Source organism: Ambystoma mexicanum, chromosome 7p (assembly GCF_040938575.1).
Source record: "Ambystoma mexicanum isolate Mex_15411 chromosome 7p, UKY_AmexF1_1, whole genome shotgun sequence".
Taxonomy (NCBI): domain Eukaryota; kingdom Metazoa; phylum Chordata; class Amphibia; order Caudata; family Ambystomatidae; genus Ambystoma; species Ambystoma mexicanum.
Window position 1 is genome coordinate 173,788,043 of NC_090939.1, and position 72,089 is coordinate 173,860,131.

The 72,089-nt window shown below is 46.9% G+C and overlaps 1 protein-coding gene across 1 annotated transcript; it reads left to right on the top strand.

The window, feature by feature from the left end:
* Positions 1-8,666: 8,666 nt before the first annotated feature.
* On the top strand, positions 8,667-28,407 carry LOC138525921 (putative gastrointestinal growth factor xP4). Its single transcript, XM_069636209.1, has 5 exons — positions 8,667-8,748; positions 15,398-15,538; positions 21,631-21,777; positions 27,449-27,519; positions 28,378-28,407. The coding sequence occupies exons 1-5, from the start codon at positions 8,667-8,669 to the stop codon at positions 28,405-28,407; spliced, it is 471 nt and encodes a 156-aa protein (XP_069492310.1).
* The last annotated feature ends 43,682 nt before the right edge of the window (positions 28,408-72,089 follow it).

Genomic DNA, 72,089 nt, shown 5'->3' on the forward strand with positions numbered 1-72,089 from the left:
GGAGAGCGGTCGCCGGTGGCCTGAGGTGATCAGCAGGCCTGGAAAGCCCTGCCTGGGCCTCCGTGAGTGCTGTGCTTTGTGTTTTTGAAAAAGAAAGTAGAATTGTTTGTTCGCGCTCCTAGCGCGGTGTTTTTGGCCTCCTCCTGCTCCCCCCTCCCACTTCCTGGTCTTCCTCTCCCTCCCCGCCTCCCTGCCCGCCCACACCCCCCCCTTCCTCTCCCTCTGCCTATAACCTCCCCCCTTCCTGGGCAGCCCTCTGCCCGGCAGCCCCTGCGGCTAAGGGCCCCAGGCCAAGGGCGACTCCTACAGTGCGGCTCCCTGTGTGTCTGCAGGTGTCCGCAGGGGACGCCAGGCGCCAGTTCCACCTGTTCTCCGGCCCTCCCCTCCTCACCTTGTTCACCTCATCCGCATGATGCCTCGCCCCCCTATTCCATTTTATTGGTAAACTTGGGTGCTTCTCTCCCCTCGCAGGATTCTCAAACTTAGGTGGCCCTGACCTACTACGCACTACTGTCTGCTCTGCACTGTGGTAAACTAGTGCCCTCCACTCACTTCCTGTCTGCATACTCGTGTCATCCGCCTCCCCTCCTTCTCCATGGTGCTCTCTATCTCGCCTATCTACTCTAACTGCTTCTCTATTGACTATCCTGCTCTCCTCACTAAATCTGGTAGGAAAAAGTTTAAAAAGGACATCCTGGTCTCCAACCCAGGCCTCCCTATCGCTGACACCTACACGAGCGCCTGCTCCAGGGAAACTCTTACTGACATTCTCTTTTTCGTGCCTTCACCTGACCTATGGACCCCTCACATGGTCGCTGTGCTCTCTCCTTTCTCCTCCTCTCCCATTAATGGTGGCACACGTTGGGATGTCCTCTTGGCCCCTTTCCACTCCTCTAAGGCCATCATTAATGTCTATGCTAACGGGACCGTCTTGGTCCAAGGCCCGCAGGCCAACCTTCACCTCTTTGATAGACGCTTCCCACGCCTCATCAACTTCCTCTCCGCTCCCGCTGTCCCCCCTCCTCTGTCCTCGGCTACCTTGCCTCTCCCCTCCCTCCCTGCCCCTTCTCTTGCTCCCTCTTCAACTCCTTCTCTAACACCTCCGCAGGGCGTACCTCTGATCTGTACCCCTCCCCGGAAGTTTTTCAAGGGTGGCAACCTTCTCCACATTGCCACTCTAAATTCTCGCTCTGCCATCAAGCACTCCTCTGATATCTGTCGCCTTCTTGAGGAACTGGACCTCGACGTCCTCGGTCTCACTGAGACATGGTTCACTGCCAGCTCTGCCACCAGCTTCGACACACTCCTACCTGACGGCTACAAGATCCTCTCCATGCCTAGGCCAAACCGCTCAGGGGGTGGTGTTGCCCTTATCTTCCCTGAGTGGATTCCTGCCACTGTCACTCCTACGCAGACCTACTCCTCTTTTGAATGTCTTGTCTGCCGACTCTCTCTCTCTCCTAGCCATTCCCTTACCGTGGCTACTATCTATCGGCCACCTGGTCGAATTTCATCCTTCCTCTCTGAGTGGGCTGACCTCTCCTCCTCACTCCTGTCCTCAACCACCCAACTCCTCTTTCTCGGTGACTTCAACATCCACCTCGATGCCTCCTGTCCCCCCACTGGTCTCTTTCGCGAACTCTGCAACTCTCTCTCACTCTCTATCCTCCCGTCTGGGCCTACTCACTCTGCAGGGCACACTCTTGATGCTCTGATCTCTTCTGACCTTCCCCTCTCCCTCCCTCTCTCCACTCCTCTCTCCTGGAGTGATCACTTTCTCCTATCCTCCCACCTCTCCCTCCCTACCCCACAGGCAAAGCCACCCTCGTCATTGCCACCCACCTTCTCGGTCATCCGACCCATGAAGCGCGTGTCAGTTGAGGCTTTCGCTGCTACCTTCTCGCCCCCTCCTCCCCCCTCGGCTGACTCCCACCCTGACACCGCCCTCTCCATCCTCTATTCCTCTATATCTGATACTCTCGATATCCTTGCCCCCGTCATGAGAATCCGCCTGAAGCCCAAAGCCAAATGTAACTCCTGGTATGACTCGGATCTCGTCACCCTAAAACGCAAGTGCAGGGTGGCAGAGAGGAAATGGCGTGCTTCATGCTCATCCTCTGACAAACTGGCCTGCCGCCTGCTCCAAAGGCAATACCGGCTCTCCGTTCTCACCAAGAAGAGAGCCCTTATCCAAGCCCGCATCTCTGAGGCATCAAACAACTCGGCCGAACTCTTTAAAATCTGCAAGGAGCTGGCCAACCCTGCTGCAGTCTCTACCTCTCCTGTCCCCTCCCAGGCCCTCTGCACCGCACTGGCCTCGCACTTCATCTCAAAAACTCAGGACATCCTGTCCTCGCTCTCCTCCTCTCTCCTCCCTCCCTCTCTTCCCGGCTCTTCCTCTTGCTCTCTTGCAGCCTCCCCTCCGCCCTCCTTCTCTGCTTTTCCACCTTTCTCTGCTGATGAGGTTTCCAGACAAGTCCGATCTATGAAAGCCTCGTCTAAACAGGTTCACCCCTGTTCCTCCAAAACCATCAAGGACCACATCGACTCCCTGGCTCCTGCCTTGGCTGCCTTTTGCAACCACTCATTCGCCTCTGGAGTCTTCCCATCCCCCCTCAAGCACTCCCTTGTGCACCCCCTCCTCAAGAAACCCTCCTCCGACCCCTCCTGCCCGGCCAACTATCGCCCAATCTCCATCACTCCCTTCCTGGGCAAGCTCCTGGAGAAACTGGCCATCTCCCAGCTTAACCTCCATGCTGAATCTGTTGGTAATCTTCATGACCATCAATCCGGCTTCAGAGCGGCCCGAAGCACGGAAACTGCTCTCCTGAACATCCGTGAGGACCTGCTCCTGAACCTCGATTCCAACACTCCCTGTGTTCTCATTCTGCTCGATCTCTCCTCTGCCTTTGACACTGTCAACCATGCCATCCTGCTCAACCGTCTCCGTGATAACCTGGGTATCACTGGTCAGGCTCTGGCATGGCTGACCTCTTTCCTTTCCGGTCGACCCTCCCAGGTCCAAATGGGCTCCTTCCTCTCTGACATCTTTTTCTCCACCTGTGGTGTCCCCCAGGGATCCAACCTCTCTCCCTGGCTTTTCAACCAGTATCTGGCACTCCTTGCCCACCGCATCGCCGCTCTCTGCCCCTACTTCCAGTGCTATGCGGACGATACCCAGCTCATTTTCAGGCTACCCTCGGCCTCCTCCTCTCCTTCCCTCATCTCCGACTGTCTGTCTGCTATCCAGGAATGGTGTGCCGCCAATGACCTCTGCCTTAACGCCAGTAAGACTGAGATTCTACTCATCGGCACACCCACTCCCTCCTTCCCTGCAGCTCTCTGGCCGGCCTCCCTTGGCCCCCTTCCTGCCCCTACCTGCAAGGCTAAAAACCTTGGGGTCATCTTCGACTCCACACTCTCCTTCTCTCCTCATATATCTGACGTCTCTAAGAAGTCACACTACCAGCTGCACCTCCTCAGAGGTATTCTTCCCTTCCTCTCCTTCCCCCAGAAGCTCACTGTCTCCCGAGCCCTGGTTCTCTCAAGGCTGGACTACTGTAACAGCCTCTATCTTAATCTGCCTGCCTCCACTCTCCGCCCTCTGCAACTTATCCAGAACAGAACTGCGAGACTTGTCCTTGGCCTCAAGCCCAGGGACCGTATCTCTCCAGGACTGAAATCTCTTCACTGGCTCCCAGTGGCTGCGAGGATTAAGTTCAAAACCCTCTGCATTGTCCACAAGGCCTTCTGGGGCCTGGGGCCTAAATACCTTCAACTCTCTCTTCCTAAATATCTTCCTTCACGAGCCCTTCGCTCATCCTTCTCCAACTCCCTCATGGTCAGCCGCTTCTCGAAGCAACGAGCTGGGGGTAGATCTCTCTCCGCAGCAGGGGCCTCCCTCTGGAACAGCCTTCCTGCCTCCCTGAAACTTGAGGAGAACCATCTCCGGTTCCGGAAGCACCTCAAAACCTTCCTCTTCGCTTCTGCCTTCTCTCTCCCTCTCCCCTGCTAAACCTGCTTAACTCCCCACTGAATTCTGCACTAAACCTGCATCTGAGCCACTCTCAGCGACCTCGGTCCAGGTCCCAGCCACTCTCCACTTGCACTGCCTCCCTGGCTCCCCCTGCACTGTGGGACTGTCACTGCATCCCTACAGCCCCCTTCCCAGCACTTGCTCTGCACTTACCTCGCACTTGCCACCAGCTGGCCCTTTTATTTATTACTTATTATTTATTTATTTTTTACGCTACTTACCTTGTACCGCACTTCCCCCCCACCTCCTCCCCCTGCACTTTCTCCTTTTCCCCTTACCTCTGCACTTGCGCGATCTGAATGACACCTGGCCTAGTAGGATCGTTTGTCTGTCTTCCCCTTGTTTCCCTCCCTCCCTGCCTCGTCGCGCCTTGAAACACTTGTGTATAGGCGCGTTACAAATATCATATCATATCATATCATATCATATCACAATTGGCATGACTCGCCCCCCATTGACAGACGAGTTTAATGAGCTTGGATACTCATTCTGTATGTTCCACTGCCAAACGCAACAATCACCTGTGCCTCGTGCCAGTATATGTTGTCTCATACATCACAGCCCTTTTGGCTGCATCCTGTGTGTTTTATATATTTTACTGTTTAGTGAGTGGCTTTTTCATGTGATGCGGTGCGGTGAAGTGTCCCTGCCTGTGTTCTGTGTCTGTGTTCCAAGTGTGACAGCTGGTCAGTAGGACTAGGCATCCTGATTGTGGAATCCCTGGTTCCCCTGCATCTTGGTGACTACCTTCCACCCACCTACTGTTTGTGAAACACACCTGGCCATGAACCTACTTAGCTACGGATGCAGTTTTGAACCGTAGGTCTCCTTCTCGCTTGATTATACCAGAAACATGGCAATAGGGCATTTAGTAGCTGGACACCTTCCTGCATGAATATTATTGGTTGCTACCTGACTATCTGTCTAAGTAGGGACTTTGGAATCAGTTGAGTTTCCATTGGCCTTCTTGGTGGGCGGCAGAATTTATAATTGGTACCTGAAATCCTGTCTGACAAAGGAATTTCAAATCAGTATCTGACGGTATATCTCTGAAGCAAATTTGAAATCAGTACCTGAACATGGGTGAAAGAAGGGATTTTTTAATGAGTTTCCAATTTCATGTCTAAGGGTCGAACTTTGATTCAGTAACCAATGGCATGTTAAAAAAGTTAATTTGGAATCAGTGCTGGTACACACGTTCAAGAACGTAATTTCAAATCAGTTCCTGAAGGCATGTGAAAAAAGTAAATTTTGAATCAGTACTTGATCAGATGCTTAAGAAGGGAATTTCATCAAACTACCTGACTGTATCCTTAAGAAGATACTTTTGAATCAGTACATGGTTTATGACGTAGAAGGGAATTTTGAATCAGTACCTCATAACAAGACTAATTAAGTAATTTCAGATCTGTATAGGTCTAAGAAGGACATTTCAAATCAGTACTTGATTTCATGTCTAAGTAAGGAATTAAGAATCTGAATCAGATTGCATGCCTAAAAAGAGAATTTTGAATATGTACCTGAAAAAACCCCTAAGCAGACAAACTCAAATCTGTATTTGATTTCATGTGTACGAATTGAATTTAGAATCTCTACCTGAATGAATATCCAAAAAGAGAATTTGGAATGTGTACCTGAAAAGGACATTTCAAATCAGCACCTGATTGGAAGCACTTCCACAGATTTCATGTTTTAGGAAAAACACTAATTGATTGCCATCCCCAGAGTTGAAAGGGCTCATTACCTCTCTAAGCGCACATATGCTTTGCAGAGTTTTGAGGGGCAAAACAGCTGTATCCTGTGCCACCCTTTCCAAGAAAATGATAACAAAATTTCTGATAGTATGATAGAGACATATAGTGTGGAGGCTCATTAGGAGTGAGCCAGCCTGCAAAGAATGCAGTGAACGCCGGTACTACCGGCTCCAGCATTTTTTCTGTAACGGATCACTCCGAGTCTGCCGGTAGGGGCAGTGAACTACTGGCAGGTCCAACATGCCAGGAGTCCAGGCCCCTACCGGCAGAGTAATCACTGAAGCACTGGCACCATTAACAGCACTGCCGGTGCTTCAGTAATTCCCATCTCATGGTGTCCAAAAGGACTCCATGGAATTGGAACTTACCGCTGGTGCCGGCACCCCTAATATCCTAGCAACACCATGCTATTGGGCACTAGTAACGGTAAGGCGAGTCTGCAAGTAACGTTTCCTGGCAGATCTGTAATGAGACCGTAATAGTCTCTTGAGAGTGGCCCTGGCCTTGATCTCGTGAGACTTCCCTCGAGAGGAGGAAGTCTTTGGTAGGCGAGTGAGAGAGAGGCACGAATAACCCCAGGAAGCGGTTGCAATGCTGCTCTCCTCCTGCTAGAAGCCCACCGGGTCCCCGCTTGTATGTAGTCACTGCTGCAGCCTATTAAGAACTCAAGCAATGCGTTTGGACAGTGAATATAAATAGTGCTTAGCCTAAAAGATTGCTGTAAAATATAATACACCGGTGATCCTCATCTTGCTGTCAGAGTCGTACTGCAAGACATGGCATAGGCGTTGTTGGGTAGGGTACTCGAAGATACCGTAGTAAATCTTGTATGTGCTATCCTAGAAGGTGGGACCAGACAAAGGATAGAACCACGTGGATTTGCTGATGAGTATCACTACCTTTCTTTTCAATACATGTGTTATTGTCATAAAGTCGATGCAGTGTTTCATTCGGAGCCAATGTAACAACTTCATGGCTGGGGAAATGGGATCTGAACCGTTGTGGCTAAACAGCACATGGACAATGTGTCATCGGCATAGGGCATGTTATGGGCTGTCTCTGATGGTTATTCAACTTTATTTGGTGAAACTACTCAGGAAATGGCATTACTGTTTCCAGGTAAAGCCTTAGTACATAATAGCCCACATGCCAAAATCGAGCATCACTTAGGACCCCACAGCAATACCCATCACTGTTACGACCCCCTCTGCAGCACTGTACTGCTATCTCACTGGGTTTGGGCTATTCAATACCCTTGGCATCCACACATACATATATCTGTAATCAGAAACTAGGTTGGCCATTTCCGTATGAATGCCAGCATTTACTGTTGGTACTTTCATCATTGGGAAGCTTTGAGGGTGAAACACTCAATGAGGCCTGCAGATGGAGCATATAAAAATTGGTTATGCAAGAGGAACAGTGCCTACACTGGACATGTACACCTGTCTCCATCCATATGCGCACGGTTATCTAAATCTGGAAAGGAATTTTTGATAAAGGATACGTCTTCTCTCGAATCCTGCCCAGCTTCTGTAACAGGTTGTCACTGCATGTAAGTCTAGCCTAGGAACGTTTACGGGAGGACGCCCGACTATACAGTTGCCCCCGACCACTGAATTTGGCTACATGGACGTTTGATCCACATGACAGTCAACAGAGGCATACCCGTTGAGGGCACACCCAGTCCCCCCATCTAGACCAGGAGGTTCTTTTCCCTTTACGCCGCCTCGGTGGCAGCAACTTCACTTCTGGAGGACTGTTTCTTTTCTCTAAAGCTCCATCTCCTTTGGGGTCCTGACGAAGGCAGTATAACTTATGTCCTGCCGAAACGTCCTTTGCATCACTCTGTACCAACGAGTTATGCTATGTGGTTCAACATCGCCACTATGGACGTCGACCTGGGATGTGTATTTTTAGTCAAGTACAATTCTTGTCATGCATAATCAATTTTAGAATATGTATTAGGTGACACTATGTTTTGGAGGACTTCTGTGACTTATTAGCCAGATAGGGCCAGGAAGACAGTGGTTTGTGCCCTCTTTCCTCCATACTATGGAATTGTCTTTGTGTCACCTTTTGTTTCATGATTAAATCATTAAAATGCCATCAGATGTATATATACATCTCCCATATTGATATATGTATTCATGTGGCTTTTTTTTATATTTTTGTGTAAACGTAGGACCAATGGCCTATGTAATAAATTATTACTTTTTTGTACAAAATGACAAACACTGTGTATTATATTTTACATTCTGTGTGGTGATTAAAACAGCATATCGAATGGGGCCTAGTATGAGCTAAAACTGGGCTATTAAATTAGTTGCTGAATGGTTCATTCGGGGGACTCCCCTACGTGTGTTCATCTTGTTACTCATTTGTCCCCTGTATGCCTTTTGAGTATTCTTCCCTTGTGTGGTAAAATGGAGCAGGCAGGACATGTTTGAGCCGCATTTCCAGTTTTAGGGGACTGTACTTAGACATGCTGGTCAGCCTGTGCTGAAGTAGTCATTCTGATTCCATGTACAGTTCTTGCTGTGAAAGTATAAATCAACACTCTGTAGGAGTACAATCATGTTCCTTCACGAGGAATTGTAGAAACCGCTCAAGGAAATACTTGCTACTCTTAATCAACCCATGGCAGATTAAAGTGAGCCAGGAGAAAGATTAGGTTCCACATGATATTGTCTGCGTAAACTATTGATAATCTGAACGTGTGCCAGCCAAAAGAGATCAAACACTGGAAAAAGAGGTGATAAGGGCTATCTTGACCGGTTGAACTTCAAACAGGACTGAGAATATAAAATGGCTGCGCTAGTCACTGAAGGTCCACATCAAGCAGGTGAGCGAGATCGTACATCCCGTTAGCAGCAATGGCAGCCAAGGTGGTCTTTGTGGCAGTGGCCTTGATTCTAGGGTTAAGCCGTGCCACGGAAGGAGCGCAGACTAATTTCTGTGAGTGGATTCATTTGACAGGCTTTCTGAGTTGTTACGTTGTGATTAGGTATGTTTGTTGATGGGCTATGATCTACATCAGAATATGGCGAGAGAATACTTTTGAGATATTGCATTAAAAAAAATCCTTTTGCTAATTTTGTTTTTCATTTGTTTTCCAATGTCAATGATGAAGCACAGTTCAACATACTGGCGTGCGCTGGAAATTAGAGCCTTTCTCCCATCCTACAATTGAAAATGATTTTGGGATAATGTACACGTTGCAAATGAAGAGACTATGCTTGTACATGTCGGGTTGAAGTATTCATGTATTGAGATTAAAAATTAGATGGAAATGAAGAACAAAAATAAAAATATAGATATAGCTAGAGAAAAAGGGAATACAAAATGCACAATAGCAGTACACCAGAAAATAGAACAACTGGGGAATTACCCAAAGAACTAATTTTTAAAACAATCAATCCACTAATTATTTTCCTATGTTTAATGTGTAGGGGAAATTGTATATTGAAACATTTTAAAAGAACAGGCATTTTGCAAGCAAACTGCAAGAAATCCTACATGGCAGATACAAAGTCGGATGCTTTAATTAGGCTAAAGTATATTTTCGGGTTCCAGATTTTAGGGCCATTCGTTGTTTTTGTTAAGCACCTTTTCTAATATGGTAATGAAAGATAGGGGCCTAACATATGTGCCTTCCTACTAAAATGATCATCATTGAAACCTCGCTTTTTTTATAATGTAAGCTTTTATTAGCTTTTCATGACATGTGAAACTTTACTATTGGGCCACGTAGCCCACATACTACATTTGCGTAACCATGATGGACCGGGCATCTTTCACCAGCCGTAAAAACTGAAACTATCTCTCCCTCTCCCATGCTACCACCAAAAAACACTAAAGCCCACTGCCACCATGATCCTCCTGCAGAGTTATGCTCCTCTGAGTTTTTCTAGGAAGAAGTTTACTGGTATATGTAATGTGTGCTTGAATTTGAGACATTGATAACTAAGCTGATATATTGAGGTATTAGCAAAGCTCAGTGAGTTAGGCACATTATTACAGGGTTTATTTAGAAGTGAGAGGAATCTGGCATGAAGCACTACATACCAATGTGAATTTAATAATGCTATGTTCTGAACCAAGGATTATCCTGGAATAATTCCATTTGCATACATTAAATTCAACTCTTGCTGTCCAAGCTGGTCAAATAGCCTAGCAGGGTAACTATCAGGTAAGTTTCCATTCCCTGTGTCGGTGGGTGGCATAATTTATAATCACTGCCTAAATCCTGTCTAAAAGGGCATTTTAAATCAGTACCTATCCGTCTAAGAAGTGAATTTGGACTAACTACCTAATCGCAGGTCTAAGAATGAGTGTCTGATTGCTTGTCTTACAAGGGAATTTTGATTAATTACCCAAGACTATGTTAACATTGGTAATTTGTACTCGGTGCTCAAACGCATGTTTAAGAATGTAATTTTGATCCAGTACCATATGGGATGTTAAAAAAGGGAATCTTTAATCAGTACCTGATCACGTGGTTAATGAGAGAATTTCAGCCCGCGCTTGATTGTATGCATTACAAAATAATGTTGAATCAATACCTGATTGAAGTTCTAAGAAGGGGGTTTTAAATAAGTTCCTGATAACATGCCTAAGAATTTAATTTCAAATCTGTACGTAAATACATTTCTAAGAAGTGAATTTGTAATGAGTACCTGAAAACACGTGTAAGTAGTTATTGTCAATCATTTCTTTATTTCATGTCTGAGAATGGGACTTAGAATCAGTACCCACAAGGTGATAGTATGTTTAAGAAGTGATTTTGGAATTAGTACCTGATCACAGGTTTAAGAAGGGATATTTTAATGCATTCTGATTGCACATCTAAAAAGAGAATTTTGATTCAGTAATCCAGAGAATGTTAAAAAGCAAATGTCCAATCAGTGCTCAAACGCAAGTTTAAAAATGTAATTTCAGATCAGTACCTGATGGGATTTTATTTAATCTTTAATCAGTAACTGATCACATGCTTAGGAAGAGAATTTCATCCAATTACATGATGGTATGTATAAGATAATACCGGATTGATTGTCTAAGAAGGGAATTTTGAATCAGTAGCTGATAAGCCTAAAAAAAGAATTTCATATCTGTATATAAATACATGTCTAAGAAGTGTATTTGGAATGCCTTTCTGAAAACCTAGCCCTCTCCACTCTCCACTCTGCTATATCCGATACCCTTGATATCCTTGCCCCTGTCATGAGAATCTGCCTGAAGCCCAAAGCCAAATGTAACTCCTGGTATGACTCGGATCTCGTCACTCTTCAACGCAAGTGCAAGGTGGCAGAGAGGAAATGGCGTGCTTCATGTTCATCCTCTGACAAACTGGCCTGCCGCCTGCTCCAAAGGCAATACCGGCTCTCCATTCTTGCTAAGAAGAGAGCCCTTATCCAAGCCCGCATCTCTGCGGCATCTAACAATTCGGCTGAACTCTTTAAAATCTGCAAGGAGCTGGCCAACCCTCCTGCAGTCTCTACCTCTCCTGTCCCCTCCCAAGCCCTCTGCACGGCACTGGCCTCTCACTTCATTTCTAAAATTCAGGACATCCTGTCCTCACTCTCCTCCTATCACCTCCCCTCCTCTATTCCCTGCCCCTCCTCTGGCCCTTCTGCAGCCACCCCTCCTCCCTCCTTCTCTGCCTTTCCCCTTTTTTCTGCTGAGGAGGTTTCGAGACAAGTCCGATCTATGAAAGTCTCGTCAAAACAGGTCCACCCCTGTTCCTCCAAAACTATGAAGGACCACATCGACTCCCTGGCTCCTGCCCTGGCTGACTTCTGCAATCACTCCTTCGCCTCTGGAGACTTCCCATCCCCCCCTCAAGCACTCCCTTGTGCACTCCCTCCTTAAGGAACCCTCTTCCGACCCCTCCTGCCCAGCTAACTATCGCCCAATCTCTATCACTCCCTTCCTGGGCAAGCTCCTTGAGAAACTGGCCATCTCCCAGCTTAATCTCCATGCTGAATCTGTTGGTAGTCTTCATGACCATCAGTCTGGCTTCAGAGCTGCCAGAAGCACGGAAACTGCTCTCCTGAACATCCGTGAGGACCTGCTCTCAAACCTTGATTCTAACACCCCTTGTGTTCTCATTTTGCTCGACCTCTCTTCTGCCTTTGACACTGTCAACCACACCATCCTGCTCAACCATCTCCGTGATAACCTGGGTATCAATGGTCAGGCTCTGGCTTTACTGACCTCCTTCCTCTCCAATTGACCCTCCCAGGTCCAACTGAGTTCCTTCCTCTCTGACATCTTTTTCTCTACCTGTGGTGTCCCCCAGGGATCGAACCTCTCCCCCTGGCTGTTCAACCACTATCTGGCACTTCTTGCTCACCGCATCGCCGCTCTCTGTCCCAACTTTCAGTGCTACGCGGATGATATCCAGCTCATTTTCAGGCTACCCTCGGCCTCCTCATCCCCTTCCCTCATCTCTGACTGTCTTTCTGCTATCCAGGAATGTTGTGCCGCCAACGACCTCTGCCTTAACGCCTGTAAGACTGAGATTCTACTTATCGGCACACCCACTCCCTCCTTCCCTGCAGCTCTCTGGCCGGCCTCCCTTTGCCCTCTTCCTGCTCCTACCTGCAAGGCAAAAACCTCAGGGTCATCTTCGACTCCACACTCTCTTTCTCTCCTCACATATCTGACGTCTCTAAGAAGTCACACTATCAGCTGCACCTCCTCAGAGGTATCCTTCCTTTCCTCTCCTTCCCCCAGAAGCTCACTGTCTCCAGAGCCCTGGTTCTCTCGAAGCTGGACTACTGTAACAGCCTCTATCTAAATCTTCTTGCCTCTACTCTCCGCCCTTTGCAACTCATCCAGAACAGGACCGCGAGACATGTCCTTGGCCTCAAGCCCAGGGACCGTATCTCTCCAGGACTGAAATCACTACACTGGCTCCCAGTGGCTGCGAGGATTAAGTTCAAAACCCTCTGCATTATCCACAAGCCCTTCTGGGGCCTTGGGCCAAAATACCTTCAACTCTCTCTTCCTAAATATCTTCCTTCTCGAGCTCTTCGCTCATCCACCTCCAACTACCTCAGGGTCAGCCACTTCTCCAAGCAACGAGCTGGGGGTAGATCTCTCTCCGCAGCAAGGGCCTCCCTCTGGAACAGCCTTCCTGCCTCCCTGAAACTTGAGGAGAACCATCTCCGGTTCCGGAAGCACCTCAAAACCTTCCTCTTTGCCTCCGCTTTCTCTCCCTCTCTCCCCTGCTAAAATCACTGAACCTGCACTGAATCTGCTACTGGGCCACTCACCGATCTTGGCCCTTGGCCCAGCCACTCTTCCTTGCACTGCCTACCTGCACTACGGGACTGTCTCTGTATCCTACAGCCCCTTCTCCCGGCACTTACCTTGCACTTGCCACCAGCTGGCCCTATTATTTATCTTGTACTCTACTAACCATGTACTGCACTTTCCCCTCTCCCCTTCCCCTTGCACTTTTCCCAGTCCCCTCTACCCTTGCACTTGCGCGATCTGAATGACACCTGGCCTAGTAGGATCGTTGTCTGTCTCCCCTTGTTCCCCTACCCCCTGCCTCGTCGTGCCTTGAAACACTTGTGTATAGGCGCGTTACAAATGCCATATCATATCATATCATATCATAAAAGGGAAATTTCAAATGAGTATCCGATTTCATGTAAAAGAATGGAATTTAGAATCTGTAACCAGATGCATTTCTAAGAAGCTAATGCTGAATACGTACCTCATTGCATAGCCAAGAATGGAATTTCAAACAGTGTCTAAGGAGGGCATTTCAAATCTGTACCTTATTGCATGTCTAAGAACGGAATTTTTAGAATCAGTACCTGATTGCATGTATAATAAGGGTTTTTTGGATAAGTATCTCAGCGTCAGTCTTAGGATGGAATTTTGAAAGGTACCTTATCTTGTGTCTAAGAAAGGAATGTTCAAACAGTACCTGATTGTATACCTAAGAAGGACATTTTGAGTTGGTACCTAATTGTATGCCTGCATTGGGAATTAAAATCAATACCCCGGAAAGAGAAATTTAGCAATTGTATGTGAGGCAGCATTTTATAATGTGAATAAATTGGATTGAATACCAAAATTAGAACGTGAATGTCAGCAACTGATTAAGTGTCGGACAAAGTAAACAAACAGGAGATTACAATCTGGTCCCCATCATGTGACTGAGAAGGGTAAGATCTTGCAACTTGACTCATACAGTTCAGATAGCAATTCATAGCAATTCATAGTCACCTTGCAATCCTGGACCAACATTTTTAAAGTGGAAAGGGGTGGAGGTGGCACAAATATCTCATAATTATGAAATTGCAATTATTTGATTAAAAACAAATACAAAGAGAGTAAAGAAGTAGGGGTACCTGGTAGCTTGTGCGAAAAAGCAGATAGGAGCATAGAATGGGGAGTCCATAAAAAAACAGGGACTAGGTGTAAAATATGTTTTTTATTTTTTGTAAGCAAATTTACAGTAAAAGACTCTGAACTCCCTGATTCGTATTAATCCCCTATATGCATGTACAGTTAAACCATACAGGCCTGCTGGGCAAGGGCAGCTTCTCTGAAAGGGCATAAAGTCTAGGCAAAATGGGCCGCAAATGATCAGCCAATCACAATAAGTTCTGTGTATTGTTAAAAGGATCTGCTCTGGGTTGATTCTAATCTTCCAAAACTAGGGTGCATTTCTGAACTGGAGTCGAGGTTTTCTGTGTTTTCACATGAAATCATTTTCATAATGGACTTATACTTCCTGGCCCAGGACCCCACTTTTTGAAACAGTAACACTATAATTACTCATTTTCCTCCTTGTACCCACATTCTGGAATTACCTGCTGGCTTCCTTGGGCAGTGTGGACTGGTAATTAAAAGGGGCACTGCAAATGCTTTTCAGAATTGCCCCCATGTTACTGCCTGCAACCAAACCCAAACCCTTCCAGTCAAGTTTGGGGTTTGGGGAGTTCCCCAGAAGAACATTTGGAAAACATGTATCCAACTGGTACATTTGAAATCACACGTGTTCACATAGCAGGATTAAAAGTAGTTATGCATAACATAAAAATTACAACTAACATGTGTTAAGTATGAGAAATGATATACTTGAAGCTTTATAACAAATCCGTTGCTTCTAAGGAACGTGGGGGATGGGGGAGACGGAAGGGTAGAGTCAGGATACCCACATAAGGAGGCCCATAATGCATTGCCCCTCTATCCCCCAGGGAAATCTCCACAGGCCCCTGTAGGCCAGTCCCCCTCTGTCCTTGAGAGTTAGTGGAAACGTGGCCCTTTTAAAAAACATTCCTGTTTGCTAGATGGGACCCTGCTGTGTATCGCTTGTGGGTCCTTTTGCTGTCATCAGCGCCAAGAAGCCGCACTATGGCGAATTGTATGCTGTACAAAAGAATGGCAACAATACACATCCAAAATTATGTGTAGGTTAGAGTGCAAGAACGTCATAAGGTGTGTGTGTTGGACATATCTGAGTATTCTGAAACTAATCCAGAATTGCTTTTGCTACTTTCAAAGTCTGATGCCTTCGGAAATGTAAGCGTAAATGAACGAATGTGCCTATTTCAACCATTGCCCACTTTTCCTTTAACAGACAGGTGTGGGGTCGAGGCAAAATCAAGGTCAAACTGCGGCTACTCAGGCATCAGCTCGGAGGAGTGCGTTCAGAATGGCTGCTGCTTCGACTCCAGCCAGCCGGACAGCATCTGGTGCTTCAGCCCGCTCAATATCCAGGGTAAGGCGGTCAGGAAGGGTCCCTGGCCCGGCTCAACGGCAGCCCAAGCAGCGGCTGTGGGCTGAGGTTGGCCAGAGGCCAGCTTTCTTCGCTGGCACGCACTTTACACACAATTCCAATACATAAAAGCTTTATTTATTTGCTTTAAGTCCTCACGTGTGTGCGCCAGTCGGCCTGTTCCCTTTTGCTCAAGAAGGTTGTTTCTGTTTTGAAAAGGATCATATCTAGCAGGACGTGTGCAAATATGCTTCTGAGCGCACCAAGTGTATTCCGAAAATGTGGTATTTAAGGAAGTTCACATGGTTGTCTACAGTCATGAAGGCCTCACTCACCTCCCTAGCCTGAAGTGCTTTCCTGACTTGATTCTGTACTGAGTAAGCGAGTGAGTGAGTGAGTGACCGATTAGGCGAGTGACCGAGTGAGTGAGCCGAAGACAGAGTTAGGGTGTAAGTGACTATGAAACAATGTGACTGAGTGGGTGGATGATTGAGCGAGTCGATGACCCAGTGGGTGATCTAGTGAGCGCAGGAACGATCCAGTGAGTGAGTGAGACAGTGAGTGCGTGATTACTTGAGTGAGAGGTTGGTGATTTTTTAATAGTGTGAGTAATCAGTCAATGAGTTTGTGCGAAGGCTGAGTTACGAGGACCACGAGGCCTGATGAAGCGAAGCACAGAATACTTTACATTACTGACCCCCCCATCCACATGTCCTCAATGCTAAACACATCTCTGACAGAGGGTGCCACGCGGCGCATCACGACTAACCAGGACACTTTACAGATGCGAGCGCTGCTACCATTTTTTACTTCTCTCTGAAGCAACAAGGCAGGAAGTTTCTCCACAGTCCCTTCAATTGTAAGCAATCTTTGAAACCAGCAAGAAAGCTGCAGACCCTTTTTAGTTTTGGCTAATAGGTGGCACTGGGTACCGTGCATATGAGCCAAACGTATTAGAAGTGAAATTGGGAGGAAGATGGGATGTGAGGAGGGACTGATCGCCCATTACCACGCTAGTTCCTACCCAAAACTTGCCCCTCCCCACCAAAAACACGTAGCACTGGGATTTCATTGAGCTAGGGCTGTTATTTCTAAGCAGTCTTCTGAAAGTTAATTGTTTAATCACAGCTGTAAACCAGCTCCTGGTGTAATACAATGTATAATCCAAGTGTGCCTTAAACTACTTGATTTATAAATAAAATGCATGTCCTGGCATCTGTTCCTTGCACTGAATTGCTATTCGAAACATGCAATGCCAACGGTTTTGGCTCATCTATACGCATTAAATAGGCTTTTGCCAGGCGTTGCCATAATATCCCCAGGTACTAACACTATTTACCAGCTGTTGCCATTCCTTGCACTGAATTGCTATTCGAAACATGCAATGCCAACGGTTTTGGCTCATCTATACGCATTCAATAGGCTTTTGCCAGGCGTTGCCATAATATCCCCAGGTACTAACACTATTTACCAGCTGTTGCCATCATGTGGCAAGGTAGTGCCATTATGGCAGTGCCTGGAAATGCCTTTCCCGTCCCAACACAAATGCTAGACCCGTTGGCTTTCTCAATGATTGTTCAAAATGTAACCATCATTGATTTTGGTTGGGAGACTTTGCTGGCTTTGGTTGCCACACACCGGATATTTTCGGGAACAGCACGCCCTCTTTCTCAAAAGCTTCTTTGGGAAAGGGGTTTACATCAGAGGCATTGCAGCAATAGAATAACACACAGTCATGGATCAGCACCAGCCTACAAATTTAACAGGCCTCTCATGAATGGCGCTACCACCGAGAAATGTGCAATAGGAATAACAGGCCATGTGGGACAGCTTGGCCATTTAGGCTCCATATCCCATACATCTCTTGAGAACCGTGTTCAGATCCAGAGTAATTTTACAGTCAAGGCTTTAGCCCAGGGTTGTCCAATTCCAGGCCTCGAGGGACAAAAACATGTTGCATTTTCTGGATACCATCTCATTAATATTCGTGAGATACATTTGCATTCAAGGATTCTAAATGTAAGCAAGTTATCATGAATATTCTTGAGGGATGTCCTGAAAACCCGTTAGGATTCCGGCCATGACATCGGTGCGTAGAGTTGGACAGTTGAGCCCTTTTTAAAAAAATCCGGGACAGACTCCCTTTGAAGATAGCTCTAAAAAAAAGGTTCTAACATCCAAAAGAGTTTTTCAAACAAATATCAGAGGGTTCAGATCCTGTTTCCTAAATCTAGTTATAGAAGGTGCCAGACCCAGAATGCTTGTACTATAAAATGTACACCTATACCATGAAGACGGGTAAGACCCCGGGTAAGACTTAATATATGTCTTGAGCAATACAGTAAATGGATACACTTCACTGCCATGAAGTAGGGTTGGCCTCAGTCAAAGCTCTCAAATTTTCCTTGACCAATGCATGAAAAATCCACCCAGTCTTGTTTTTTTCTGGGATTCTGGGACTTGTAGGATTCCTACATTTGAATGAGGAAAAAAACTACAAGTGTTAGAATCTAATATGAATAAACCCAGAACTGGATGGCATTTTCACACATGGCCACGGGAAACTTGAGAGCACTGACTCAGTTTTTAGCCTTTTTCCTATAAAATGTGTCAACATGGAGAGTATTGAGCAAAGGCCCAGTCATGGGGCAACAGGACAGAAAATACTGACATGCTGATCACAAGACTTTGTTTTCCTTTTTCAAGTGTCGTTTTGTGCGTTTTGGTGAAATGTACATTTTTGTATGCATTATGTTAGCCTGTTAAATGTTATATTTATGTTTTAGTTTATTTTAAATGTTTTTTGTGAAAATGCAAAAAAGGTGCAAGTGTGGGAGTGAAAAGAGAAAACAATGAAAACAATTTTGCCTTGAAAGTAGTGCCAAGCTTTGGGGAGAGGGACCATTTTCGAGCAGAGATTTTTAAAAGAAGGAAACTTGTGTCTGCAGATTGTACTCATGCCAGGTTGGAACAGGCGCCGCAATAGGAAGCTGCACTTTTTTTGTGCATGTAAATCAGGTTGCACCTTTCTTGTACATCGGTGTGTCCCGATTTTACCTTGCTCTGCCATTGCCACTTCCCTGCACGCAGACATGGGTGTGCCCGGGGGCACGCCTTCACCTGCACACCCATTTAGTGCCAGCTGCTTTTGTTTTTTCTACGACTGATGGCAAATAGGCATTTTTCACAACTCCATGAATCAGGCACAATTTGCATCAATCGCAGTTTGCGCATGCGGACTGACTCCAATGCATTTGCTGCCGCAAAAATGCTTTGTGAATCAGACTCTATAGACCTCGCTCCAGGGTGTACAACATCCACTCCAAACTATCCAAACTATTTTAAAATAGATAAAAGGTACAATCTTTGCCCCCTTGCCTGTTAAATGACAGAAAATCTAAGCAAATATGTTAACATTTTCTGGGCTGTTTTGTAGTGTTAGGATTGCATACATCCTGACTTACGCCAAGGGGCATTACCTGACCAATAATGCCCATTACCTGACCAGTAATGCCTCCCCCCACCCCCAGCTCGGGACGGGGTCTATTGCTTAAATAATACTTATGCACAAGCACTCTTTAGTCTACTGCTGGGCTATGATTCTAGCACATTCTAGACAGTACCCGTCTGCCAGAAAATGCCCACATCACTTCCCTCTTATACAATGGGGCAATGATCTTAGAACCAATATAATCGGGGAAAGTATTCAGCCATTGCTGTGTGTGGGATGCCTCATGACCATTACTCATTGGCCAGGATGAAAATCAGTGAACAGAACTAAGAGCAAGACAGGCAATGCATTCTGCAAGGTATGTATGGATGCACGAATTCGCCCCCACAGCCCACCAATGCTGCTACGCTATGCCATAGAGATGAGCGGGCAGGGCTTGAAAGATGTTACTCATGGTGCCCCAACTGGTGGCGGTAAAGCAAAGTTGTTGTGCAGACTTTCTACTCATGTTGACCAAAAGCCTACACTCCCTGCATGCTGCCCATTGGTTACGACACCTGGCACACCCCCGGCCAATTAAAAATGATCCCCTGCCGGGAAAGCTTTGGTCGATGTTGGCATTTGTGGAGCATTATCTCAGGGTCTCAGGAGTGCCTCGGTTTCCTCCATCTTCATCACCCTAAAGCCTCAACCACCACCTCCAGATGGTTTGGGTCTACTTGACCTAAAACATTTTACCTAATAACATTTTATTTAATTTATTTGACCTTGTTTCCATTTTAAAATGTGACAGGTGACCCCCCGCACCTCTCCACCCCACTTCCCCTCAACCTAATCTATACCTTTACCAACCCCATATACATATTTAATTGCATTTGACCAAACAAAAGGTCAAACAAATGCAATCAAATTCAATCAAATGTTTTAGGTCAATTATGCTAATACTCCTCCAGATACTTGTCTTCACTGCCAAGCCGGCTATCAGCAAATCCCTCTGGCCGACAGCCATAGAGGTGACTGATGCTTGATTCTAAATAAAGAAATAGGAGGAGGGGGAGTAAACCCCAAAAATGAAAATAAAAACTAAACTGAAACCTGGACAAAGAAATCTAAACTATAGAATTGACAATGTTTGCATTATTGAAAGACTGCTCACTTAAACAAAAATATCTATACTTTCCCTAATAACTAAAGCTATACAACCAAGGCCCAGGTGTCTGTCTTGTCCGTCTAGCCATGGCAATCCCTTGATTCCAAGTCTAGATTCGCCCTGGCAAATTTCTGAATCTGCCTGCTGAAATTCAGGGATGTTTTAGCTCCAGACTTCTGTTTCAGATCCCTGCACTGAGGCTGGATACTGAGCTTTACTAAAAGAAAGTCTAAGTTCCTATTCTTTGCAGAATTTCATTTAGTTAAGCCTATCGTCTTGTGCAATTTTTCAATAGTGTCTGCATCTTGAAGCACGTCCTAGAGCTCAGTCTGGTCGGTCCGATGGCTAGTGCAGGACGAACCCCAATACCTTACCGAACTTGCGAGCTGACCCAAATTGAATGTGTGCGATTTGTCCAACCTGCTACTTCTGTGCTAGGGTGGAGGTGAGTTTGGCAGCCAATCGGAATTGCCGGATATCTCTGTAAGATTTTCTGGCCTATCAGAGCACTAGAGTCTCTAGCAACGTTTGGTGGCCTGATGAAGGCCCCAGATGACTTCCTATGTCATGCAGGGTGGTCATCAGCCTTCCCTCCTCCCTAACCATACCAAGAGGAAATGTATGTTGCACCCTCCGTTACAACCAGTGAATGTGATTTCTTGTCTAGTCACAAATCCAATAACAATGACTTTGTGTGTGCATTCAAAATGTTTACAACCTACCCTATTTCTACCACTCCCCAACTCCCCTGATGCGTAACACGTGTTTTCATAGACAGCTATTTCATAGTCTGTATTTCTTTCGAGCATTTTCGATCGACATCGACTAATTACATAAACATGCATATCTGTAGGTGGGAATGAGGGAGTAAGGAGTGCAGAGGTGGCCTTGTAAATGGGGGCTAGGGGGCATGGAGGGGGCCCACCATAAAAAAACAGGTTGAATTCTACCCACAAGACTAATCAAATCTCTCATATAACCTGCAAGGCCAAACTCAGCTCAACCATCCCGCACCAACCCAGAGGGAAGTTAGGGACCTTTTGGTCTAGCTGAATCTGTGGCGATTCACGTCATTCTGAGTTCACACAAATACATTTTCCTGGACTCACTTGTGGTTCTTGGTTAATGACCCCCATTATTTTTGAGAGATTAATGTGCCCTTGCAAATTCCTTGGCAAAAGGTTTGCCTGGCGCTATTGTAGAAGGCTACATCAAATGCAGCCTCGGATTTCCGAGGATTGGGAGGACAATGGCGCATCATCTGTCACTCAGTACATCAGCATGAGGACTTAATCAAAGAAATCTACAATTGATCAGAAATCACTTTGGTACAGAAGCTGTACAGTGCAATGGAGGCAGTGCCACCTGGTACATATAATTATCTGGTCCAAGCACACATCATAAGAAGATTTCACGTTCATCACTATGATCTGCTCATGATATCATCACATGGTGATCAATGCAGTGTGATGTATGTCTGCTTTTCCTCTCCAGAATATCAATGCCAGGCGCAGGACCCAAAGACAAGAGTAAACTGTGGCTACCCCGGCATCTCTACTGACCAATGCAAGGCCAGAGGATGCTGCTTCGACTCCAGCGTCCCTGATGTCATCTGGTGCTTCCAGCCCACCATGGAATCAGGTAAGACTCACCTGAGTAGAAGCATACTCTAGCAGTGTGTCCTCACCTGAGTAGGAGCATACTCGAGCAGTGTGTCCTCACCTCAGTAGGAGCATACTCTAGCAGTGTGTCCTCACCTCAGTAGGAGCATACTCTAGCAGTGTGTCTTCACCTGAGTAGGAGCATACTCTAGCAGTGTGTCTTCACCTGAGTAAGAACATACTATAGCAGTGTGTCCTCACCTGAGTAGGAGCATACTCTAGCAGTGTGTCCTCACCTGGGTAGGAGCATACTCTAGCAGTGTGTCCTCACCTGAGTAGGAGCATACTCTAGCAGTGTGTCCTCACCTCAGTAGGAGCATACTCTAGCAGTGTGTCTTCACCTGAGTAGGAGCATACTCTAGCAGTGTGTCTTCACCTGAGTAAGAACATACTATAGCAGTGTGTCCTCACCTGAGTAGGAGCATACTCTAGCAGTGTGTCCTCACCTGGGTAGGAGCATACTCTAGCAGAGTGTCCTCACCTGATTAGGAGCATACTCTAGTAGTGTGTCTTCAACTGAGTAGGAGCATACTCTAGCAGTGTGTCTTCACCTGAGTAGGAGCATACTCTAGCAGAGTGTCCTCACCTGATTAGGAGCATACTCTAGTAGTGTGTCTTCAACTGAGTAGGAGCATACTCTAGCAGTGTGTCCTCACCTGATTAGGAGCATACTCTAGCAGTGTGTCCTCACCTGAGTAGGAGCATACTCTATCAGAGTGTCCTCACCTGATTAGGAGCATACTCTAGTAGTGTGTCTTCACCTGAGTAGGAACATACTCTAGCAGTGTGTCCTCACCTGAGTAGGAGCATACACTAGCAGTGTTTTCTCACCTGAGTAGGAGCATACTCTAGCAGTCTGTCCTCACCTGAGTAGGAGCATACTCTAGCAGTGTGTCCTCACCTGAGTAGGGACATACTCTAGCAGTGTGTCCTCACCTGAGTAGGTTTTTTGTTTTCAAAACATCAGAAGGTAGTTAACACATATCAACAGTTTACAGTTGTGTTAATTAAATCAAAGCTGTAAATGGTATATTTAAAGTCATATTTTAATTCAATAATTTGTAGAAAAAATACATTTTGAGTTAAGAAATGATGGGACGACCCCATTCATTTGGTACAATAAAACATACACACAGTGTCTAAAAAGAGAAAGACTGTTTAGTCGTGACACATTAATTTCTATATTATGATATCAAATATCTAGAAGAGTGAAATGAATATGTTGATCTATGCAGAAAAGAGATTTTACACTTGCAAAGATCCTCAAGCCCTATTATGGGGCAGTTATTTCGTCAAGCTAGTAGTTGTTACACTAGATAGTTAGATAGAACTCGACATGTTTCAGTTCTCTGATGATTCTGGGAACTTTCTTCAGGAGTTGTGTCACTGTATCTAAATCATTCCTTACAGTAAAAACAAACATCAGTAGGAGGTGTATTTAATACATTTGTCATCGGATATCAATTCCTATTACTGGTATTGCATGGCGGGGTTGAATCTGCCTTCTGCAACTGTTGATATGAAACAAAAAACAGAAAAGAAAGGGATATAAATATTCCAATTGGTTCTGTAATAATTTCAATTTACAAGACAGAGCTAGAGTAATAATTTACCTAGTCCTGTCGGAAGCAAGTGGCTCTTGAGGAGGTAAGGATCCTGAGTTAAGCAGGTTTTCGATCTCCTAGGTCTATTAATAACTCCAATCCAAATTGAATTATATTACGACCTGCAAAGTTAATATGCATAATTTGGTGAAGGTTACTAACAGGTTGGCTCTGTTCATGTAGAAAAGTGCACTGAGGGAACAGTAGAATAAGGCTTACCTCATAAAATGGGAATGTGGAACTTCAAAAGTTGTTCTTTATAGATAGGGGCTTCGAAAGTTCAAGCCGCGTTTAATCGTTTATGTTAAGCGGGTGGGAACGGAATGTTCTCATTAGTCGAAATCGGTAGTAGGGGCCACAGCCTAAAAAACACGGGAATTGGATCTATTATAGCGTTTGAGATTAGCTGTAATTTAGTGGTTTGTTGATAGAAATAAAGGATTCCCTTCATATTAATGAATCGCTTACCTGTATTAGTTATCAGGTGGTCTTTGGCTCGTGTATGGCTTAAGGCAGGTGTGTCCGTATTCTTTTTTCCGTTTTCTGAATGCGGACAGTTCAATTTAAGGTCTGTGTAGACGAGATCCTTTATTGAATCTGTAGATAGGACGTGAATGGTCGTTTTAATAACTCTAACTGTTTCTAAGGCAGCTGGCATCTTTCCATTAATATCGCATTTATTTAGTCAATATTGATTTTAAATAGATTATTAACGGTTGGGAAACAGCGAGTTACCTGTTTTAGTTAGTCTGTGCACTAGCGTCCTTCCTTTTCCTGGATCCTCTGCCTGCCGCTGTCTCGATCACGGGCGCCATCTTGGGTAGAGGGTTTAATATAGGCTTACTGATAATTAGCTATAGAGGAGCACATTAAACCCTATATAGAAAAATGGTATCTGGCGCTTAAATCTTGTGCCATTCAATGGCTTCGTTTAGCCCTAGTTCATCACTTTTAGTTTGGAAAATCAGTCTCTGTTCTTTTTCTAGTAGAAGATGTTTCTTCTTTATTATGTCGTTTCCTTTTAGTGTAAGTAATACTGTCCATTTTATGTCGTCACTTGAATGGTTTTTATCTATAAAGTGTTTTACCATAGGGGCTAGGATGGTTTTATTGCGTATGCAGCTCCGGTGTTCTATGATGCGTGTTTTAATTTTTCGAACGGTTTTTCTTATATACTTTAAGCCGCATGGGCAGGTTATCATATAGATAACAAATTCTGAATTGCAATTAGAGAATTGTAATTGTTTCTATGGAGTAGATAACCCTATTTCAATTTCTTTAGATTTTTTAGTGTATTTACACACTGAACATCCCCCGCAGGGGTAATGGCCAGTGACTGCGCTAAGACCCCATGTTTTAGTTAGATTTTCCACTTCTGGTGGTTTACTTCTGAATTTACTGCTGCTCACCCTGTTTCCTATGGTGGTAGATTTGCGATAAGCAAAAAGTGGGCAGGGGAGTTCACTACTAGATTGTGCAAAAATCTTCCATTCTTTACGTACTATGTTGGTTATGGAGAGACTTAGGTTGGTGAAAGTATTCACACTCACTATTCTTGTGCCTGGTGGTTTTTTGACTTTGTCCTCAAGTAAGGCTTCTCGATTGTTGTTATTTGCTCTTTTAGCTGCCCTTTTTATCAGTTTCTCAGGGTATAGTCGGTCTTTTAGTTTTATAGAAAGAGCTCCTGCTTCTTCCTCGTAAGCTTCTCGGGTGCTACTATTTCTTTTTAGTCTTAAAAATTGGCCATATGGTAAGTTATCTTTGAGATGTTTGACATGATGGCTATGATAATGTAAAAGGGAATTTTTGTCTGTGGCCTTATGATAAGGCCTAACTAACAACGCACCTTGATGGTGAAAGATGGTAAGATCTAGAAAGTTGATTTTTTCTCTTTCGATGTTCATAGTGAATTGTAAATGGCAATTTTGTTGGTTAAGCCATATTGCAAAGCTATTGGCTTCATCTTCTGTCCCGTTCCAGATGACAATAATATCATCTATGTATCTGGCCCATGATTTTAAGCGTTGGACAAATGGGTTGTTGACATAGATATATTTCTTTTCAAAAAGTTAAACATATAGTAGGAGCATACTCTAGCAGTGCGTCCTCACCTGAGTAGGGACATAATATAGCATACTATAGCAGTGTGTCTTCACCTGAGTAGGAGCATACTCTAGCAGTTTGTCCTCACCTGAGTAAGAGCAGACTCTAGCAGTGTGTCCTCACCTGAATAGGGACACACTATAGCAGTGTGTCCTCACCTGAGTAGGAGCATACTCTAGCAGTGTGTCCTCACCTGAATAGGGACACACTATAGCAGTGCGTCCTCACCTGAGTAGGGACATAATGTAGCATACTCTAGCAGTGTGTCTTCACCTGAGTAGGAGCATACTCTAGTAGTGTGTCCTCATTTGAGTAGGAAAATACTCTAGCAGTGTGTCCTCACCTGAGTAGAAGCATACTCTAGAAGTGTGTCTTTGCTTACTGACGGTGTCCTTTTTAGAGATGTCAAAATGCAAACAGGCCAATGAACCTGCCCTTAAGAAACGCCTGTTCAGTGGCCTCTTTCCTTTCCTTCTGCAAGGGTCACAATTTGGCAATTCCTTGTTAGTGCAGATTGTGAGATGGTGTGTGTGGAAATGCAGTGCATGAGAGATGACACGGACATTCCTGTTGTATTTTTTATTTGTATATTATTTGTACTTCTAAAGCGCCTTCACCAAGGCACTGTACATAGAAAATCAATGTGGTACAATAAAGCAGGCAATGGTAACAAAGATTAGTAGAGCAGAAAGTTAAGGAGGGGGTATTAAGGACAGATGAGCTTTTAAGCAGGAACAAAATATGCGAATGGAAGGAGATGCACGGATATCAGGCGGAAGAGCGTTCAAGGATTTGGGAGCAAGGAGAGGAAAAGAACGAGAACGTCACGATGCACAGGGAGGTGTGAGGGCGGTAAGAAGATGAAGGAGTTGAGAGCGAAGAGACTATGAGCGAGTTGAAAGTGAGATGAGAGAGACAAGATAAAGGCGGGGAAGGCCATGGTATTACTTAAAGACTATACAGAGGAAGTGAAAAGTGAAGCGAGAGTCAATGAGGAGTAGAAAGAAAGATCTAAGAGATGACCTGATGGAAGATCGAGGAGGATGCAGAAAAAGTAGATCAATAGCAAAATAGCATAGACTGAAGTTGAGTAAGGTGGGACGCAGGAAGACCAAAGAGTAAAGCAGAACAGTAGCCAAGCCAGGAAGAGATTGAGGAAGTGATGAGTTTAGCAGCGCGGAAAGAGTAGAAAGGGTGCATTTTGCATATATTAAACAGAAAAAAGCGACAAGGGCGGGCACTCTAGCATTTATGTGAAGAAAAAGAGAGCGAAGGGTCAAAAGTGACACCAAGATTGCGGGCAGAGGCAGAAAAAGATAAAAGAGTAGGGGTAAACAAATACCAGGAGGAGGTTGAGGAGGGGTGGGAGAGGCAGGAGGAAAGTAGAGGATCTCTGTTTTCAAAGGGTTAAGGTGAAGAACGTTGGAATGCATCCAGGATTGGACAGTAGATGGACAAGATGAGACAGAGGCATGGAGAGAATCAGAAAGTGTTGAGAAGGAGAAAAAGATTTGTGAATCGTCAGCATAGAAATTAGAAGAAGGATTAAATTATTCAATGATGGAAAATAGTGGAATGGTACAGATAGAAAAAAGTAGTGGACCCAGCACCGAACCTTGAGGAACAGCGTATTGGAGATAGCGAGGAGGGCCAGTGTTGTGATCGAGGGTGACCCGAGGATGGTGGGAATCTCGCTCATTGGCCACTTGATGGCATGCCCACTCACTGCATCCCATATTTCCTGTGACATTTCCCATGACAACCCTAATTCTGACACAGGTTATGAAGCCGGTGGATGGCGTGCTTCGCATGCCTTGCACCACCCACATACTCTAACAGGTGCAATGCATGCTCTCAAGTGAACCTTCTATGCTCAGGACACAAGATGGTTACATCTGCATCCTCTTTTTGAGTGTACATGCAATCGCCTCCTGAATTATGCAGATGCATTAAATGTGATCTTTGATACAATTGATGATGGCCCAAGGAACCGGAAGGCAGTGCTCAAAGAGAAGGTAAGGAAGAGCGAAAGGGGAAATTGGAACAGAAAGATACATTCATGGTGGAATAAACACAGGGAGTGATTAACAGAAAATCAGGAAAAAATGTAGAAAGCACAAAAGAGAAGCAAACAAAGTCCACAACCGGAAGATGGAGTGGGGCCAGGAAACAGCGCAATAGAAGTTGTTATTCGTGGCCCGATTCATGTTTGCAGGTTAAGTCAAGCACAGCAATCTTTCATCACATCCTTGTTTCCTCACAGGGTTCACTTGACTACCACGAAAATGCGGCTACATCCTGGTAAATAAGAGAACCGTAAAAAACAATTTAATAAACGATCCACCTGTCTGATACGGGTTTTGTCTTCCGAGCGAGCTCAAATGAAGCGGAAGTATCGGCTACAGGGGATCGCCTAGAAAAACCACAGCACGAGATCGAGCGTCGTCCCTGTGTATCCTCATATCCTGGGCTTCTTTTGCAAATACCAGTGGTAACGCAACCTGCCACGGGTGTACTAAGGTAGCCATTCAAGGTGTGAGGTGACACAATCATCCAAAGAATACACAGATGTACTAGCAGTGTAGAAAATCTGTTATAAAATCCCAGGGCAAAGCTAGTGGGGAAATAGCGGCAATAGGGTAAAAAAATCGAAAAACGCCTGAAAAAATACAATGCAAAACTAATGAGGCTGAAAACACAGATTTGTTTTAAATCGAATCTTTTAGTATTTTTGCACATTTCTTTCAAAACAAATAGATCGGGGGTTGTGTTAGGGAATAAATGAATGTGGGGGTTCTTGAGGGGGTTGCTGGGGGTCTCCCCCCGGATTACATTTTGAAACAAAGTGCAAAAACATTTTTTTTTCTTTTTAGATCGGCAATAGTACCAATAGTACCAACTAAGCAAGGCTAAGTTTACAGATCATGTGGGTTACTGGGTTTGTGGGAACAGAATTACTGATAGTTTTTTTTTTTTTACCATACCTCCAAATTCATAATGAGTCCCATTAGTCACAGTGTCGTGTGTCTTCATTTCAGAGCATTGTCTTTAACAGCCATTTTTCCTACTTTCAGTTTCTCTTGCTACGTTGAAGAGACGTGACACAGTTCGAATCAATAGTTCCCAATAATTTCAAAAAGACTGATCAAATTGAAATCAGTGCATGCCCATTGGTCAACAAAAAGCTTTAACCAAATTTAAACCATAGTGAGCTATTGGCTCAAATTGGAAATCGAATTGGACATTAAACGACTCGGCTCGGTTCCCCTGGCGAGCCATCATTACGGAGGCTCGAGTGGCTCAAGCCGAAATGGACCAGCATTTAAGTCAAGCACTTAGTATACAATTCCAGTTTGGACATTTTGAAGTGTGTGTTGCTTTGAGTGGGACATTTTGTATTTTTGCCCGCTGGCTCATCTGCAGCCTCCGTAGTGGTTCTTGCATGTTGGCAGAGGTTGGCCGTTCTCTTTCACTGTTTTCTCATTCTTTCAAATACATTAACGAGGGAGAACAGAGGTTGCCAGTGACAAGTCAGCATTTAACCTTGCATTTGTTTTCACTAGTGGAAATGCTATGCTCCGCAGTGGAGCCCCACAAGAGAGTGAACTGCGGTGCTCCTGGTGTAAACCCAGATCAGTGCAAGACCAGTGGATGCTGCTTCGATTCCAGTGTCCCAGACGTGAGCTGGTGCTTCAAACCTCTCATCAAAAAAGGTACACACACTGAATGGAAATATGGGGGTACATGTTGACCACACACAAATACACGTTGGCACATATATTTTAAAGGAATTTGCTGCATTTGACGAAATAAGACACTGGATCCATCTGGAGGTTGGTTTCGGACTATGAATCAGTGGTCCGCAACCTTTGGATCTCCAGGTGGTTTGCACAACAACTACCATCAGCACGAGCCAGCATAGTCAATGTTCCGTGATCATGGGGGTCATACAATATCTGGCCAGCCGCAGGTTGCAAACCCTAGCTATAAAAAATGGGTACATGTGCCATGTGCCGGGACTGGTACCCCTGCATTATCTCTGTAGGTACATGATCCATGTGGAAAGACTACTTACTACACTAACCCCTGCTCCCCCAGCATAGTACGCGTCCACTAAATCTGAAAATGTGATCTTCTACCTGGACAGAAGTCTCCCATCGTGCACAAGCCACAGATGTTGAGTTTCAGGTTTGGGGTCCTGTTGAACCAGAAGCCACCACTCCACTGCACTTCTGGACTGTAAACTATACATCCAGAGTGAAAACAAGAGCTTTAGAATCTGAAAGTCCAGGGATCCTTCCCCAGCAAAAGGTTTAGAGCACCAGATAATTAAGCAATAAGCCCTGAGCTGGAGGGCGGGGGGATTACCGCATCAGGTAATGCCCTGGGGCCCGTAGTTACAGGCCTGAGCAAATGGAGGACCTTAACAAACCCCCAGGGCATTACCAGACATTATCATGCCCCACAGAGAAGGGTTTCTTGCTATTAGTACCCAGGCCCATTGGACCGGGGTACTAATAGAATCTTTCTTGGAGTAGTGAAACGATGCAGCGTTTCACATCGGGAAAAAAAGGATAGCTGCCATGGAACAGGAGAAGGGTGGTCCCTTCTCGCTTTCCATAGTGGCGAGTCACAGATAGGGAGTGGATGCGCTGGTAACAGTAGTGTTCCTGGTGCGTCCACTCCCGATCAGGACCAGAAAGGAGAAGGCAAGTGGGGCGGGAGGGGGAGGGTGGTGGGTGACATGGGGGCAGCCACTTATCTTGTTCCCCGGTGGGGGACATGGTGGCCTCCAGCCTGAAGGAGGCTCAGAGTGGTGGGATTAACGTATGGTAATGACCCTGCTCCAAGCCTCCCCATTGGCTGGGAGGTCAAAGCCATGCCCCTATCGGGTACTAATCAGTATTAACATACCCCTTCCCCTGTTGCTGGAATGCCCAAGAAATGTGCTCTGGCTGTATCCATCCCTTGTTCTCAGATTTCTGGATTCCTTATGATTGGCAATGGGGTCCGGAAGATTGCTCGCCAGTGGAATGGCCACTGGCGGACATTCCAACACTTTCCTCTGTGAATGGAACAGTGGAAAACCAATAGCTCTTTTTCCACCAGATGAACCCGGAAGAATCATATTCATACCACACTCTACATCAGCACCTTAGAATGAGCAGTGTTGTCATAAACATTGCATCGAAACTATGGCACTTACACACTATTTTAGATCTTACAGTGACATGCCATACAGCTAAAATGCAACCATATTGTTTTGCACGTCATGCATTGGTTGTGATTGGCTGTATTTTTTCATTGTTGTGACGTGTGGGTTACATCACTTAAAATGTACCAAAACGAGTGCGATTTCAAAATTAAGCGAATTTTTCACTGGTGGTTTGGAGAGCTTTTCAGCAGAGTAAACTAAACGTTCACCCAAATGGTCAAGAGTCTGTATTTCTGAATATGTACAGTCCCAGGTCTTCAGAGTGTAAAGTAGGGCTTTCTCGATGAATGTCCAAACTTTAACCATGGCAGTAGAAGATACTCAAAGCCGGCTTTGTTATTTCAGAGATCATCCAGTGTGGAATCCAAACACAAGCCAGAATTGACTGTGGCTATCCAGACATTGGCCATGACCGGTGCATGAGCAAAGGATGCTGTTATGACGCCAGTCAGCCTAATGCTGTATGGTGCTTCTATCCTCAGATAGAGCAAGGTAAGGTACTGTGTGAAGCCAAACGCAAGTCTATGCCATGATCACTGGGAGAGTGATATAAGAGTTCTTAAATGGCACAAATACTTCTGTAGATGATAAAAACACAGCTGGAACATCCTTCATAGGACTTTAGGAGATATTCTCAACCCCATATCTCAGCAACTGGATCCAGTGAAATGCCTCTGTCGTAAACATCCACATTGGAAGCTTGCACTGTTGAAATATATGCAGGTGGAGTAACCTTGTACAGGGAGTTAGCACATCTATATCACCTGTTATTTGGAATTGAAGCAAGCAACATTTAAGACAACACGTTTACAATATTTAAACACGCATCATTGTCAAATTATTATTTATTTATTTATTTATAGAAATCACGGAAAACAATACATTTTGGGCACAAAACCGCATACAAAATGTAACATTGAAGACAGAGCGGAGGACATGGGTCCTTTATAATGGGGTGAGAGAATGTGACTTGAAGACCAGATGTTGCAGGGGAAAGTGAAACATAAACCAGCAATGAGGACAGGACAGAATAACATAGGAACGGGAGGCTGGAGAAAGTGTTAAATAAAGGATGACAGAAAAGTGTGGTAGAGTTAGGGAGAGAGGGAAGCAGGTAGATGGAGTAAAGGTGAGTGCTACGAAACAGGTTCTTCAGAAAGGAGGAGCTCTTTGAGGTTGGATTTAAATAATGATAGAGTTGGAGTAGTATGGAGAGGGAGAGGAAGAGCATTCCAGAGTAGAGGAGCGAGGAGATGGAGTGAGCAATAGCAAGAAGGTGAGCCCAGGATGATCTTAACAAGAAAGGTGGAGAGGAGGGAGTCAGAGAGCTGATTGCTAGGGTGGGGCAAGTCCTTGGATGGTTTTCAAGATGATGATCAGAAGTTTATACTTAGCCCTTTGTTTAATAGACAGGCAGATAGTCTGGCAAAGAGCAGTGGAGGAGGAGGTAAAGCCAGAAAGGTTGAAAAGTGTGCAGGCCGGAGTTGAAAAAGTATAGCTGGGAAGGTCAAAGAGGAGACTGGCACAGTAGTCAGATCTAGAAAGGACAAAGGAGGAGATGAGTTGTTGAGCAGCCTTGAAAGGAAGAAGATGACAGATTTTTCTGATATTGAGGAGGTGGAGTCTGGCTGCAGTGGCAGATTTGGAGATGAAGGTCGAGAAGTTGTAAGTAGTTCGGATGACACCAAACAAATAAACAACCCATGTTTGTGAATTGCATTCCTACATGTGCATTACTTGTTCAGCCCCAAAGTCACTGAAATCAATACGATTTTCACAAGGATTTACAAAATAAAATGCACACCTATTAATAGTTTTACATTTTAAATGTCCTGCATTTCTCTACAATGTAACTCATCAAAATCTGATATTCATATTTTGAAGGTATGAGCGAGATCAGTCCATTTCAGAGTCACTGTTGTTAATGGGAAACCAGTTGAATTCAACATTCCTGGGTCTGCTACACTTCAAGTGCATAGTTAATATGTCAAATAGCACCTATTGCCGTCTTTCTCAGTAATCATCCTTTCTATTCACCAAATGATGATAGAACTGGAGTCATACAAAGAAATGCAGGCATGCAATAAAAATACAGATTTATTTCATGGGAGAGCTAACAGAGTCAACTTCTAACATGTCTGCAGTGCCTTAGCGAGGCATAACTCGAGTTAACAATTCCAGAAACAAATCTGTCTTCAAATCATTGCACTTTAGAAATCTGAAAGACAGCATTAAAGATGGAATGCCATGTCCTAATAGGACCGGGTCACCATTGCTGCATGCCAAGAGGGTACAGAGAGCAGGAACATGTCCAAATCACTGGCATCAATGCATCGGTCTGAGAACGACCTTTTCTTCTTGCTCATAGCATGTACTTTTAGCTGCACAGGTTCCACTTTGCCACACCTATGATCCAACACCTAAAACATGTGTCAGCTTTACTGCCACCATTAAGAGAATACCTCCTCACTAGCACAGCTGCTCTGGAGCTTTATTTGATTACATACTTGATCTCATTTCTCTATTAAAATATTGTTTTATTAAAAGAAAAAACACTGTATATGTTTACGCTTTCCAAGCTTGCAAATAAGAGTAGTGCAGCAGCGAGAAATGAAGATATTTGCTCAGGATCACATTTTTGATCAGTTTGACATGCCAGGAAGTGAACATATGCCTCTAGCTTTGACAACTGGCAACCTAGCCACTAGACTACATTAGATTCACATGGAGGCCCAACCCTAGCCAAGTGAGCAGTGCAACCTAGTACCAGCCGGCATGGCCTTTGAGGCAGACGTCCCTACCCGGGGCAGGCCCAGTAGATCCTCATTCATGGGGCACATAAGTGTGGGAGTCCCAAAGCAAGATGAGGGAGGCTGGTGCTGGGGACTTAAAGGTGTAATGGTTGGTATAGAGTTTAAACCAGGATTACGTTTTTAAGTGAGTAAGCTCGTGGAAGTGTTTTAGGGTGGCCTGGTGTGGGGTGGTCTTCCTGGTGGAGGGGTCACCCATCCTCTGGCCTCTCACCCATGTGGGTGGCACAGGATATGGTAACAGGCTCTATTCCATCTGTTCACCCTGGGAGCCCCTCTATGGCTCCTTGAAGGGCTGCCAAAGCAGGACCCTGATAGGGGGGTTACACCGTAGTGAGGTACTAGGTTGAGAGACGAGTAGAGGTCAAAGGGGACATAAGAGTGGGTGGGATTATTATTGGAATGGTTATGCTTTAATAAAGCAAAGCCCCCCCCTCACACAGCTGTGCCAGTTACTAATCCACTCATTGCCTCCCGCAAGCACCATTTAGGCATTCATCTCTGGGGGAAGTTACAGAGGCCCGTGTCCCCCCAGGTCACCACTACCAAGAATGCAATCACAAAATACCCCACTTTCATAAATCAATTTTAGCCGAAAACTCTCACAGTCTGCAGGATCTTTAATTTGCCCATTAATAGGATTATATGGTAGTCGTGTGCAAATACAATCTTTATACAAAATAGAAAATGTTTCTTTATTGAACAATAGCGATTATGGAACCTATAAAGGACCCTTGTTGTGCAAAATAAAATGTATATCATGTTATAAGGGCAATATCATCATTAATCAAGAGCAATGAGATGCAGCATTGGAGGAGGTACAGTTTTTCACTGCAGACACTCAAATGATGTGCTGCCTTTCTGTGTGTGGCCTCGGGGTGTAATGGATCTCTTTAGGTAGTACAGTGTATTTGTATGTCTATGTTGCTTTCATGACAATTTACACGTGTCTGTGGTTGGAGAACTCTTGTTGCACTTTAAACGAGCACCCTTGCTCCCCTCGCCACTCTTTCAGGTTGGAGACCTGCAGATCTCCCCTGGTAACTCGCAGTCCCCACATCCTCATCACGTGACTTTGACTCCCAGCCTAAGAAATGGTCTGGAGGGAGATAACATCAACCACTGTCACCAGAAAAGAGGGGGCGAAGGAGACACAGGGTAGCGGGGCAGTCCTTGGGGCAGTTTTGATATGAAATGTATAACGTGCCTATACACAAGTGTTTCAAGGCACGACAAGCAAAGGAGGGAGAACGGAGGGAAGACAAGACAACAATCTTACTAGGCCAAGTGAGATTGCGCAATTGCAGGGAAGGGGTAATGTGCATGGGGGAGGGGGAGCATTGCAAGACTTTGGATCAACACATCGAGAGACAAGAAGTGCAGCCAGCAGGTGGTAGTGCAGGTGTTAAGTGCAGACAGCAAGTGTTAGATAAGTGCAGGTAGGGGACTGTAGGGTTGCAGATGCAGCCCCAAGTGCAGGCCTGTCAGAAGGCAGTGCAGGTGTGCAATTGGGAGGGCAGGGACCTGGGCCCGTGATTCAGAGGGTAGCCAGGTGACCAGTGCAGTATCAGACAGGAGATCATCAGGGAAGAGGAAGAGAGAAGGCGGGAGCAAACAGGAAAGTCTTGAGCTGCTTCCGTAACCATCTGCTCAAGTTTCAGAGAGGCAGGGATGCTGTTCCAGAGGGAGGCGCCAGCCAAGAAGTGTGTTAATTATCAGCAAAGAAGTGTATTCATTGTTTAAAATGCATTTTTAATCATGGCTCACACTCGCTCCACCTTCCCCTTTAAGTAACCATAATCGTCTATTTGCTTAATAGATGCCATTTAAGTTCCATACAATCCACAATGTCTCTATCCGCCCATATTGTAAAAACTTGACTCGTTTTTCTTGTCCCTTTTGGTAACTTAAAATAAGCTGATAACACAATTCTGTCCTCTTTTTTTCATTGTTTTATCTTCAGTTGTTTCCTTCTAACCGGGGCCAGCTCTAAGAACCTGGCACTGACACCTGGGATCGAGCCATCGCGAGAACCCCACCCAACTGCAGCTCACGCGCTACAGCATCGCTTCCGGAAAAGCAATGGACAAGAGTCAATGCCTGTGTTCTTTTCCTACCTACTTGCTCCCCTGCTGTTTTTCTGATTGTCTGCTCTTTCGAACCCTTGATTTCTGTAACTTTACAATGCTTGCTATCAGGCATCAAGAAAAAAAGCAAAAACAAAAATAAATTGAAGTCAAATGGATTATTGTCTTCTTCCATCAAACGAGTTGCACCCTGAAATATCCGTTTGCTTACACATTGCGTTTGTTGGAGTGTAATCACTTGCATGGGGTCAGAATACCAGCGGGTGTATGCTGCTTGCAAAAACACCACCAGCGAAATTCACTTTCACCCCTTCACAGGGGGTGAAGGGCAGGGGTATAGATGGGAGCTGGAGGGAAGGGCCAAGGGGATACAGAGGGATTATCCCCTGTACAAAGTAAAGTGGGAATGCCACCACCAGAATTCTTACCCACAGCATTCACCCACAAGCATTGTTACGTATAACCTGATAACTACCAGGCCCACTTACGTGCTTTTCTCTTTCAATTTTAATTCTATAAGACTTCTGGTAATCGGATGTTCATACAGATGTGTGGTTTTTGAAAGGACAAGGTGAAAGAGTTATTTCAAGATCTGCTCTCAAAAGGGTAGCTGACAGAGTAACAACTGGCGTACTTCAGCTGTAGACCATTCCAGATAAATCAGCATCTCTGGAGACCCGGAGACCTGCGATTCACCAGAAGTAAGGAAATGTGCAGACTTGAATTACGACAGTATAGGAAGGAAAGAACCGGAAGACAGCCCTTCTTTGTCTACGCTCCAAGACACTGGAACCTACTCCCCGTCAACATCAGACTTGCCCCATCACTTCTCCAGTTCAGGAAAGAGCTCAAGACCTTACTCTTCAAGGAATGACTCCTCCTTAACACCTAGGTCCACACACCCTGTACTCCACACCCCACCTGAGACTCTGTAATCTGTTCCCCGCAGTCTTCCCCCTCATGCTGCCAATTGCCCATCCTCCCCTGTTAGCTCCCTGCTCCTTTTTTCTCTGCTTCCCTCACTGGGTTCTTCCCCCTATCATTGTAAAGCACTCAGTTGCTTCCTTACATTAGGTCTGAGCTCAATAAATACCCCAATAATAACAAAATAATAATTCCAAAGATTCTATCCTTCACTCAGAGCTCCACAATATTTTCACTCACCCCAATGCACTCATTACCTAGATTACTACACTACCATCGCCTAACATAGTTACTGGAACATGGCATAGTGTTGAACTTGCTGGGAGGCCACTCTGAACTTCTTGAACAACCATTGTGCGAGGGACCTCAGACGTATCACCCACTCTCTCTAAAATGACCCAACAGTTTTTTGTCATCCCTCTTATTTATCCTGACATTCCTTGAATCAAATACCATCCTGTGGACGAAAACGGTGCAAAACAAATTGAGGCCCTGCTAGCTGCCTGAAAACTACTTTATTAAACAAATGTACATGCCCAAAACTAAAATCATCTGCACACATGCCTCCATTTCCACACATTGGAAGGCCAACTTCCACCTTCATGAAACACATAATCTTCCACCAACCTCCCTCATTAACCTTAATGCAATGGTGTCCTGTTTAATTGTAATGTATTGTCTGAACTTTACCTGTCTTTTCTCAATGCATCCAGGAAATAATATCCATACTATTTCTCCTACCTGAATTTATGATATAAAAGTACATTTCCTTTTGTCATAACCAACATTGGCCTATTTGTTTTCCGATTCGACTTTATTCCACGTCCCTACAATGTCTTCATTTCTCAAAATATGTTCTCTCCAGCCAGTTTATCTCTGAATATTTACTAAGCAATACAAATTCACCTTGTTCCTTATTTCCCTTCTCCCCATGCTCATAAGGTAGGATCCCTGTAGACCTGTAGAAAAAGGGGGCATCAGTCTGTTGGCCCATAACCTCTCCCACAGTGCTCTCCTGTTGTACCTTTCTACTAAACCATGGGACTGTGGAATGTAAGTGGTATTCTGTGGTACTGAATACCACACTTCTGCAACAGAATCAAGAACATTAACAGAAGCGAAGGGAACACTGTTGTCACTCATTAGCATGTTAGGAACCCCTTTACAAATTACCACTTTACTCAGAAATCAGTGACTGCTCTGGCAGTGGGAACCAGTGTGAATTCTAATACCACAGACGTTGACAACTAATCGGTCAGCACAAAAGCGTACTACATGTTGGGATCTGAAATGAGAAACAGCCCAATGAGATTAATAGCAACATGTTCCTATGAATTACAAGGTGCCTTTTTTGGGAACTATTGGTGTAGGAGGTGTCTGTAAAGTTGTGTCTGCAGAAATAAACCCAACAAACCTGCCAATAAACTCCATCTTTTCCACATCCCTTTATTGCCTCCAATAATTGTCACTTGTCTCTAACTTGAGCCCACATACAACCCCAGGGTGCCAAATGGATTATTTAGATTCTTAGGACCTCATTACACGGTAGGCGGAGAACCATGGCGCTATTAGCGCCATGGTTCATGCCGGTAAAATACCGGCACCGCCTTGGTGGAAAGGGGAATTACCGCCCCATTCCAAGGTTGGCGGGGCGGTAATTCCCCCTTCCACCATTGCCCTTCCCCATTCCCATTTTTGCCCCATAGGGCATAATGGGAATGGGGAAGGCGCTAATTACGGCACCGCAAATTGCGGTACCGTAATTAGCTCCCTGGGTCCCTTTGCGGGTTGGTTTTTAACGCCTGCAAAAAGCTGGATCACCCATTTCTTAAATACTGCACAACGCCACATTTCTTTTGCTTCCATGGATACCTTCAATTCTCTTTGGCACACCCTACGCTCATACCCTTCCAGTACCTGCTGCGTATTGATTATGCTGTTGTCCTCCTCTAGCCCTCCTTGTTCCCCTTCCGCCGGCAGGGGTACCTTCGAGAAACAATCAGCACTTTGATTCTTTGCTCTTGGGATATTCCTGATGGGGGAGTTTTATCCATGCAACTTAGCCAGAAGCCATACCAGTCATGGTATACCTTGGTTAACCCTCCTTCAGAAACAAATATTCAGGACAGTCTTCTGTTCAGTTTCCAGTCAGTTCAGAAGAAGTATAATAAAAATAAAAAGATATTTAAAAAAAATAAGTAGGATCTGAAATGATTGATTTCCCATTAACAAGTCATTGATTCTTTCCCAGTTATGGAAAAGTTAGTTTCCAATGGTCGCCATGCTGTGCATGCAAAGGCTATTGAACTTTCTTTGCACCCACAAAGTTGGATCTTAACTGCCTGCATATCATATTTACTGGCACTTCCTGTCTGGATCAAATAGCTTGAGTGGAGAGGCCACTGTCATCAGTCTTTGCGCATCGTATCCCCAAAAAAACCCATACCTTTCCTTAAGATTGGTTGCATGGGTTCTGTGACATCTGAGAAACTGTTGATGAATTGTGCAAACAATTCATATACATCTATGAAGGATGGCACTAGTTCTTAATACTTCATTGCAGGTGCTTTGTTGACCACTTTAAGTGAAACTCCACATTAACTAAAAACCTGACCTTTTTGCAAACTTGCTCTTTGTCCCGTCACTTAATGACATCCGTTCTTTTTCTAATTTTGCCTGCACTTTATCCAACATTGCACTGTGCTCCTCTTGAGATGTCAGACAGTCAAGAATGTCATCTCGAAATTCATTTGACAGCCCCATGTCTTGAAACAATGTGGTGGTGAATGGAAGCTCAAATGGCATTCACTTAACATTCAAGTGTAAAGAAAGCAGTAAGTGTTCATATGTCTGTGTTCATCTCCACCTGTGGGGATGCAGACCGCCGGCCAATTATGGACAAACACTTGTTACTGCCAAGAGATGCCATCATTTCCAAAATGATGAAGGAAATCATAGGTTGACGTTGAAGGACCATGGATTACAACTTTGTTTGAAAATGATGACAACCTTAAGCAACCATATTGCTGATCCTATTGGCTCTATTACGCCTTCTTCCTGTAGGTTTTGAAGAGTGGATATTAATCCCTTCTTAGGAGTCAACTGAATGCTGGCAACCTTGTTTTCAATTCATTTTGCACTACTCTTTTGTTTGATCCAATGGGTGAAATCCTTGAGACATCCCAGTCTTTGAACTTGAACTTTGAATTTGAATTTGTTCTTATGTTTCCTCTTGTTATTTTCTACCAACACATCCTGCAGGGGTGCCAAACCCCAATCGGCAGAACACCAAGCCAATTGTCCGCCAAGTTGTTTTTGCTGGTGCCAATCCAAGGTATTCTTGGCCTTTCTTCTGATCTAGAACTTGTTGAATGTCCTCCTGCCTTTGCGTTCTATTTCAGCCATAAAATATCATATTAGATCTATTGTCCCTTAATTGTAGTTCAATTGTTTCATTACAGTATGTTTCTTATGACATAATGATTATGGATTCTGCTGAATATGCCATATATCGTACGTTGTTGCCAGAAAATTTGATATGGCAGTAAGGTGAACTATTTTCTCTTCCAACCACTCTGACCATTATTCCAGTTTAGACAGCTCCTCGTGTGGTTCTTACATCTCTTATTCACAAATAACTGTTTGCACTTCCAAATATTCCCTTTTCTGGACACTTTTAAGAAAGTATAAAATATCTTGCTGTTATGACACTCTTTATCTATAGAGGCAAACACATGCTTACATTATCCTCATTTGAACTACAATGGTATCTTTCCTCATGGGGTTTAGTATGTGAATTACAGATTCTTCTTGTATTCTTGTCAAGCTTCTCTGTATTCTTGTACTTTTCTTCACCACTGACCATTAATCATGTCTCTTATTTTTCCGGCCCTCGCTCTGCTTTCTTGATCAATCTTGGCTAGTGTTCAGTCGGCTCCATGAAGTCCCGTCGCACTCTTTACTGGCTGTTCTCACTATGGTCGCACCTCTAATGTACAGACACCTTTGCAACCCCTATTCTCTTCCCCACATCTCTGTGCCTATGATCATCTCCAAGTGCCTCATCTTCTGTGGGGGCGTCCCTCACCCCAGCTCTCCCGCCAGATCCCGAACAGTTCCCTCCTGCCTCTCCTGCCCATTTCCCATGAAATCCCCCGATCCCTTGGCATCAAATCCCATCCTACCCCACCCAACCTCACTCATCACCCTCCTTACCTTCCCAGTCGCACTGCTCCTACACCCTGACCCGCCTCCCACATGTACGATGAATGCATGTGCTATTTTTCGAGAGCTCATCGTTCATGGAAGGTAGCTTGCTAGGAAATAAAATGTGGCAAAGGTGTGCTAAACATTTCAATCGCCTTTGCCATGCATATGGCCTTGTTCAGAGTAGGATTTTGGTTTGTGAGGCATTCTTCTTTCATTTTCTATAATGTCACCCATCAATTGTTCCACAAACATTGCAAAGACACGAAGTAACTCCAAAATCCGTAGCCCTGACCTGTAGATAATAATGCTCTCTTTGCGCCTCTGCGCCCTAGATTAGTCCTTGTGGATTTCTACCACTGCGCTGCTCTGCAGATAATGCTGCTTCTTCATTCCTTTCACCATTTCCTGTACATATCAATGCGTTCTTCACCTCTCCGTTCAAAGGAAAGGACCACTGAGCTGCTCCCAGTACATGTATACTTTAACACAGGCAGTCATCAACTCTGCGACTCATTACTTTTTACCATGACAAAATGACAAAACCCCCATGCAAATTTCTCCAACTCTTTATACTGCAAGACACTCTTGGTGGAAATAATACGGCGACATCATATACTGTTGGGGACCCGTTTGGATTGCTGCTGGGTTGACGACCAGCCTTACATTACAGAGCCTGACAGAGATATCAACCGCAGCACAGCTATTAATACAAGCATGTGTGCAAGTGCAGTATAAGTGTACCTGGAGTCAGGCAATTGGATGTGTGGCTCTGTGCTTGGGGATCTCTGTGGATTGCTACTAGTTGGACGGTCGGACTTCCAATACAGAGCCTGGCAGAGAATATCAACTGCATGCAGCGCTACGTGTTGAGCGAGTGCATGTGCAAGTACGGTATAAGTGTGCCTGCAGTCAGGCACTTGCACGTGTGACACATGTGGATTGCTACTGACTGGACGGTCGGCCTTCCATTACAGAGCCTGGCAGAGAATATCAACCGCAGCACTGCGCGTAGCACAAGCGTGTGTGCAAGTGCGGTTTAAGTGTAGCTGCAGTCAGGCAGTTGGACATGTTGCATTGTGCTGAGGGATCTTTGTGGATCGCTACTGGCTGGGTGATCGGCCTTCCAGTACAGAGCCTGTCAGAGAATATCAACTGCAGCGCCAAGTGTACAGCGAGTGTGTGTGCAAGTATAGTTTAAATGTACCTGCAGTCAGGCAGTTGGACGTGTTGTTCTGTTACCAGGGACCTTTGAATTGAATTGAATTGAATTGATTGTTTATTTGTATAGTGCCTATACACAATGGGCCTCATTACGAGGAAGGCGGCCTCGGAATGAACGGTGCCGGTAAGGGACTGGCACTGTTCATTCCGGACCACCACATTACGAGGTCTGCAGTGGGTCCCGGTCTGGATGCCTGGCCAGACCAGACGTCCTTAGCAGGACACGCTAGCAGACCAGGATGCTAACAATGGGCCCGTCATTAACGGGCCCATTGTTAGCATCCTCCCCATTCCCATTGAGCCCTATGGGGGCTCAAATGGGAATGGGGATGTACCGGGTCCGAGTCCCAAGAATGGGAATTACCGGGCCTGCCAAAGTCAGCATGACCCGGTAATTCCCTATTTCTGGAACCCGGTACCCGGTTTAGGGGTAGCCATGCTGCTAAAAACGGCATGGCTAGCTCCAAACTCGTAATGAGGACCAATGCACTAATGTCTGCCCCATCACCTCCATGCCTTTCCTTTTTAAGATTCTGGACTGCATGGCCTACCACCAAGTACAGCATTACCTTGAAAATCACAACCTAGTAGGTGCTAGACAATCAGGCTTCTGTCCCAAACACAGCACCAAATCTGCCCTACTTGACCGCAAAATTCAATTGGACATCATCCGAGATTCAAACAACTTGACTATTGCTCCTTCTGCTTGACCTTGACCTCTCAGCAGCTTTTGACCTGGTGGATCATGAGTTGCTCCCCAACCACCTATGCACCAACTACCACTTCTCGACTTCAGCTACAGCCTGGATCAAATTGTTCCTCAGTGAACATACCTCCAAGGTCTTGATTGGGGATTCTGCTGCTGACCCATCACTGTCCCCATAGGAGCGCCCCAAGGATCCTGTCTCTCCCCTACGCTATACAACACCTATGCCAAACCACTATTTGACTTGCTTGACTCTCTTGGCATTAGCTACACTAACTTTGCAGATGATACCCAAATCCGTATCCGTATCTCAGGAAACCAACATGATGACACAGCAACAGTAAACAGGGTATATACTATTGTCCAATTCTAGACGGCTACTCATACTTGTGGCTCAATGACGACTAAACAGAGCTGCTAAATGTGGGCTCCCCTCTTTGCCTCAGAAGAATAGACCCTGCCTTCTCTTTGTTCCTCATTGATGGCACCTCTATACCAATCTCAAAATATGTTAAAACCGTAGGTATCCACCTTGACGCAGAACTCTCTATGAACAATCACATTAATGCCCTTGCTTCCTCTACAGCCTACACCGCCAAGCTCATCTTCCTGAGCAGACAAATACTCGCCACAGAAACGGACTCATGCTCGCCAGAGCCATCATCATCAGTTTATTGAATTACTGCAATGCCCTCTGCATGGGCACATCCTCAAAAACCATTGCCAAACTACAACCTTTACAAAACAAAGCCCTCCGTGCAGCCCTGGTTTTACATCGCAAATTCTAGACATAACGTTCATTGGCTTCCCATCAAAGCCTGCATTGAATTTAGGTTTTGTTCTTCACATATAGATGCATATACAAAGAGGCCCCGCTAAACCTCAACAACGGCATTGCCTCAAAACTCCATGTGCGTTCTCTATGTTCCTCCACCAGCCTCTCTCTTGCCACCCACAGATTTAACTGCCAAAGATCAGGAGGCGCAAGCTTCCTTGTCATGGCTGCTTCACTCTGGAACTCCCTTCCTCCCAACATCAAAAACTGGTTATTCAACAAAAATGTCTAACTGCACCTAACCCTGCTTTTGCTGGTTTCCCACCCTCCTACGGCCCCGCACTCCAATGACTACTTGTATAATGTTTACCTGTAAAACTGCTCTGATACCCACGGCTCTGGGATTTACATAAATGCAGTAAATATAACAGGCATGTATGCATATATAATATAATCTGGTCAAGCTAATAAGCACCTTGCTATAATAGTTACTTAAATAAATGAATGAATTTTAACTTAAAACACGCTTCTCACTGTGTGTCTGAGACATTAATACTAAAATTTCTTTGCTAAGTAGCTGCTTTTCACTACAATGCTCATACGGGGTTCTAGGAAACCATTTGAGTACTAAAGCACTTTGAACATACTTTATATACTTTCAATTGCTTATGCCCTTTAAGGCCCTATATTCAGCCTTATAAAGCCAATGCTAAAATAGTTCTTCTATTATGAGGCGAAATTCTGAAATGAAATGGCGTCTTACCTAGTCACCCTTCACCCTCGCAGGGCAGCATGGGCAAAACCCCATGACAAGTGGATATGTCTGTTGCTCCTACCACTAATCGCCCTGCTGTAAAGTCTACTAATTATAGACACAGGGACAGCTGTTGAATCCGAAAAAGAGACATCCGCAAAAAGAGTTCAATGGTGGTTACATGGTAGAGCTATAGATCATGGTGGAATCTACATTACATGGAATGAGAATTGGCGTCTTAGAAAATGTAATATTCAAAAATCAAAAAGGCGTGTAAAAAGTCAACCAGAGAGAAAAAAAAGAGCATCCATGAAAGCTGGTGATTTAAATAATTAGGTTATAAATGCACAGTCTGACATGGCCGCCATAATGACTCTGGGAGGATGGACACGTCTTTAGATGACAGCCAGTTGGCCAACGTGGGCAGATGCTCTACTCCTAAGGTGGCCGTTACAACGTTCGAGCCGTCTTCACACATAAGTCGATCAAAAGAACTAAATGTAACAAGCGTGAGATTGGCCTTGGCCGTTAGTGATTAGATGGAGTGTGCTCCTAGATCTTTTTTAGTTAGTATTATGCTTCCTGACAGAAACGACGTGCCCTTAAATCAGCTGTTACTTGCACTTATTTACCTGAATACCACCTTTGTGTCTTTTGGTTTCTAGTGACAGACTATATTGAGTTTGCTCAACAACTACAATCCCAACACCCAGAGTGCATTGCCATACTAGTGAGACTATCACTCTTGTCAGAACATATTTATCTAACTTTCTGAAAATAGGCTATGATCTGGATGCCCACTGTACGTAGAGTGCCATTAGAAATTTTGCTGAGGTTAACACCCAAGTTAGAGATTTGAAGATAACCATTGACAGGACACACTGATAGGTGGCCAATGAAAATGTTGGGTAACTAAATAACAAGGGTGGACAAGAATGGAGGTGGCTTTCAGGGTTCCTCCCAGTTTGACCTTTATTGAGACTGTGAAAGTGTAAGGTTTTACATGTGGTCACGTGTGTTTATGACATCTTCTTGGTACAGGAGTATTGTTTGATGTCTACTTAGTAGTTAGATGGATATAATATATTGAATTCCTTTGCCAAACAGGGCTTGAATGGACTAACTATTGGGGGGCTTGTGATTGTGGGCGTAACTTAATACCTGCTGTAGAAATAGTGATGCTCCTGTGTGAAGACAATGTACAAGCCGTAGAGATAATATTTATCATGGATTATCCCGGTAAGAAATGGTTGTTTCTCAATGTGTATGACCCTCAGGGAGGATCCTTAACAGAGACCCTCCAGGAGGCCATATATGATGCATTAGTTAGCTGGCAAGTGGGTAATAGTGATGGAGAATTATTATTGGGTGGTGATTTAAATGCTTTCTGCCTTGATACTCAAGTTGTGGTAGAAACTGAGCATGTCAGGGCAGTGAGTATTTTAATTCAGAAGCATATGAATAGACAGGGGGGCCGTGGGTGACGCTTCTTGAAGGAGTGTAAACTTATAGAGGCCGATTCATGGAATTAATGTGCGCTGAAAAGTTCCGCGCAAGCGTGCGAAAACGTGCGAATCACAGCGCAAGTGCGAAAATCGCAGTGAAACCCGCGCACAGCGATTCATGGAAGTCTGTGTGCATGGAAATCCATGGATGTGCGCTAAAATCCTGTGTGGCGCACGCTGGCGCACACGTCTTCAAACAGCATGTTAAACGCGCACAGCGAAAGCACACATAGCGCAGCGCACACAACAAAATTAGGCGTAACACGAGCATAACACACGGAATGGGGAACAACGCGTGAAAATGTGGGCATCACGGGGGAAGTACAGGAGGCAAATGCGCGGAACGCCCACACGCGTGCCCACAACACGTATTCATGGAATCGAACGGGGCTAATGTGTGCGCCAAAAAAGACGCGCCAATCCGGAAACACGTACGCCAGCAGAAAGCAGGCGTACGTGGACCCGCACAGCATAAAAGTGCGCACAAACAACAAACAAGCTCAGGCGCTAAGATGAATATACCGTTCCTTGCAGCAGTGGTCGTGGGGTACCGCAGGAGGAGGATAGTTAGGCCCAGAATTTTTACACCGAGAACCAGCCTTTTTCGGATGCCTGATGACCAGGTGTATGGGAGGTACAGGTTTCCACCTCACATAATACTCGACTTGGTGAGTGAGTGGGTGGATGACCTCACATCACCCACCCTGTGCTCCCAAGCACTCAGCCCCCTTGAAAAGGTGCTTAATGTACTGCACTTCTTGGCCACTGGATCATTTCAGCGGACAAGTGCTATAGTGGGGGGGGGTGTCACAGGCCACGCAGTCACGCTGCCTACACCAGGTTTTGGCCATCATGACTGCACGCCCATCAGTCCGCAGGCACATATACCTGCCCAGAACACCTGCAGAGAGGCAAGCTGCCGTCCAGGATTTCTACGGGTGGGCACAATTCCCCAAAGTGCTAGGTGCCATTGATTGCACCCATGTGGCTCTACGTCCCCACAGGGCAATGGAGCACATCTATAGAAACCGCAAGCACTGGCATTCCATCAACGTGCAGGTAGTATGTGATGGCAAGGGAATCATCACCTCCGTATATGCCAACTATCCAGGGTCCACCCATGACAGTTTCATTTACAGAATGTCAACCCTAAACCGGGACCTAGAAGCTGGGCGGCATGGCGATACATGGCTGCTTGGTGACTATAAATGCCACTGCACATGCGTGCATGTATGTCAGATACTGAGTAATGTCACAAACCCACTAATGATACCCATCACCAACTCCCCAGGGGACAGTGCCTATCCTCTGAGCACCCACATGATGACACCAATTCGGAACCCCACCACTCCACCAGAGGTAAGATACAACACAACCTATATTGCCACCCGGGGCATAGTGGAGCGCACATTCAGAGTGCTCAAGTCACGCTTTCACTCCCTTGACTGCTCTGGTGGGCAGCTGCTATACGCTCCCCCAGTAGTGTGCAGGATCATAGTGGCAGCATGTGTCCTGCACAATGTTGCAACACGCCGGGGCCTGCCGGTGGACATGGTGGTGCCCCCACATCCCCAACCACATGCACGGCCGCTGCGCCTGGGAGGGGAAAGGGCACGTGGTGAGGCAGCCCGTACGCAGCTGGTGGAAAATTACTTCACCTAAAATCACACCCCTGTGGAGTGCACACAGCCCTGGCACATACCAGCTGACAATCAATGATGACGACATAAGGGACAGTCAACTGTCACAACCATATCAGCCTGAGATTGGTCACCTGGAAGTGTTACACAGTGTGCGTCCCTACCTACCGAAACACCTCTAATGCTGTGTCATTATAAGACATACATCTATGTTGCTAAATTGATAACCCCCTTGCAAAATACAACATGAAAACAGCGCCATGTCACCCAACCCCTCCCCAGCTCTGCCACCCAACACACCATGGCATGTCATGCAATGTGAAAGCAAACAAGGCAATGCACAAGACCTGACACAGGTGTCACAAAGTGCACTGTCCCAAATGGAAACTGCCCATAGACAATATGCTCCCAGTAATCAATAACAAACAGCACACATGAACAAATACTTACCACCAACACAATACAGCAACACACCATGAAACATTGCAAAAACATGACAGTACTAAGTCAAAGTAGTGGTAGTCTTACAACCTGAATAAGCCAGCACATCAACCCCTTCCAACTGTAGAGTGTTGCTGCCACGCAAATGTGTCAGTGTAGTGCATACAACATGAAATCCATCTGCAAAGGAGACAGCCTTGTGAAGACATGAGGAAGGAACCTGCAAATTAGGAGGAAGACATGGATGCACAAGCACATATCAATACACCATGCAGTGTACAATACAACAAAAATACCCACTAGGGATATCCACACAGTATTGACTACAGCCTGCCCACACAGCTCATGGGAGCCCAATGTCACTGTGTAAGTCACTGTCACTTGGTCACACCCTTTGCAAGCCCATGGAAACGGGAAGCAGGAGGGGTGTGTGTGTCACGAACCCAAGCATCTAACCCAAACTCAGGACAAGCCTGCATGTCCCCAGCCGGAATACAGTGGATGCCCACGGGAGCCACACAAGGAAACACACTGTAAAAAAAAAAAAAAAAAAATAGCCATGTGGTGGGTAGGGGGGGGGCACCCAGGAGTTTCAAGGATAGGGTGCACACCAACACCCACCTCCGTGGATGTTGCGGAAAAAAAATACCTCCATGGGCTCATGGCCTGCACGGCTATGCCATTGTGGGAGAGATGCTGTCACTCTCTTCACCCTCTGCGGCTGCATCAGGAGGTGGTGGCATTATGGGAGGCAGCCCACGCAAAGCCCTGGTATGGTCCTCCATGGCTGCAAGCATTCAGGTCTGGAAGGTCTGATTCTGGAGGATTAAAGTGCGGAGATCCACATGCAGCACCTTATGGGTTGCCTGCACTTCTGCACGCATGGCCTCGCGGGAAGCCCAGATCTCCTCACATGTTGCCTGCAGCTCAGCTGAGAGCAAACCTGTGAGCTGCTCCAGCTGCTGTTCTGCCCTAACTTTTCGGAAAGCCTCAAGTTCAAGCAGACTCTGCCTGAGGTTATCGAGTTCTACCCTCAGGGCTTCCCTGTGGCCCTGTGACTCTATTGATATGGATTCGCGCAGAGTCTCCAGTGCCACCCGTCGGTCCCTGTTGGACGCCAACATGTCTTCCCTGTGTGATTGGCAAATGGAGTCTGTTGCCTGCTGTTGTTGCTCCATCTGCCTTTCAGGAGGGATAATGGAAGTGGACACCATCTCCATTGCCTGAGCCATCATTTCTACTGATGCTGCCTGTTGGGTTGCCATACTGTACATGGAATTTTCCCAGACAGTATTGCCTGGTGACGCACGGCCACCACATCGGCGAGCACCACACCTGTTCGGGGCAAGGCAATCTGCACCCTGCTGTGCTGGCACTGCCTGAGGCTGCAGGACTGCATTCCCCCTCTGATCTGCTGGCCCAGGAACAGGATTAGATGCTGTGGAGTGTGACCCTGCATCCATAACCGCCAAAGGCGGACCTACCAACACTGACATCCCCATAGAGGGTTCTACCCCTGGTGCAGGTCAGTTGGACAGAACAGAATCCCTGCCAGAAGCACTGACCTGCGACAGCACATAAGTCTCATCATCCGACTCAGCACCTGAATAGAGGTCTGGCGAGCTGCACCCAGAGACACCTCTCGACAGTATGGTCTGCAGTACCAAAGTGTTTTCACCCACCACCACACCACGTCCCCCACTGGTGCCTGGTCGTGGCTGAGTATCCTCCTGGGTCTGCACCATCTCCTGACCCTCACCAGCATCAAGTGCGTTGTCACCTGCAAAAACATGAAATACAAGTAATGGAAACAGGCATGAGCACCATAGCACACACATGGGCCTGACAAGACAGAGATCCTGTACATGGTTTACACATGTCCCACATGACTATGACCCTGGCATGCATGCACTGTCCATGAGTCTGAAGGGGAGTAAAAAAGGCAGACAATGAGGACACCAAGATGGAAAAGCAACACATTCGCAGCATGTTGTGGAGCACTGGAACCACACATCAGCCTGTGAGTGGCATGTCCAATACACATACATGACACATGCCAGCACACAGATCTCATGTAGCATAGCCATGGTAAATTAGACAACTACAGCGATATGCCAGTGAATGAGTACTGTCACACATCCATGTCACATGGACATGATGAGAAGATTAATGCAGAATAGTGTTGCAAAATATGCATGTGCAACGCGCTGCAACACATCCAGTGTACAATAAGACAGTGATTGTAGGCAGATGTACACATCAATAGTTGGTCACTTCAACATGACAGGAAACAACTATTATGTTCCACATGCAAACAGGCCCTAAAAATACATTTCAGCAGGCCAATACTCCCTCGCCCTGAATGGTCTAATCATTCACATACCCAGGTAACTAAAGTGGCACAATGTGGGGTGTAAACAATGACAGAAGCATGTCACATATGTGGCATTAGGGATGAAAAAAGCATATGAAAAATGGGATGATCTAAACAATCAGCCTGAATGAACACAGAAAAAATCAGAACAATGTTGTTGCAAGATGATAGTTCAAAGGCAAAAGCAGTAATGTGGGGCTAATTGGCTACTGTGGGCAGAAGGGAAACTGTCATACCCAAAACAAAGGCATGTGAATGTATTGGAGGAAGCACATGGGTGACCCATAACACTCAGGAGTACACACCCTCACCTGGCACTCAATCAGAACCCATCACCCAAATAACATACACATGGATTACACACACATGCATGGGCACTCACCGGACAATGCATCGTAATCAGGTAGCTCTCCCACGCCTTGGATCTGTTCCTCTGTGACGAAGGTCCCAGCAACAGACTCATGTTCAGTGAGTTTGTTGTCCTCTGGTGGAGACCCACCGCCAGTCACCAGAGTAGCGGCATGATTTGAGGCCAGCTTGTTCTTTGCTCTGCGTTTCAGGTCATTCCACCGCTTGTAGCAATCATCAGTTGTGCGCCTCACAAATCCAAGGGCACATATGCGGTCCGTGATGGTCTGCCAGTGTGCCCTACGTTGACCAGGTGTGGTCTTGCACCCTGCAGTCACCACCATTTCGCGGCTATGTGCCGACACATAGGTCACAAGTGCATCAAGTTCGGCGTCATTAAAGCTAGGCTTCCTTGACGTGCCGGAGTATGTAGCCGTGTCTGGGGTCTCAGCCTGCAGTGCCAGAGCACCCTTCTTCCTCTTTTTCAAAGGTGGAGCGGAGCCTGAGTGGCTTACGCCGCTCCGGTCAGTAGGGGCAGAAGCGCCGTTGGACTGGGTACTAGGAGTGTGCAAAGGCACAATGACCATAGGTCTTGGTGCAGGCATTGGCTGAAGTGTAATGTTGGCAGGGGCAATGTCGGTTTGATGGACCAGGACCGACACTGTCCCGGCTGGGGGACTCAGAGCTGGGGTGGATAGAGCTGCAGCTGCCCCTGCAGCCTCCCCACCCTGCCTACTTGGGGCAGCAGATGACATCGCTGCCCCAGATCCGTGGCCTGGTGACACCAACTTGCACCACCACACGTAGATTAGACTTGCTGACCTGGAAGTCAGCCTGGGAGTCATCCTGTGCCAGGTCAGGTGCCACAATGGGCTGATCCAACAAGGGCTGAGCTGGGATGGTGTCAGCTATGTTTCCCACAACCATGGGGGGGGGCATGGGTGTCCCTGATTGGTCCTCCACACATGGGGGTTTAGGGGCACCCTGCAAATCCTGGCCACCTCCCCTACCGTGCCCACCACGCCCAACTTTTGGAGGTCGGCCACCTTTGCCTCCCTTACCGCTTGGTCGCCTCCCAACCATGGCACTGATGTTGTGCGTATGGGAGTAGCAGTAAACGATTGTCCTGGGCAATTGGAGGTGAAAGGGGTAGGGTACTAGATGGAAGTCGTACCCTAGTGCTCTAGCAAGGCTGTCTGTGACCCCTGGGGGAAGATGACAGGTCACGCAATGCACAGGCACCCCGAAAACAAAAAATAACGTGCACGCAACCCCTCGTAGACCACGTGCGTGGAAAAATGAACCCGCACTACGCTGTGGCACCCAGGAACACAAAAATAAGCATACACGTGTTACACGCAGCCTGCAATGACCTCTGAAGCGGTATGCGACACACGGGGCAAGCACAGAGGTAAATGCGTGTGCGACTCACCGTCTGCCTGGAAAAAGAAAGTGAAAAAAACGTGCGTATGCGCGTTGGCAACACCCCCACCAAAAGAAGAATTGTACGCTGTCTGAGGAGACAGGACAAAAGAAGAAGTGAACGCTGTTTGAGGTAACAAGCCCAACAAAAAAAATGAATGCTGTCAGAGGTAACAGGGAGTACGAACTTGAAACGCTGTGAAGTAAGAGGGCGCTAGAGAGCCGTCCAAGATGGCGGCCTCCCTGTGAGCTCCGCGGAGCTCCCCTAAAATCCTGATCAATCGAAGCATCTGTGGTGTGCAAACTGTCCACAGCCGCCTCCAGTTTGTAGCCAAGGCGAATCCGAGCAGATCGAGGTATTTCATCCGTCGACCCGCGGAAGCCGGGTCCCGATTCCTCGAAGGTGAAGCGCTCCCCCCCCTTCATCTCCGTGCGAGCGGGGCACAGTCACAGGCCCGACGCGTGGGGAGGACTGCTGGCAGCAGAGCGGGCCTGGGACTCGAGGGGGCCGTTTGGACGGCGCCGACCGAGCCCCGGCGGTGCATAGGCCCCCCGAGAAGCTAGCAGGCGCGGGGGAAAATCCTGCAGTGTCCTGGAAGAACCAACACGGACGAGCGCCGGAAGGCCCTCCGCAAGCCGCCGGGGAACAGGTACGCGCGCCCCGTGCGCCCTCGCACCCCAGCTCTCCCGAGTGACATTCAGTTTACGAAATAGCGCAAGAGCGGGGCGGTTCACGAGCCTGGGCCCACACGAACAGTTAGCAACAACACATCGGTAGACGCGACCCAGGGCCTCCTGCAGGTGCGCTGCGCAGCCGATAGCAAGCTGGATCGGCGGACAGATCCGGCGTCCCTCCCCGTATTCGTAGGAGAGGCCCCATGTGAATCCCCGACACCTCTGGGTAACACCGCCGGAACTCGAAGAAGCGTGACACATCGAATCGGCCCAACGGCAAGTTACACCGCTGGAAAAACAACACCTATCCTGCCTCCCTCTGCCCCCTGGCTCCCGCAACGCAGGCACCAATGGCGACCTCGAGGAAAACGGACAGATCTCAAAAAAAGCTGAACTTCGAGGGAAGCTTCACGACCAAAGCAACCACCTCGAACAGCAGAGCGCAGTCTCCCATTCAAGTTGCACCCCAGGACGAGGAGGAAGCCCACGGGTTCGACATCAGGGAAATCCTCCTTGATCTTAAAGCCGGAATCGGGGGACTGGGAAGCAAACTCGACGCACTCTCCTCCAAGGTCGATCTACTCCAGCACAGGATGGACAAACACGCCGACAGACTGGACACAGTCGAGCAGAGGGTGTCTGACCTCGACGATGGGGCAACGATCCTAACATCCAGAGTGGCCTCCCTAGAAGTTCAAATGAGAGCAGTAAATGCGAAGAACGAGGACCTGGAGGGCCGCTCTCGGCGCAACAACATTAGGATCGTCGGAGTTAGGGAACAACAACTCACTGCGAAAATGGAAGACTACGTTGAAAAGTTATGTATGGACCTCTTTGGTACAGAAACCCTGTCCAAACTATTTGTCGTGGAGAGAGCTCACCGAGTCCCCAACGTCAGACCGATCCCGGGGGCAAACCCCCGCCCAATCATAGCGAGATTGCTCAACTATAAGGATCGGGATGCTATCCTACGGGCGGCTAGGGAGAAGGGGGATCTCCAGCACGATGGCGACAAGATCCAGTTCTTCCCGGACTTCTCCCAGGCCGTCCAGGTGCAAAGAAGATCGTTTACAGCGGTGAAGCGCAGGCTACAAGAAAACCAAATCCAATATTCCATGCTCTTCCCGGCCAAACTCCGTATTCAACACGAGGGCAGAACCCAGTTTTTCAACACCCCAGAGGAGACAAGCGACTACCTGGATCGCTCCGGCTGTAGACCTGCCACTCACAACGGAAGACCACAAAGGGGCGACAGACCAAGAAGAAACCCGCCGTAAAATGTACCCACAAGATACCCAAAGCGACGACGTGAGACTTCATGGTTGACTAGAAACAACCACCACAGATCGATATCGCATCCGAAGAAGGGAGCCAGCCTCCTCTTGGAGGGCCACCTGCGCCCCGAGCACAGCAATGCTAGTTGTACTGTTAACATGGGTTTGTTCATCACGGGCCTGTTGGGGGTTGCCCGTGCAGGGGGGGGAAGTTAATTCAGCAAAGCCGCCACAACCCGCATACCCCCGTTCCACGTCAGTTACACGAAGAACTATGTACCTAACAACTGTTATGCCCTCCCGGTTCCGCTATGGAAAACGACTCCAGTTGATCCCGCGAGCCCCGGCTCGACATGATTACACTGATCCCTCAAGATGGCATCGCCAACGTTGAGAATCGCCACCTGGAACATACGGGGCGGCAACCAGCCTACGAAAACTAGGAGAATTCTTCAATATCTTCGGAGACACAAAATCAACGTAGCGCTACTCCAAGAGACTCATCTGCTGCCCGCGTCGGAACAACATTGGGCCAGATCATGGGGATGCCATCGGTACTTCTCATCTTACTCCTCATTCGCCAGAGGTGTCGCGATCCTGATCGACAAGAGAACTAATTTCAGCTTTATTGAGTCAAAGAAAGACACTGAGGGGAGGGCACTAATAGTGAGAGGAATAATCGCCGGGAAGAAAGTGGTGTTTGTGAACTCATACGCACCGAACACAGATGGCCCTGACAATTTCAACTGGATAATGTCCCATCTAGACGCGACCAACGCGACGACTGTGGTGTGGGGCGCCGACCTCAATACTACACTTGATCCCAGGCTCGACAAATCCCATAATACATCGGGAAACCCATCTAAGGCCAGTACTCAGGTTCGAGAGATTTATCAGACCTTCAACCTATCTGACATGTGGAGAAGACACAACCGAGACAGCAGGGACTACACCTTCCGATCAGCCGTACACAACACCAGTTCCAGGATCGATTATATCCTAGCATCCTCCCACAGCCCATTCAAATGGGGTGCGTGCCATATCCTTCCAAAGTCTTACTCCGACCATTCAATGGTTGTACTAGAGGCTACCCTGGCGGGCGTCGCAGCACCTGGCCTCAATTGGAGGTTCAAACCCGGTTCACTTACGCCGTATTTGCAGCGGAACTGCGACAGGAGATAGTCTCCTTCTTGGACATCAACCAAGGCTCAGTCGACTCGGCGGGCACCATCTGGGAAACACTCAAGTGCTACGTACGAGGAATTTGTTTGACCAAAGAAAACAGCTTATTGAAATCGATCAGAGGGGAATTATCTAGTAAAGAACTTCGTCTGAAGGAACTTGAACACGAACTCGCCAATGCCGCAGATCCACGCATTCAAGCCGAGCTCAAGAAAGAACTTTTGGGGTTCAGGGAGACAGCAGACCGCGAATTGAAGTTCCTGGGGCGCAGGCACCAGGTCAGACAGTATGGAGAGGGGCAAAAACCAGTTGCATTGCTAGCCCGGCTACTAACGATTGACAAAGCCCCACCCCGCATTGAATGTATCGTGGATACGCAAGGTCAGAAGGTTTACACAGAAGAGGAGATCTCCAACGTATTCCGAGACTTCTATCAGAACCTGTATAGCTCCAAAGGAGTATCAGATCCCAACGCGATACAAGAGTACCTCAATGACACGGAACTATATTGGGTGAGCCAAGACCTGCGCGAACCCCTGAACGCACCTATATCACTCGAAGAAATCCAGACAGCAATCAAATCCTTACCAAACACCAAAGCCCCCGGACCTGATGGACTCAACAGAGAGTTCTATAAAGCACATGTGGAAATAGTGGCTCCCCTTCTCCTTGAAGTCTACGAAGAAGCGATGGAGCGGGGGAAACTCCCCCCCACGACACGAGAGGCTAACATAATGATGCTACACAAAGCTGGCAAACCTACAGAAAACTGCGCTTCATACAGGCCGGTTTCACTAATCAACTTAGACAACAAAATCCTAGCTAAAATCCTGGCGACCAGATTACTCCCCCTGATGCCGGCACTGGTGCCTCTGCTGGGCGACCAAGCCGGGTTTATCCCGGGGCGTAGTACAACATACGGCAAAAGGAGACTATTTGGCGTCATTGAGGCCCTGGACCCGTCGCAACAGGCAATAGCAGTCCTGTTAGACGCCGAGAAAGCATTTGACTCAGTAGAGTGGCCCTTCATGTTCGCAACACTAAGGCAGATGGGTCTGGGCAACTTCTTCCTGAAACTAGTAGCCCTGTTATATAACGAACCTCGCTCATACATCACATTAGGGAACACCAGATCCACAGGGATCACATTGGAGCGCGGAACGAGACAGGGTTGCCCACTCTCGGCCCTTATCTTTGCCCTGGTGATGGAACCACTGGCCTCAAGGCTGAGAGCCGAACAGTTATGTCGAGGGTTAAAGCTGGGTCCCCACAGACTAATCGTCTCTTTATATGCCGACAACGTCATGCTGTTCGTCAGTGACCCCCAAACCAATCTCAATCCTGTGATGCGGGAGGTGTTAAAATTCGGGTTAATGTCAGGCCTCAAAACCAATCATTCCAAGTCGATAGTGTTTCCCCTGACCCCTTGCACTTTAGAATTTGCAGATGATCACGGGTTTAAATGGGAACACTCAAAGGTGCGCTATCTGGGGATCAATATGTCACGAAGCCACCACAAGATATTCAGAGATAACTATATTACTACATTGCAGTTATTACAAGAACGTGTCCAGAGATGGAAGTCTCTACCACTAACGCTGTGGGGCAGGACCTCACTGACAAAAATGGTTATTCTCCCCAAACTCCTGTATCTCTTTACGAATATCCCTCTACTGCTCCCCAAATCCTTTTTAATCAAAAATCAAGAGCTTGATCCTAGAGCTACTATGGGCAGGGAAACCAGCACGGGTAGCATACAACACACTCACATTACCAATATCAAATGGAGGTCTGGCTCTCCCCGATTTGGAGAAATACTACTGGGCGGCCCAAGCCCAATTCTTAGGCCACTGGTACTCAACCCACTACATCAGACCACATGTGCAAGTGGAACGGGCCCTAGCCTCCCCCGACCTATTAGCTGCAGTCATAATAAGCCACATCCCGGTGCCGCATAAAACGCTGAACACAGTCCTATCCACGTATGCAATATGGAAGAAGATCGCTAGCGAATACGGAGTGGCTATACGATTTTCCCCCCTGCTACCGATAAGATTCATCCCCGGCATCCCCCTCACGAATGAAAGAGTATTCCTGATATGGATAGAAAAAATAGGGGTAAAATCGCTGGGAGACCTCTTCCCAGAAGGCACCTTTCTGACCCCTCAAATGGCTAAAGACAGGGGAGGGAACACATCCCTAGATGTCTTTCTCTACTTTAGACTCCGACACACCCTTCAGGGGCTATTTCCCACATTCCCTAAGCAACCCCCCACGTGGGATCTGCTACATAGTACAATTTTAACACAAGGTGAGGGTAGACTGGTGTCGACTCTGTACAAAACTTTGTTAAGAGACACCCAGAGACTCCAACCTAAAGTACAACGGAGGTGGGAATCGGGTATACAAGAACCGATTAATGAGGAAGACTGGGCCTATATTCTTCGACAGACTCAAAAAGTAGCGTTAAACTCTAGATACAAGCTAATACACTTTAACTTTGTGCACCAAACATACTACACTCCAGTCAGGAAACACAGGCACCACCCAGAAGTATCAGCCCAGTGCGAGAGATGCGCATTTGCCAACGCTGATTTTCTTCATCTGGCATGGGGATGTCCCGGCATCCAGCGCTTCTGGACCTCCGTCATACAAATAACATCCGACATTATAGGCGAGCAGATAACCCCCTTACCACTGGGACCGCTCCTCGGCCTCACTAAATATCTACAACCAGCGTCACGCAAGTTGGCGGCACTACTCATGGTGCTGGCACGCAGAAGAATTGCTATGTCATGGGGTCGTGGCCCACTCCCCAAGACTGTAGACTGGGAAAAGGATATAACATACTGCCAAGAGATGGACACCGAATTTACTCGAACACTGCCCTTACATGCACGCCCTCCCGACATCTGGGGGCCATACATCACTTACCTTATGAACAATGCTGAACCCCCAGACTCGGACAATCCGAGCTCCTAACGTGAGAGGTAATGGGACGAAGATACAATTGGGCAACGCGAAAAACTTTCCTTCCAAATCGGACAACACACGGAGGCAATCAAAGTGACGGTGGACATGGGGGGTGTAGGGCGGCGGGGTGGGAGAAGGGCGGTTGGGTATGGCATTAGACGGCTCCCTGTTGGAGCACTGTTTGTTTGATACAATAAAAAATGAAAATAAATATTTTAAAAAAAAAACGCTGTGAAGTAATCGCGTGTGAACCGACAAGAAGTACAGAATTCACCCACTCGCTCTCCACGAAAAGCACGTACAAGGAAATGGGGTCCTACACGTACCTTTTAAAGCGGCCCACACGTACAACGTCATTTATGCGTGTACGCGCTAAGGCCCTTTCCTCCAATTACACGAGCTGACACTTGGACATGCAGTTCTTGGATGTGTATGATGAACATGCACCCGTGTTGATGGAAACGCCCGCGCGCGTCACGTCACAGACGCGTAGGCCCTTTCCTCGGATTACACGCATTCACGCGCGGACGTGCAGTTTTTTCACAGGGGAAGACCGCACGCGTCACGTCACAGACGCGCTTACGCGCTAAGGGCCTTTGTTCCAATGAAACCGCGTACGTGTGCTGACACGCTTACCGCTAAGGGCCTTTCCTCGAATTACACGCTGACATGCAAGATTTTCACGTGCAAAATCACTCCGTATCAAGCTGGCCACGCAACACCACATGGAAGACCACACTCCTGCCCAGAAGGCCGAATTACTGCCCCCCAGAGCCCCAAGCACGCTCCCACCTGCCATCTGCTGCTGCCTTCCTGCTGCCCAGGTGCCCTGCTATTTTCCGCCTGCACATCATCCACTGCGGGGTGCAGTTGTTGTGACCACCCCTGCTGGAACTGAAGACTCCCGACTGGGATATCATCGCTCCACAGCCCAGCCCCAGGACCCAGTTGCCCACCCACACCTGCCTCTGGGGTTGCCATGTCGGGCACACCACCATCTGGCACCACTGGAAACCCCCAGCCAGAGAGGCAGAGGGCCACCAGCTTCAGTGCCAGGGAAGTTGGTGTCCTGGTGGAGCAAGTCCTGGGGCAGTATGATGCCTTCTTTGGAAGTTCTCGCGCCGACTATGAAGGACAGACCAGGATCTGGATGGACATTGTGACTGCCATCAACGAGGAGGGGGTGGCAGTCCACAACATCAAACATGTCAAGAAGCGCTGGGAGGACCCTCAACAAGGCCCGGCGCCTCTTGAAGGCAGCAGATGCCAAGGGGCGCCGGGGCCACCTGTCCGACCACCAAATGAGGGTCCTGGAACACATATGCCCAGCTCTCCACGTCCAGGTCCTTGAGAGGCAGACCCGTCTGGAGTCGAGCGGTAAGTGTACATGCATGATGATTGGACGCTGTGCGTGTCGTGGTGTGCCAGTAGTGTGCAGGTTGCACATGTTTTTTTGTAGTTTTTGTAGGGCCATGTATGGATGTGTATGTACAGGGGTGTGAGACTGACACATGCGAGTCCTCTCATGTGGGAGACACATGGATGGTGTATGTGTGGGTAAGCATGCCGGCCAAATGCAGATGTGGGAGCACACATGTTTGAATTACTGTGTATGAACGTTGGCATGGTTGTGGTGTCACACATGGATGTTGGTTCCAGCTGCATGTATCTGCACTGTGTACATGTGCATGTGTGTGTATTTGACAAGTGTGCAACGGTGATCCAACATGGATGCATGTGGCACTGACATGTAGAAGGCGCACTGCCAGATGTGACATGGATGTTGATCTCATCACTCTGACAGTTGGTGGACATGCACACATGCATGTAAGTGTGTTGGTTTGTGTGCATGTGTTGTGTACTCCCTGTGTTTCATGTGACTTCAGGCTCACCTTCGGATGCTGATGCTGTTGTATGTGTATGGATGGTGCAGCCTGGTGCAATATTGCTGTGGAATTGCTCATGTGTGTGAGTAGAAATTACATGTGTGTTAGGGAGTGTGATGCCATGTCTGAAGTTTGACACTGCCACTCATGTACAACTGTCATGTGTGTATCAGTCCATTGTACAGTGCCCTGATGCCTGTGTTCTATCTTTCCCTGTCTGCAGCGTCAACTGATGAAGAGGGTGGAGAGGGTGCTGTGGAGCAAGGCGTCAGGGATCGCACCGCTAGCCGGAGACGCAAGTCCTGGCTCCCCTCCCAGGTTGTCATCTCATCAGGGAGTGAGGAGTCTGGTGCCGCGTCCCAGGCCGCAGCTGCCGAGGGTAGGTCCAAGAGGCGGAGGTCGGAGTTGGACTCCTTGGCAGCAGAAGGGGCAGCTGAGACCCCACAGGGTCCGACGAAGGAAGATGGCACGGAGTCATCCAGGTTGATGGGGGGTTTGGTGGAGGAGGAGGCCGTGGAAGGGACAGACACGGGGTCTGGAGGTGGGGATTCCACTGGTGCTAGTGGTGCAGTGCAGGGACAGGAGGCAGCACAGGTCGCCGCGGAGGTGCCTGTGTGTAATCCAGTCCCCGATCCTGTTACTGCATCAGCCTGCACCAGCAGGGATGCCTACATCCAGACCCGTTTTCAGGGAGGGGATCCGCTTACAACAACTTACCTCTCCCTGCGGACGTGGCTATCCAAGACTGGGTTGAGCCTGTCCTGAGTGGGATGGCGTTGCGTCAACAGGGCATGCGAGGTGACCTGCAGTGTTTTCTTGAGGACTCTGCACGTCATCTCGAATGCCTCATTGACTGCATTGACCTACTGGGACGGGTCACCAGGGCCGGATTCCTGCGTTTGCTGGACCTTGTTCCGACCCCCTCCTCACCTGAACCCCCTATGTGCCAGTCGTCCTCCATGCCATCTTCCCACCCCTGTATCACCTGGGTACCCTGTGGAGCTGCCTCCGATCCTGCGGCTAGGCTGGTGGAGGACACATCCCTGCCACAGTCGGGAGTCGGACGTCCAGCAGGGGTGGCCACCTCAACAACTGCACCCCAGCCGGAGGAGGACGTGCAGGCAGCAAGAGCCCGGGCACAGGCACAGCAGCAGAAACAAGGTGGGAGCCATGATGGCTCGGGGCCTTCAACATCAGAGGGGCAGGCATCGGCCAGAGGGCAGGAGGACCCAGGATTGGAAGTGTCTTCCGTGTGGCAGCGGTTGGGCCAGGCCATATATGCGCAGCGGGCGGAAGAGGCACGGCTCACAATGGTCAGGGCGGAGAACTCCATGCGGAGGGCTCTGAGGCGGGCCGAGTGCCTAGAGGCAATTTGCAGGGTGTTGGAGGTCCACATGTCATCGTCCCTGCGAACCCTCGGGGCCATGGAAGAGGACCGCCTCTGGGACATCGAGCAGGAGTTCGATGATGCCCTGGCCCCGGAAATCGGGAAGTGAGCCATCGAACTAGCCCGCTGCCATTGTAAATTGTTTTTAGAGTTAGGTTTCCTTTTCCTTTTCCTTTGATTTGTGGTGAATGGACTATGCCACATACATGTGTATATAGTTTTTTTTATTAGGTAGTTTCTTAGGCAGGTTTCATTTCTTTCATTGGGCTCATGGACCCTTGACAATGGAATGTACATAGTTGGACAATGGATTTATTTGAACTTTTTCTTTTGATTTCACCATGAATCAATGGATTTATCTTTTTATGTTTCCTTTGGATTTGCGTTGGTGGAGGGAGAGTTTGGACTATTTCTTTTTTGGATTTCTTTGGATTGGTTATACTTTTCATTTACTCATCTTTTGCACATGCTTTTCATTTCAAGTTTGCTATTTTGTTATGCTTTCATTTCATTGCTTTATTTTTGTACATAATACATTTTGATATTTTAGTTCCATGTGTGCGATTCGCTCATTGGGTTAATGCATGTTAAAATGTGGGTTTACACAATCAATGCCAACCAGTGTGTGTGTGTGTGTGTCATGATCTCTGCTTCCAAAAGGTCAGGGTTTTCCCAACTCCCTTGGAAGCAGATCCATAACCCAGGCTCCGAGTGCCAACCAGTCCCAATTGGGACCTTTTGGACCCAGTCCTGGCGCCAGTGGCACCAGGCTCATAAATATGCCCAGTCCCAGCGCTGGAAGCTAACTCTCTACATCCTCATAGGTCTTATGACTGCCAGATAGACCTGATACCTGGATCTACTCCTCCTTGTAGTAGAATTTATGCCCTCACCGAGCCTGAGAACCTTCACCTTTGACAATACCTGGATCAATACCTGGCAAATGGGTTTATTCGTCCTTCCAAGTCCCCTGCTTCTTCAGCTTTGTTCTTCGTTCCAAAAAAGGAAGGAGACCTTAGAACTTGTATAGATTATCGCTCCCTGAACCAGATCACCGTTAAGAATAGATATCCGTTACCTTTGATCCCTGAACTCCTGGATCAAGTCAGAAAAGCATGCATATATACAAAGCTGGATCTTAGAGGAGCTTACCACTTGGTACGAGTAAAAGAGGGCGATGAATGGAAGACGGCCTTCCGCACCAAGTATGGACTATTTGAATATCAGGTCATGCCCTTCGGACTTTGCAATGCCCCGGCCGCCTTTTAATATTTTATGAACGATGTCCTCAGAGAGCTCATAGATGTGTGTGTTGTTGTTTACATTGACGACATCCTTGTTTATTCTTCATCGGAATCTGAACATCGGAAACACGTGAAAATGGTCCTCGAAAGATTGCGTCAACACAAACTTTTCGCTAAGTTGAAAAAATGTGTTTTCAACGTGACTGAAGTTGAATTCTTGGGATTCATACTATCACCTGGCAGAGTGCGAATGGATTCAAAGAAGGTCGATGCAGTTCTCAAATGGCCATCACCATCCTCCGTAAAAGTGTGCAAAGCATGTTAGGCTTCGCTAACTTTTACCGCAGGTTTATCCCCGAATTCTCTCGAATAGTCCAGCCCATCACTGCCTTGTTAAAGAAAAACAAACGTTTTGAATGGTCTACCGAGGCGGAACAAGCTTTCCAGGATTTGAAGACTAAATTTATCTCTGCACCAATCTTAAAACACCCTCGCCCCGAACACCCCTACATCGTGGAAACTGATGCTTCAAGCCTTGCCATGGGGGCAGTTCTATCACAAAAGGACCCGGTAACCAATCAGTTGCATCCCGTGGCATTTTGGTCCCGCAAATTCTCGCCTCCTGAAATCAATTACACGATTACTGACAAGGAACTTCTGGCTATCAAGTCTGCCTTTAAGGCTTGGCGGCATTATCTGCTGGGGGCCCGACACACTGTTACTGTGATTACGGATCATCGAAACCTGCAATATTTGAAAACCGCAAAAGCCCAATCCTCTAGACAGCTCCGTTGGGCATTATTCTTTGCCGAGTTTGACTTCATAATTACCTATCGACCTGGTACAAAGAACGGTAAAGCTGATGCCCTTTCTCGGATGGGAGTGGAAGAACACTTGATCAACCCTCAACCTGTACCAATCATTCCCGAACAAAGAATTCTGGGTGTAATCGCCACAGAATCCATAGAGGAGGTTAAGGATAAGGCCAGGCAACTTGTAACTCCAGCAGACATACAGAATTGGCATCTGCAGGGAAAGGACTTTGCAGTAAAGGACAACTTATTGTATTTCCAAGAACGTTTATACCTACCCAGCACAGATTTACAGAAAAAAGTAATCTCTTGTTATCACGATTCTTTAATGGAAAGACATCCTTTGGATAGCCGAATATGCCTACAATAACTCTGTCCATTCGGGAACTGGGAAAACCCTGTTTTTTCTTTTGTACGGCAGTCACCCTCGAACCTCGGAGTTGGATCCCCTCCAAGATCTTGAAACACCAGCAGTAGACTACCTGCATTCTACAATCACCCAAGCCTTTAAGGAAGCTGTTTCTCACCTTCAAAGGGCTAAAGAACAATACAAGAAAGGAGCAGATCAACATCGGAAGGAAGCCCCTCAATATCAAGTAGGGGATCAAGTCTGGTTATCCACCAAATATCTACCTCTAAAAGGGCCACGCACATTCAACCCAAGATACCTTGGTCCCTATTCCATCACTACCATAGTAAACCCAGTAGCGGTCAAGTTGGACTTGCCCCCGCACATGAAGATACATCCGGTCTTCCACATCTCTCTATTAAAACCCGTGCAACCTCAAACCCGACTAACTAAATCTCCAAAACCTATCCTAGTTGATGGAGAACTCGAGTTTGAAGTCAAAAGCATTCTGGACTCCAAGATCTCCAAATCTAAACTATTTTACCTAATTGACTGGAAAGGCTACGGCCCCCAAGAGAGATCCTGGGAACCTGCTGAATATGTCCACGCTCCTCGCCTAATCAAAAGATTTCACCGAACATTTCCTGACAAGCCAAAACCCCCGGAGAAGCCCGGTTTGGGAGGGGCCTTGAGGGGGGGTACTGTCATGATCTCTGCTTCCAAAAGGTCAGGGTTTTCCCAACTCCCTTGGAAGCAGATCCATAACCCATGTTCCGAGTGCCAAACATGTCCCAATTGGGACCTTTTGGACCCAGTCCTGGCGCCAGTGGCACCAGGCTCATAAATATGCCCAGTCCCAGCGCTGGAAGCGCCGGGTTCATAATGCTTGGGTGGACTTACCTGCAGCAGACCATGCTGCTTACTTGCCTGCCAGTTGAGCCTCTGATCCTCTTCTGTTTGGAACTACTTTTCCTGTTGGGTGGGGCAGGAGCCACTCCCTAGATTCAGAACACTGGAACTCTTCTGGAAAGCAGGAACTCTTTTCTTACCTAGGCGTGGCTCTGGAAGGAGACACCTAAGTACTACAGGAGGCTATTTAAACCACACCCGATGGATGAATCCTGCTTTGCGTTATTCTGCATCCTCTGCAGCAGAAAGCTCATCGTGTCTTCTGCATCTGATCCTGGGCCTAAGGAAAAAGGCTTACCATCCTGAATCCAGTCTTCAGCAACACCTATAAAGACAAGAAAGAACAGGTTAGCATTACGGTCTTCAGTGACAGCTCTTCACTTACCTGGTCCATCGGCTGTCACCAACGCTTCGCGCTGCATTCCGGCATCTGAAAGACAAAGGCTTACCTACTCTTCGTGCGCTCCGGAGGTCTTCACACTGCATTCCGGCATCTGAAAGACAAAAGCTTACCAACTCTTTGCACGCTCCGGAGGCCTTCGGCGCTGCATCCCGCATCTGAAAGACAAAACAAGGTGCGTTTAAAGACATTGGGGAACTTTAATACTCACGTGCTATTACTCCTTTCCACATCTAACCCAGTGGGTATTCCGGCACCCTGCAGCCCCTCCGAACTTGTACCTGCAAAATAAAAAGACAGTTAGAGCGCATCGTGAAGCAGGCAACAAGCGCTTACTTACGTGCTTCCAGGCGCTTCTATTCATCACACGGGCTCCATCTTCAACTCACTTCAGCCCGTCATCCGCCATCGCCGGAACCCTGCAAAACAAGAAACATCATTACTAAAGACTTTAAAGACATTAGAATTACTCGAAACTTACCGTTCGTGCAGTAAACGACGGACAGCAGTCCTCTGAAGTCAAGAGGCCTGCTCCCCTTATCCAGTGAAGAAACTGGTTACAGCACCCTGCCCCGAGGCAGATGGAGAGCACGGCGTTCACTTACCTAAGGTGAGAGCGTGAACCTTTGGGGTTCTACAGGAGAAGAGAAAGGGAAGAAGAGAGAGACATTCAATAACCCAGTTCCTTAATCCCATATTTTCTATCTGCAGACATCTTACCCTTCAAGTCAGACATACAGTGCACAGAGGTCCAGCCCAAAGAGCCAGCCGTGTGTTACACATCACCTTTGCAGATACGGTATACGCCCAGTCAAGACCGGCGCCTCTACGGGAATCAGGTGAGCGTTACAGTGTGTGACGGACATGTGTTCATGTACATGGTTGACTTTTGGTTTGTGTCTTGAGATAGGCATGTCAGTGTGGGGTGGATTGGGAAATCATTGCGTCTCAAGAATGGGGTGGCGTGCTGTGGTATTTTGGTGGAGAAGTGGGCCATGATTGTGCATCTTTATTTCATGTAGGGGGGTGCATGAGTGGGGGCCTGCTGGCAGGTGCCCCTCACTGCTGGGGGATGTGGGTGCAGGGGGACATGAGTGGGACATGAGTGGGGGCCTGCTGGCAGGTGCCCCTCATTGCTAGGGGGGTAGGGTGCTGGGGGACATGAGTGGGGCATGAGTGGGGGCCTGCTGTCAGGTGCCCCTCACTGCTGGGGAGTGAGGGTGCTGGGGGACATGAGTGGGGGCCTGCTGGCAGGTGCCCCTCACTGCTGGGGCGTGGGGGTGCTGGAGAACATGAGTGGGGCCTGCTGGCAGGTGCCCCTCACTGCTGGGGGGTGGGAGTGCAGGGGGACATGAGTTGGTGATCATATTGCAAGGTGACATGTGGCTTGGCTGGGGGGCATGCCCATGGTGGATGGGCTGCCTGCGGGACATGACCAGGGGTGCAGGGTAGTCCCCTGTGGTGTGGGCTGCCTGCAGGGGCCGTGGAGGGGGTATAGGGGACATCTGGGAGGACCCACACTGCCAATTCACGTGTAGGACTCCCCGCGCACCACACTGGATACACGTACCCCGCTCTGACAGCAAAATCGCGTGTGAAACTTCACGCGCACCCCTGAAATACAAGTACCCTGCTCTGACAGCAAAATCGCGTGTGAAAGTTCACACGCACCTGCGAAATACACGTACCCCGCTCTGACAGCAAAATCGCGTGTGAAACTTCACGCGCACCCCATAAGTACACATACCCCACTCGCACAGGGCCAATCGTGTGTGAAACTTCCCGCGAAACCCAGTAATACACGTACCCCGTTGGCACAGGGACAATCGCGTGTGAAACTTCCCACGAACCCCAAAATACAAGTACCCTGCTCTGACAGCAAAATCGCATGTGAAACTTCACGCGCACCCCCGAAATACAAGTACCCTGCTCTGACAGCAAAATCGTGTGTGAAACTTCACGCGCACCCGCGAAATACACGTACCCTGCTCTGACAGGGCCAATCGCGTGTCAAACTTCCCGTGAACCCCAGTAATACACGTACCACACTCGCATAGGGCCAATCGCGTGTGACACTTCCCGCAAACCCCAGTAATACACGTACCCCGCTCGCACAGGGCCAATCGCGTGTGAAACTTCCCGTGAACCTCAGTAATACACGTACCCCGCTCGCACAGGGCCAATCGCGTGTGAAACTTACCGCGAACCCCAGTAATACACGTACCCCGCTCGCACAGGGCCAATCGCGTGTGAAACTTCCCGCGAACCCCAGTAATACACGTACCCCGCTCGCACAGGGCCAATTGCGTGTGAAACTTCCCGCGAACCCCAGTAATACACGTACCCCGCTCGCACAGGGCCAATCGCGTGTGAAACTTCCCCCGAAACCCAGTAATACACGTACCCCGCTCGCACAGGGCCAATCGCGTGTGAGACTACCCGCGCAGCGGGGTACGTGTATTTGGAGGGGTGCGCGGGGAGTTTTACAGGCGTTTGAGGTTGTGAGCCTCTGCGCCATGTACGGGATTTGTGAGCTGTACATGGCGCACAGGGAGGGGTTGGGGGCGTAACTGGCGCTGCGCAGGGTCGATGCGCCACTCTGCACCACAGCTGGTTTTGGATGTTAAAATCCATGAATACACTGTGCGTGGAAATGGATTTTAGCGCACGCGGCTGGTGCAGAAAGTCGCACACTGTGCGCCAGCCGCGTGCGCCACTTGTGCGCTGAATTCTATGAATTACCCCGATAATGTTGAATGGGTGCTGTGAGTGGTCAGAAATTAATGCTGGACACATAGTTGTCATATTCTCAAAATCAGACATTGTATAAAATACAAAGGTGTTGGGATAATACCTCTATAGCCCTATTCTAAAGAGAAATGCCCCTGCCTAGAAACTAAAGCTAAGGGTCTGTCTGTGTCAGGATGTCCGTTATTACAGAAAGCCATCCATGTGTCCTATTCTGAACCCTCACACTAAAACCAAACAACAAAGGGTGTAAGGCAATGTTTTTGTCTTGATGTTGGCAAAAAGTGTTCAAAACCAAAAGCATAAAGCATGACCCCAACAAAAATGTTCTCCAAGGTAAAGAATCTTGGATCCATAGGTTGTTCCCTTTCTCCTGGATTCTAAGATAGGCAACAATGTTTCTTTAATTAATAATTCCTTTGTCTTCACTGGACTCAAAAAGTTCTTGGTTAAACAATATGTTCTGTAACAGCTTTTCTGTAGTATTTCTGATAATTTTGCAGACCACATTGTACACTCCTCTGCCAGGAATCTTCATACAATTATGTCAACTGGCTGGTATACTCGCCTGCCAGGACTTCTATATGCATTTTATAATTCTTTGGTTATCAAAGTTCCTTGATTATACCACAACAGCATATTCCATGAGGTCCTTCATATATTTGTCTACGGTAACATGTATTCATTCTCATCCCCTCATTGGCATCTCATGCAACTATACTTGTTTGGGGTTTGTCTTCATACATTGCCTTGTCTGCATTCAAATATTGTTCTAATTGAGAGCTGAATGTGTGCTTTGCATTGACTTCATTTAAAAAAACATCTTATATTTTCTCCATCAGAAATATTGCAGCATTCAAACACTTGTTGGCGCACTTGTTGGAATGACCCGGGATCCCCTGCTTTAGGGAGACTCACCGGTTCCTTCCAGCCTTCAGGCTCGGCCCAGGCTAAGGAATGCTTTTGTGTTCAAGCGGCCCAACCTCCAGGAGCTCCTGTGTGGCTCCCAGCATCTCCCTTCTTGCTCGCACGTGGGACATCTCCTCTTTTCCCAGCAGTTTGCTCCATTTCGTCAGCTCTGTCGGTGTGCTCGATCTTCTCAGGACTGTTCGCGAACATCCAAACTGTTTGCGGACTTTCACAGCAAAAACCACCCATTTTTTGGCTTCCTGCAGCCATATTCCATCCCATCCTTATCACCCCTCACATCCCTTGAGATTATTTAATAAGTTTGACAAGTGCAATGTTGTGTTTTTTAAATGGTTTTACTGCGATGTCTGCGGACACCGGCTGATGTCCGCGAATCCAAGATGGTAGGTGTTTCCAAAAATCTGATGCACCTCACGCTTCATGCCAACCAATCATCAAACACGTTATATGTCCGCGGACATGATGCAAGTCTATTAGCCAATTGGTGTCCTGTCCGCGGAGCGAACAGGGAAGTGTGTCCGTGGAGCGGACATAGATATCACACATTTTTTTGCCTTACGTTTTGGTCATTTAAAAAAAACTACTGGACGGGTTTACACCAAATTAACAAAAGCATGCTTTTGGGGCCAAGCCACCAATCCTGCCGCAAATTTGGTGAAAATCCATCCCGCGGTTTGGGCTGTAGGCATGAGAACTTTTTTTTCCCATTATGTCTATGGGAAAAAAAGAAATTTTGGGACCCCCTATAACTTTGGCCCCCCTTTGACCAAACCTCAGCAAACTTTGCAAACAAATTCAGAGTGGGCCATATACTGTTTTTGCAAAGTTTGATGAGGATTCGTCCAGGGGGAGTGACGTTATAAGCCAGCCAAAAAGTCCTCTTCCTATGGGTTAAGCAACTTAACCATAACTACATGGCCGCTACTATTATTATTATTATTATTATTATTATAAATGTTTACCATTCTTTTTTTAGATTGTATACAATTCCTATGCACTATTACCTGAGGGATATTTATGCAGCAATACAAACTGAATATAGCAGTCAGCATGTCTTAATCGCTGGCCTCCGTAGAGAGTATTTTGAAGCTTATGCATTTTTCAAAAAGTTATGGAAACATTACAAGATAATCCAACAGGAGGACTGGTTGTCAGTTTCCCAAGTATGCCTACCAGGTATATCACCTCTTATGTTTCCATTTGCAAGTTTCATATCCCATACTTAGAAAAGGTTACGCCATTTCTTCCTATTAATTAAGCTAGGAAATGTCCTTAATTGCTTTTGAAGCAAACCTTCTTTCTTTCCTGAATATGTAGATAAGCAATATGAATTAACATCGCCAGCGATTATGTTCTCTGCCTCCATTTCAACAAATAGTTTCTCACATAAATCTGACATGATCAACAAAAAAGATTCAAATTTGGATGCATAGTGGCTCCGATATATGTTGGCTTTATAAATCGTAATGAGTGGGCGGGGGTTCTTCACCTTCATAACACACTTTATAACAACCAACAATCCATAGACATCATCGGAGACTACTTCCATAGACGCAAGACATGTACTTCTAATCATAACGAGGACTCCTCTGGAGGGACGACCACGCCAAGCAGTATTGGCTAATCGCTGAGCAGCAGAATATCTATGTGCATCAATATGTCTATTTAGCCAAGACTCCTGCACCAATACTAGCTCTTGTCTTTGAATGAGATTTTTGATTGTGTCATTAATAGAAAACTAGTGGAACCCCTTGTATTATAAATATGCGTCTGTAATTAATGTAATTCGTTTTCAGGGTTAACGGCATGTTAACAAATCTGCGTTTATACTGTCATACAATGTTACAGATGAATTTAACATTATATTGAACGCTGATATGGACAGTGCAGTCAATCTCACTGTATTTTCAAGGTTGTGTAATGTATGTTGTGAATTGGATTGAGGAGTAGAGCCCACAGCTGGCTCTCCATTTGTGTCATGGGAAGCTAGAAGATCCGTCATAAAGGATAACATTACTTCAGCAGCCTCGATATTGGCCATACTAAGACCCAGTGACTCAGTACTGGGGTAGGCACCCCTATGCTGGGTGTCATATTTATTTATTTATTTATTTATTTTAATTCTTATAAAGCACCAACATGCCCGTATGCCTCAGGGCACACATAGAAACTTAACAGGACAGACAAACATATAGAGAAGCCTGTATAGAGCAGAGAAGGAGCAAGGTCAAGGAGTTATTCCATGTTGAACAAGTGGGTTTTTACGGCGCGTTTGAATACGGAGTAGTTCTGAACCTGCCGCATCTGGGCTGGAAGTTTGTTCCAGAGCAGGGGTCACTGTGCCTCTGGTTTAGTACCTCTAAAATACTCCCATCACTTATGAAGTTACTCTCTTTTGGGAGTTTAACCTGCCTTTTGAGACTGGTCGCACGTCCGTGCTACATCCTGCAACAGGATAGAAATCATGTATCTTTTTTCCTTTCAGAGCCAATTTCCCAGACTTCTTGGTACCAGCCCTAATTAGACTTGAGCAGGCCTGCATCATGTCATTCACGCTCAAACCCTTTACAGCATTCTCTTTCGAAACAAAATCTGCAAAATCAGCATGGATACCTCCTCCGATTAGATGTCACGTTAGCATCATCTTCACTTGAGAAAACAGCCCCGTGCTAAATAGCATTTAGTACTGGAATGAGTGTCAGTCATTTCCTCTTCTGTGCCCATTACAGATAACGATACTGGCGTGCAGGGGACATTCATAGGTTCATCACTCTGCAAGATACATGTTCCATGTCCTGAGAAGGCCGGTGAAGTAGTTGGTGCCTTTAAAGCTGTTGTTCCCTGCTGCTTATCAACTCCCCTTCAGTAAATTTCATAATAACAACTTCTGATTTCTCAACACTAGTGGAACTTCGGAGGAAGACGATTTTCTTCTGAGCTCATACATAGCTGACACCTAATAACATTCTGAGAAATAGATCATCTGAAAGGGTTCCAATGAAAGTAAAGTGGGATGTGGGGTGTGTGCGACACTACTACCTCTAACCTTACCAACATGTAGTCAGCCGTTGGAGCATTCCAACACCACCAAACCGAGGACAGCATGGCCCAAAGTGTAGGCAGCTGCAATTCCATGGTGGAGAAGGACACGCCGCAGCTCACAGCACTCTCGACTATCTGCTATCTTCTACGACTCGTCTCTCGAGGAAAGGACCACACAATGTCCTCAGCATCCTGGCCAATCACACACACTCCCTTGTCAAGCCACACCACTGACAAATATTGTCTGCTTCCGACAAGCATTGCCTTTGATGATATTATCATGGGTAAAGTACTAGAGTGGAGGCAGAGGAAGTGAGGGACAGAAGCAGAGGAAAAATGTTAG

Excerpts from the sequence above, each read along its gene's own strand:
- LOC138525921 (XM_069636209.1), top strand. The coding sequence starts at position 8,667 with ATGGCAGCCAAGGTGGTCTTTGTGGCAGTGGCCTTGATTCTAGGGTTA. Across the intron at positions 15,539-21,630 it reads CAGCCCGCTCAATATCCAGG|AATATCAATGCCAGGCGCAG; the intron begins GTAAGGCGGTCA and ends TTTCCTCTCCAG. Across the intron at positions 21,778-27,448 it reads CCAGCCCACCATGGAATCAG|ATGCATTAAATGTGATCTTT; the intron begins GTAAGACTCACC and ends TGAATTATGCAG.